This window comes from Dasypus novemcinctus, chromosome 3 (assembly GCF_030445035.2).
Source record: "Dasypus novemcinctus isolate mDasNov1 chromosome 3, mDasNov1.1.hap2, whole genome shotgun sequence".
In the NCBI taxonomy this organism is placed as follows: Eukaryota; Metazoa; Chordata; class Mammalia; order Cingulata; family Dasypodidae; genus Dasypus; species Dasypus novemcinctus.
The window spans coordinates 103,047,716-103,119,804 of record NC_080675.1 but is presented as its reverse complement, the minus strand read 5'-3'; the positions used below and the strand labels follow the sequence as shown (position 1 = coordinate 103,119,804).

Sequence of the window (72,089 nt, the reverse complement as noted above, 5' to 3'; positions counted from 1 at the left end):
CTAAATATTCACATTCATTAAGTCACCTTTGAGAAAAAGTTTGAGGATAGAGAGGGCTTATTAGGTATTAAGAATTCTAAAAATCTTAGTAAGAAAACAGGGTGATATTGTCACAAGAATAGATAAATGGATAAATGGAACAAATAGGGGGCCCATAGTAGATTCATGTATTTAAATAGAATTAATATACTTTAAAGATAACATCACAAATCAGTGAGGAAAGGATGAATCATTAAGTAAATGGTATGAGTGGCTCACTATACAGACACACAAAACTGGATCTCTACCATGTATAGAGGTGAACTATAGAAGAATAAAAGATGCAAAAATGAAAAGAAAACAATAAAGTAAATAGTAGAAAATAGGAGAACGTCTTTGTGACCTAGGGCCTGGAAAGGTCTTTTATGATCAAAAGTTTTCACAACTAAGAAAAAATAGGGGAGCTTGTGTGGCTCAGTGGTTGAGCCCCAGCTTCTCACATATGAGGTCCCGGGTTCAATCCCTAGCCTTGGTACTTCAAAAAAAATAACAGATTTGGTGAAAATATTTGCAATTGGTAAAACTGACAAGGGATGGTAATCCAGAATATGCAAATCAACATGAAAAATGGAAATGAAAAAATGAACAAAGATTATGAACAAGCAATTTATAGAATGGAAAGTTCAAAAGGCTAATGAATATAAGAAGAGATGTTCAATTTTATTAGATATTATAGAAATACAAATTAAAACAACAATGAAATATTACTTCATATCTATGAGAGTGGGAAAGATAAGAAAAAAAGCTGGACAATGCCAGGGAAGAACATGAACCATATAGAAATTGAGTGTTGTGGGAAGGATTGTTGACAACCATTTTGGAGAGGAGAGTGGCAGTATTCAGTCAAATTAAGTATATGCTGACCTACAGGGAGACACATATGAAGGTGTTCATTGCAGTGCTGCTTTTAGTACAGGGAAGGCAAGATACTCAAAATATGAAATAATAGCATGGTATAGGTACCAACTCATCAAAATAGATGCTGGTAACAGAGTTGAAGTGGGGTCCTTAAGACCCCTGTTTTTTTCAGGCATTAACTTTTTATTTTTTTAAATTAATTTAAAAAAATTTTTAAAAGATACATAGATCACAAAAAATGTTACATTAAAAAATATAAGAGGTTCTCACATACCCCACACCCTCCTTCCCAACTCCTCCCACATTGACAACCTCTTTCCTCATTGTGGCGCATTCATTGCATTTGGTGAATATATTTTGGAGCACTACTGCACTGTATGGATTATAGTTTACATTGTAGTTTACACTCTCCCCCAGTACATTCAGTGGGTTATGACAGCATATATAATGTCCAGCATCTGTCCCTGAGGTACATTTAGGACAACTCCAAGTCCTGAAAATGCCCTCACATCACATCTCTTCCCTCTCCCTGCCCTCAGCAACTCCTGTGGCCACTGTCCCCACCCACATCAATGATATAATTCTTCCATTGCTAGAGTCACAATAGTTCTATAAAAGAACACCAGTAAGTCCACTCTAATCCATATTTTATTCCTCCATCCTGTGGATCCTGGGATTATGATGTCCACTCCACCTCTAAATCAAGAGGAGGCTTAGATCCCAAATGACTGATGGATGTGAATGTCCTGCTTGCAGTCGTAGGCAATCTTGGTTCCCTGTTGTGGTGGTTGACCATCCTTACCTCCTTGTTGCTGACCTGGGTAAGTCCAATGAACTGGAGAGTAGGAGTTGCAACTCTGCTGAGGCTCAGGACCCATATGGCACATGGACAGTCCAGAAACTCAAGTTCCCTAAGTATACACCATTCCTAGTGCCAACCACAGGTTCAGTAAAAGTGAAAGAAGAGGCATATGTAGAAAGGTCACATCTGAGTCCAGCTCCATCACTCTCAGGAGCACAAATTTCAAAGTAGCGCCCTCTGACATGGCACAGAACCCCAAATCCATCTGCTGTGACCATATACCCTGTGGGTCTCTGTAGCCTTCAAGAGAACCAGTACCTGGGGTTGTATCTACTTTAGCTGTTTCTGGGATCCCGCTGAGACGTGCATAAATGCTACCCCTCTGATGACCTCCCAACTCTTTTTGAAGACTCTTAGCCATATAAACTCATTTGTCTTTACCATTTCCCCCTTTTATTCAAGGTCTTTTTCTAGTTGCATCACTAGCTGCTGATTGTTAGTAATTTCTTTGCACCAGGGATGCTCATCCTTGGGAGTCTTGTCCCACTCTGGGAGGAAGATAATGCATTTACATGCTGCATTTGGCTCAGAGTGGCCACATTAGAGCAACATGGAGGCTTTCAGGAGGTAACTCTTAGGTACCCTGCAGCTATAGCCCTAGTTGAAATTTCAGGCACACAGCCTCATAAGCATAGTCATCAGTATCAAGGGCTCATCATTGAACCATCCTTCTCCACTGGTCTTTGCCCTTGCACTTAGGGGATTGTTGCTGTTCTATTGGGGAATGTGATGGAGTTCCCCTGTGTAGGAACTCAGCCCTCCCTCAGTTGTCATTTGTAACTCTAACTACTATGAAAATACCCAATAAATATCCGAACATTTTTATATACACTATATACATGCCTTGGAGAACTCCCTCCCACCATGTTTCCCTGATCAATAACACCTCACACCAGTGTTTTTCCCCTGCCATAATTGAATGCCCTGTGGTCCAAAACTTCAAAAATGAAGCCTAATATTTTGCCAAATTCAATTAGGCAAATAAAATAGTAGGAAAATGAAATAGTAATGATAAGTTTAAAGATTAGAAATAGAATAAATAATAACTTAGAAAAATGAAAATAAAGTAAAAAATAAATTGGAGTATTAAAAAATGAAAAATATCATAAAACTTTGTTTTTGATGTTTTGCCTTTCTTCACTGTAATAGGTGTTGCCCTATATGTATAGTGGCAAGGCAATTTCCTTCATTCCTTCCTCAGTGTCTACATCTTTTTTTTTTTTCAAATTCTCAATTTTGTCTTCAAAAAAGTATTAGATCACAGTAAAGTCACATATACAATATAGGGGACTCCTATATATCCAACATCAAACCCTTTTCCCCCTTCCCCAGCAACGATCTTTTTACATGTTCATGTTATATTTGCTACATACAGATTTTGAAACATAGCTACCAAACATGGTTCTGCGACAGCTTGCTCAGTCGGTGGCGGTGGGGTTGCTCTGCCCCACGTTGTGCTGTGGTGGGGTTGCCTTGCCCCACGTTGGGCGCCAACTGCGACGGTTTGCTCGGTCGGTAGAGGTGGGGTCTGGCTGCGGACGAGGGGTCGGTCCAGCTCTGGACGAGGGGTCGGTCCCGCTTGGGACGAGGGGTCGGTCCGGCAGCAGACGAGGGATCGGTCTCACAAGGGGTTGCGCGGTTCGGCTGACGGGGTCGCCCGGCGAAGCCGGCGACGAAGGGGTCGCCCGGAGAAGCCGGCGACGAAGGGGTCGCCTGGAGAAGCAGGCGACGAAGGGGTCGCCCGGAGAAGCAGGCGACGAACTGGGGACAAGGGAGGCCAGGCCCTTGTCGGGGGCTCTCAGGACTGGAGGGCGCACGGCAGAAGAACTACCGCGGAGACAAGGTAAACACGCAAGTCCACTTTACTGAGGGAGAGGCAACAGTTTTATAGGGGCTGGGGAAGGCTGATTGGTCGAAGCCACGCCCTGTTCTGATTGGTTGCCGGCGAAAGGTCAGTGGGCGGTACTGGACGGGGGAGGGGTGGTGGTTAGGGATTGGCTGTCGCTGTTGCTGGGGGAAGGGGCAGGGTTTAGGGATTGGTGGCTGCTGTTGCTGGGGTGGAGGGCAGACTTGAGTTTCCCGCCCACGCCTGGCTGTTGCTGCTGTCGGGGGAGGGGAAAAGGGCGGGCTGGATTTTTCCGCCCACACCTGGCTGTTGCTGCTGTCGGGGGAGGGGAAAAGGGCAGACTGGAATTTTCTGCCCTAGGGAGAACGAAGAAGAAGGGTGCCGCCCCACAAGGCATCGGGTGGCGCCATCTGGGAGGAGGGGCGGCCGCGGAAGCATGGCTGCCGAGAAGGGGAGACCCGAGGGCACTCTGCGCCCATGCCGAGCTTCCTTCAGGGGTGGCGGTGAGTCCGACCAGCCACCCTATTATGGGGGCAGTGGAATTAGGCCTACCGCGGCCGCTCCCCTGCCAGGCCAGCAAACCACACTTCAGCCCGAGGGGTGACCGCATGGTTCCATTTTGGTTTACATTATGGTTTATACTTTACACTGCACACTTTTCTAAATTTTTAGTTACATTATAGTTTACATTATGGTTTACATTTTAGAGTATATACTTTTAAAAATTTTTGGTGAAGTTTAACATGTCCTGTATCCATCATTGCAAGATCTTCTGGAACACTTCCATTGCCCCCCAGTTACCCCTGCTTCCATCTATTTTATTCCTCTCTCCCCCTCCCCTAAGGGCCCACAGTGACAACCAAGCTTCACCGACTGAAGGACTAGATTCACAGATACTTGAAACAATGCTGAGGGCTTGACACACTAGACTGTCCCTGGCATTAGGAGCCTCCAATTCTCTCTTGAGACACCCTTCCTTATGTTTGAGAACATCAGGCCTCCCCAGGATGGGGACATACCTTCCCACTCATTGTATGAGTCTCCACCCAAATATATATCACACTATGACAAGAGGAACACTCACATACTTCCTAGAATCCTGCCTCTGTGCCAGATCCATCCATTAAGCATCTTAAACAAGTAACCCTTCGTTATTATATTTTCTAAAGAGTTTTCTCAACAGTATAGTTTCAACCACATACCTAACAATCTCCCATGTTCATCTGCTCCCGCCAACCCTCCCTCCAATTCTTTGGGTCATCTGACTCATCCTCCCAAGGCATTAACTTTATAGTAGCTGATTCATAAGGAGTTCTGAGGCAAGAGCTTAGGTGGTAGATGGAATCTCAAGGGATTTGTGACTGTGGCTATGTATTAACAAGTGTATAGGTATTTCAGAATTTTTACAACTGGTGTGATCACAGTGATGTGTTCAAACTAAATATTAGCAATATTGGGATGGATTTGGAAGAAGTTGGAGGTAGGTTCATCCAATTTTTGCACAATCATATGATGAAGCCCTGAAAACTTGGAGTAATCTGGGTGTCCTTCATTAGGGGACTGGGCAGACAAAAATTGGTGCATAACCATCATGCTTTCCCGTGCAGTATTTAGAAATAATAGACTAGGTGTACACATAGCAACACGGGCTAAGTAGAAAAAAAAAAGGAATAGAATGAAATGTATAACAATATTTTGCATTTACCTGCATACAAAACAATAATGCATGCTGTATAATAACCCGTTCAACAAGATATACATTAAAATCATTAGAATGGTTGCCTATGGGGTAAAGGAATGGGAGTGGGAAATGAGATAAGAGGAGATAAACAAGGAAAACAGGAGAGAGAACCTTTGTAAACTAATGCTCATAATATTTCATGGACCAAGGAATATGACTACTTCAGTCCTCTGCACCTGAGACTAAAGTGAACAGAAGCAAGCCCCGTAACTTCCTGTTAATATTTTGACTTGTATCTTCTTATTTATATTATCCCTGCCTCCAGTAAAGACAATGGATTTATTCTGATAACTGGAGTCTATGGTTAAATTTCAACAAGTATATGTCAGGCTCACTTGATAGGAAACTGTATAAGCTGCTTTGTAAGAAACAAACATGTTATACAAAGTCTGTATCTTCAAAGTGCTTACAATTTTGTAAGTTGTTTATTTATAATGGCCGCACTATTGTTATTTTTAAATTAGATTTTTTTGGTAGCTTTTTCTTTCATTTGCCTAGTTTATTTTTATATCCATATAATTTGCATGAATTTCTTGGAGAGTGAATATTATCAAATTACCCAGGGACACTCATTCATAATGATAAAATTATAAATTGCAAACAAATGGTAGAGATTGTTTTTCTTAGATTCCAATGTCATTCTCCCCTCCCATAACCCACCACCACAATTTTTCCTTTATTGCTTTGATCACATCAATTATATTTCTAGGAGACATTTCCTTAACTAGTTAAATTTAATTTGGCAGTCCCAGGTCACTATTGCCTTGTTACTCTTCTCCAATGTAGTTAATTAGCTACTTTTTTTTCATTTATGGAAACATTTTATATACCTCTGTGTGACTGAGATAACTGTCTCTGAATAGGACAAGGATGGGGATGAAATTGATATGGGAAGAAGATAATTAACTAAATAAAATTTAATGAAAAGGAAGACATAGGTAACATGGTGGTGTGGAAAATGCTGGGCTCAACAAGAGAAAAAAACATGAATGATTCTGGATATGGAGAATGACAATTAAATTTAATTTTTAGAAAGGACATGGAAATGTCTTGGAAATCTACAGGTAGAACTGAAGACATGTTCCAGATCCTGGAGTCAGCACCACACCTTGGGTTCAGGTCAGGACTAGGATGTGGGTTAAGTTGTTAACTGTATCCATGAATCATTATGGAAATTTATTAACACTGAAAGTAAAGACAAATACGCTTGTCGTCTGCCTCACAAACTTGTTTGTTTTACTTTGCTCTTTAGAAAAGAGCTAAGATAAAAAGGAGAAAATTCATCAGGTACTAGTGAAAAGTGCAGTTTTATAAAACAAAACCCAATTTCATAGAATCAAGATGGAGAAAAAAATGATTGAAAACTTGCTTAGAAGAAAAACACCCAGGAATCTAACTCACCCCAAACTAAAATAATGTATTAGCTGTAAAATTAGATGATGGAGAAATGCAGGAAACTGAAAGTGTAATAGCCTGCAATCAATCCTCCGGTTGTTGTTTCTATTTTTAAAACTGTTACAGAATTTTTTCTATGCCACTGCAGTGAGTTATTTGGTGGTAAGATGGGAGTGGTTAGACAAGAGTGATAAAGATGAAAGGATAGAAGATAAATCCTTTGAGAAATGGCTAAAGAATTAATGTGAATAACCTAGAGGGTAGAAATGAAGGACTTGTATTTGCTTTTACCCAATTCAAAAATTTGAACTTTTATGAGAGAGTTGTTGACAAATTTTTTTATATCCACAGAAGAATAATTAAGTGGGCATGAGCTTATTAGAAAGGATGAGAGATTTTCTCTTCATAAGGAAGAACTTGGACCATTAATAAAAACAGGAAACCAAGGAAGGAAATGAATTTTCAAACCTTATAAATGAGGAAGAATTTATATGCCCTGGATAGAAAAATGAAAGAAAGAAACTGGGTAAAAAATATTTTAGATCCCTTCCAGCTCAATGAATTACTAGCTGGAGACAATGAGCATCTCTCTCTCTTAAAAATTTATAAAAAATAAAATTATCATGAAGCTATTCTAAAAGGTTGCCCACATCCAATTCCAAATAGATCAAGACATTGAAATGATGATTCCATTAAATTGTTGAAGAATCTGAGTTTGTCACGTATCACAATCATTTAAATAATCTAAACAGATATGGCTAGAATTCATGTCATATCACTTTAACATTTGAGAACAATAGCTGAATAGAGCCAGAGAACTCAAAACAGAATATCCCCTAATGGCAATGGTCTTAGGAGAACACACATTCTTTCCATGGATGGTCTGGGATGCCTTAAATTAACCAAGTATCCATCATTACCCAGTGTCTACCCCTAGAAGCCATTTAGGAACTACTGCTCAGAACGATTAGATGGATACTTGAGAAATGTGAAGACTTAAACACAGGAGTTCGGTAAGTTTCCTGACCTGACAATATTTTCTTTGCATTACTTTCTCTTTCTCTGTTTTTTTTAACAATTATAAAGTAGGAGCAGTTTGTCTTTGACCTCATTTTCCCTCTTTTCTCAGTTCCAGCTTTCATTCCTGGGGTCTTCCCCTTCCTGCAGAGCCTACCTGTTCTTAACCTGTCTCCTGCAGTAACTTATCCAAGCTCATCCTCTTTGAGTAATGACAGGTTAAAAATGGATCACTTCTTTCTTCATCATTGAAACTCTCATTTCTTGCATACATAAGATCTGAACTAAGGAAAGCCATCTGATGACTTGTTTGTCCATAATAACTTAATGGAGGCTCTTTCTCTAGCAATATAAGCAAAACTAGGATATGCAGTAAGTTAACCTAAAAGAAAATGACTTGAGTCCTGGATGTTAGTAGGAAATATTTTTGTGCACTGAGGCTTTTTAGACTGTGCATTGTTGCCATCTCTTCTATTTAATCATGATTTTCCTTTTTTCTTTCATACATAACTGACATATTGGTCTCCCACCACATTTGATCCTCCAATTTCCCTTTGTCTTCCTTTTTCTAATCTTTCTATGAATTTCCTTCCTGATTTTAAAACCATATTTAATTTATTTTTCTTTCTATCTACCTTGTGCTCTGCTTAGGCTCTGTCTCCATATCTTTAGTTACACAGACTCTCAAACATCTTTTATCTGGGTGACCTAATAAATTGTCTTCTAATTTTGATAACTTTGTTCCTTAAAAATTTATTAATAGTTGGGTTTACTACCATTTCTTTCATTAATCTAATATGTCATTTTTTTTTTGCTATTTGAATTTTAATTTGGAGGAAGTACCACTATTATTCCCATTTCATAGTATATTCTCACTATTAACCCCACTTCATGGAAGCCTTAAAAATATTTTGGTTATAAACATTTTTCTCTCTTAGTGATCAGAAGAAATTCTTTTTGCCTTATTTTTTCTTCCCATTCCTAGGGAAATTTCGATTATTTACTTCAAGGTTTATGTCATAGAGGTTTGGTTATAAATCGCAAAATGGTTTATACAACTCTCATTTAAATTGTTCTGATAACTTCAGAGTCCCATTTTATATATTCATTCACATGCTTATTTCATTAATTTGTTCCACATATATGTATGGAATTCCTACTAGATTGTGAGCACTTCCAAGATTGATATCTGTTCTGTTTTTGCCTTTATGTTATCTGCAAGGCTTAGCACAGTGCTAGGTATATTGATTCTCCATAAAAATGTTTTAAATGAATGAGTGAATCAACCAAGAAATATTCCTCCCAGCATTGTTTTTGAGTTATTTTTCAATCAGTACAAAGAATTATGATCCTATGAAATATGCTGAGTATTTAATATTATATGTGGGTAGATAAAACCAAGGCATGTTTAATAGAAAGCTACTGAAAAAATTAAATAACATAATAAAATTTGCATTTCTGTCATGAATATGGACTTCACAAAGGCAGGAGTTCTTGTCAATGACATAGCTGCAATCCCAGATGGGTGCTTGACTTTCTGGGAACTCAAAAATATTTAATGAATTAATGAATAAAAACTATTCAGAAAACCACTCAGGATCAATTATATACATGGCATAACAACTTGTCCAAGAACATATAGGTTAGCTGATTAGCGTGGTATCCTTATTATTATTGATAACTTATCAAGGCTTGGTCCTACATGTCATTGGCATCAGAAACCACTTATGTGTAGTGACAGAGAAGAAATTAGGAGGTGCTATCTATCAGTCTACTCATATGAACCAGACATGATTCTTCCTCCCAAGAAACCACATTTTAGTTGGAGAGATGGACATCATGTAATCATGAGAGACAGGATGAAATAAATAGCTTAGTAGGAGTTTAGGGGCTCAGGCAGATTTGGAAGATTTCACAAATGAAAGTTGAATTGGGACTTTGAGAATTGGCTCTTCTGCATTGGAGAATAGAATGAGAGAAATGTTGGGAGTTGGAGAAAAAAGTGAAAACTCTTACAGTGTAATTGAGTAATAAGAATAATGGAATAAAGATGTTGAAATCATAGTAAAACATTGTAATCATAGTAAAAATATTTGAAGATGAACTTCTATGTCCTCCAAGTGTAATACAATGACATTTTGAAATAAGAAATAAGCTCATAACACTGGAAGAAAGCAGAAGAGAAATATAAATATAAATGGAATTAATTTAGGAGTATTAATTTTTGAAAATCAAAATGCCATATGGAAACCAGCAGATTTGTCAGAGTAGAAGTTCAGTGTGCAGGTAGTGAAGGTTATTTGGTTGTATGAGATGTTAATATGGTAACTGTTGTCATGGACTGGAGGCTCTCTTTCTTGAACACTGTTACTTGCCTAGGTAATTCTTTCTCATTTTCTTTCCTCCTTCAGGTTATATGAAAACTGGTTTTGGTGACTGAGGCAAATGGGGCAATGGATGGGATGAATCAGTCTGTAATATCAGAGTTTGTGTTCCTGGGACTTACCAATTCATGGGAGATCCAGCTTCTTCTTTTTGTCTTCTCTTTTTTGTTCTACTTTGCAAGCATGATGGGAAACCTTGTCATTGTTGTCACTGTAACCTTGGATGCTCATCTGCACTCCCCTATGTATTTGCTCCTGGCTAACCTCTCAATCATTGATATGCTATTTTGCTCAATCACAGCCCCTAAGATGATTTGTGATATTTTCAAGAGGCATAAAGCCATATCTTTTTGGGGATGTATTATCCAGATCTTCTTTAGTCATGCTGTTGGGGGCACTGAGATGGTGCTGCTCATAGCCATGGCCTTTGACAGATATGTGGCCATATGTAAGCCTCTCCACTACTTGACCATCATGAGTCCAAGAATGTGTCTGTTCTTTTTAGTCACTTCCTGGATCATTGGCATTACCCACTCAGTGGTCCAATTGGTTTTTGTTGTAGATTTGCCTTTTTGTGGCTCTAATGCATTAGACAGTTTTTACTGTGACCTTCCCCGGCTCCTCAGGCTTGCCTGTATAGACACCCAAGAACTAGAGTTCATGGTCACTGTCAATAGTGGGCTAATTTCAGTGGGCTCCTTTGTCTTATTGGTCATTTCTTACATCTTCATTCTGTTCACTGTTTGGCAACATTCTTTGGGTGGTTCATCCAAGGCCATTTCTACCCTGTCATCTCATGTCACTGTGGTGGTCTTATTCTTTGGGCCATTGATGTTTTTCTACACATGGCCTTCTCCCACATCACACCTGGATAAGTATCTTGCTATTTTTGATGCACTTATCACTCCTTTACTGAATCCAGTCATCTATACACTCAGGAACAAAGAAATGAAATTGGCAATGAAGAGAATGAGCAGTTGCCTGGTGCATTAAAGAATGATTTTGTAAATGGATTCATTGTGAAGTCAGGGAACTATAGATTCTCTCTCATGCTGGTTGGAGAAAATATATTATTGCAGTTTCAGGGAAATATCCAAGACAGGCCATGTTATGTACTTCATTATCTGCTATCTATTGAATTATGATATATATATAAAAGATTTATGTATTTATTTAGTTCCCCCCTTCCCCTCCTCCTGCCCTGCTGTTTTTGCTATCTATGTTGTCTTCTCTTCTTATTTACTCTCCTCTAGGATTCACCAGGATTCTATCCTGGAGACGTCTGATGGGGAGAGAGGTTCCCTGTCAATTGTGCCACCTCAGTTCCTGGTTTCTGCAGTGCTTCACCTTGACTCTCCCCTTGTCTCTCTTTTTGATGCATCATCATCTTGCTGCATGACTCACTTGCGCAGGGTACTGGCTCACCACATGGACACTTGCATGGGCACTGGTTTGCTATGCAGGCATGCTCTCTCTTCTTCTTTTTTACCAGGAGGTCCCAGGGATCGAACCCAGGTCCTCCCATGTGGTAAGCAGAAGCTCTATCACTTGAGCCACATCTGCTTCCCTAAATTATTATGCCATTAAATTAGAAGTGATATTATTTTGGCACTCAGTACTTCAAAGACGTACAAACCAAATCCTAGGTCCTTCATAACCTACCACTTTGAACAGTCCATGTAATTGAGCAAATATTTTATCATTTACCTACATATATTGTTTGAATGGTTGACAAGCTTTGCATTCACATTATCTTTGATTTTAACTTACTACCTTGATTTCAATCCTTTTTGTTCCATATGTGTTTGTGTTCCATTGCCCCAGTATTACTTATTTTGCCTCCTCATCAGATTTCTCCAGCTGGGTTTCTGGAAAACTATGAATCATACGTTAGAATTCTAGATCTCAAATTAGAATGGATTATCAGTACAATTTTTCTAAATTCCCTTAAGTTACACACGTTGAACCCCAGAATTAAGGGATGACTACAATTTGCCCAAGGATACACATTTGGAAAATCACTAGAGAGAGTCAGGTCCCGGAAACCATGTTTCTGGTTGCCAGGTCATTGCTCTGCCACCAGGGAATCAATTTTGCATTCTGAATTTCTGCACATATTCCACCCTTCAGCTTTTTCCTTTAGGACTAATATTGACTCTATTTGAAAAGAGATCTTTATACTCCTCATTTACATTCTGTCCTTTCATTTAAATGGTTATTAGCATTTAGGACTTTATCATTTCTAAATCCTTCCCTAGTTTTGACCTCTACCATTCATTTCCTCGCTCAGGACCTAACAAAGTTGAATTTCCTACTCATTGCTTTAATTATGAAAAATTTTTTTACAGTTCCATTCTTAAACAATATTCTTTTGTCTACAGTTGTGTTCACAAAGATCTTAATTAATTTGTATTGTATAGGCCTCAAGCCCCCAAATACTGACAATTGATGGTTTTCCTTCTTTTATGGGAGAGAAATGCGATTGGCAATTTGTGTTACTTTGCTTGAGTCATACTAAGATCTTTGCACCTATTTCCCAGAATGATAAATTTCAAGTATTTCAGCTAATGGAAAATGAAATATTTCCCAAATATCTGTGAAAATTCACTTTCTCCAGAAATTATACAGCTTGTTTTTAACATTGTTACTAAAGAACAGAAATTAACCTTCATTTTCTCCTGTTGATGATGATTGCCTCTCAATATTTCTGCGCTAGGCAGGTAATAACAGATAGCACTCATGTAGTGCTTCTTACAGCCAGGTGCTCTTTTAAAGTGCATTACCTTGACTCTTATGAAACAGATAATCTTATTATGTTCATCTTACGAAGGAGGAATCTGAGCCACAAAGACATTAAATATACTCGAAGTCTATTAAGAGGTGAGCCTCGACTTAAGGTCTGGCAGTTTGGATCCAGGATTTGTTTTCTTATTTCCTACACTATTCTGTGTCTCTTGTAATAAAGGTATCAGTGTATCTACCTCACTTGATAATAATCCCTACTCATGGGCCACTCCTCTGGGTGACCCCATCACCACCAAAATCCAACACTTATGGGGTCAATCAATTAACAAATATTTATTGTGTATGTAATACAAACAAGGCACTTTGTCCTAGGTACTCCTCTACTATCATGTAAGTTAAAAATGCAAGAATTTCTATAATATACGGTAAAGAATGGAGTCTAAAGGCTCAAGAAGGTGTTTTAAAGGTTCTATTATGTGTAAGCTACTTGCCTAACCCCAAACTGTTCCCTACTGGGAGAGCTTGGGGGACATTCCATTCACAAAGGCTGCTTTAATAAAAATTCCAGGAGGAAGAACTGTGCAACATCTCAGTCATATACATGCAATGACTCTCTCAGCCCTTTTCCAAAGCTACATATGGTCATTTATTTCCATAATCACACCAGAAAAAAAGAAATACTAAAACAGTTTAAGGACTGTTGGACATAGAGTCTGAGCTGCCATTGACATCTACAGTCCTGATGGTCCTTTTGCTTGCATGGGGTCATGTGGGAGTTAGGAAATAAGTGAAGTCCCAGTCCAGATCTGTCTCACTGTGGGTCCACTGAATCCAAGGACTCATTCAGTGGTCATTACACTAGTTCCTGAATGTATAATTGGAATGGACGTACTTGCACCAACCACCATGCTGGTTCCTTGACTTGTAGAGTAAGAGCTGTTGTAGTGGGGAAGGCACTAAATTGCTCAGTACCAGGCCAAAACAGTATATAAAAAATTATATTATGCTTTGGAGGGTTGGTGCTGGCAAAAAGATACCCAAATAGTGGTCCCTACCATACCTCCATTTAATTCACTAGTTGTCCCATAGGAAAGCCAGTCAGATCCTGGAGGATTACAATGGAAATTCAACCAAGCAGTAACTTTAATTGCAACTGTTGAACCAAAAGTGCTATCTTTGCTAGAACAAATTAACACAGCCTCAGGTATATGACATGTGGCCATTTATTTGGTAAATATTTTTTCCTATCTCATTCAGAAAGAATTAGAAACAGCATTCTCTTGGAATAGACAATAGTATACTTTCACAAATTTGCCCTTTGTCATATTGTAGTTTTTTTATTAGCAAAAAGTACTTTTATTCATAATTTTAAAAAATGGTATGGATGTGCATGTATTATTTCAGTTACCTACTTACACATACATCCATGTTAAACATAGCAAGATGATTTTATGGATACAGGATAGTTAATTTTTTTTTTTTAAGATTTTTTAATTTATTTCTCTTCCGCCCCCCCACCCCCCAACCCCCACCCCCCCGTTTGTCTGTTCTCTGTGTCTATTTGCTGCGTCTTTTTTGTCCGCTTCTGTTATTGTCAGCGGCACGGGAATCTGTTTCTTTTTGTTGATTCATCTTGTGTCAGCTCTCCGTGTGTGCAGCACCAATCCTGGGCAGCTCTCCTTAGGGGTGCACTCCTTGCACGTGGGGCTCCCCTACATGGGGGACACCCCTGCATGCATGGCACGGCACCCCTTGTGCTCATCAGCACTGTGCATGGGCCAGCTCCACACGGGCCAACGAGGCCCGGGGTTTGAACCGTGGACCTCCCATGTGGTAGATGGATGCCCTAACCACTGGGCCAAGTCCACCGCCCAGGGTAGGTAATGTTTTAAAATAAAATTCAAAGGTCTAAAATCTAAATACAACTTTATTTTGGCTGTCAAATAAATAGCTTACTTACTAAAGAATCATGGTGACTAGAAAAGACAAAAATGTTTATAGGAGAACTGAATCAAAACAGATTTTATTCAACTTTTTTAGGATGAGGAAAACAAATGGTATAAAATAAGTCAAGAAATATTCTCTTGTACTACTATCTCAAACCATTTTCAAAGTTTTACAAAATGCTCACACAGCAAATATGAAAAGCTTCAATACATTCTTTTTTTTAACCTATGCTGCAATAAATGCAGCACCAACAAATTTCTCTGTACTAATCTTAGAAGTAGAATTTTTTAATTACTAATTTTCATGATGTTATTCATACATATTTTTATTCATACACTTTTAATAAGATCATTGCTGACACATACATTAATTTCCTTAACCTTTATTTTTACATTAAGCCAATGTCTGTCATGCAGCTATCAAAAACCTTACAGTATTCGTAGTTTAGTTTAAACTCTAGCTTGTTGGAATCAGCCACTTTTCTGATTGCTTTCATGAAGTTTTCCTATACTACAAAAATCATGATCAGCATGAATTATAAACACACCTGCTTCTGTGCAAGCATTTCTCAGGTTTGCTTCATTAAAACCACTTGAATGTTTCCCAATTACTTCATAATCTATTTCACCATGTTTTGTAATGGGACATGCATGGATTTTGAATATATATAATCTTGTTTGTTCATTTGGTAAGTCATTATGTATTTTTCTAGCTGATCTTGTTGGATACAGTAAAGCAGGATCCAGAGTATCTGGTCTGTTTGTAGCCATGATCATTTTAATTCTATGCAGAGTATCAAATCCATTTACTTGATTCAGTAATTCCATTAAAGTTCTCTGAATCTCTCTATCAGCTGAAGTACCCTCTGAAAACTGATGACCACCAATAGTATCTATTTCATCAATAAAAATCATGGTCCCTGGCATAATTAAACATTTCTCTGATCAAATGAGCACTTTCACCAATGTGCTTTTCTACAATAGAACTAGATAGAACCTTTAATAAATTGCAGTCCAGCTGGCTAGCAACAGCTTATGCCTAGTGTTTTCCCTGTACCAGGTGGTGCATGTAACACCAGGTGGTACATATAACAAACAGCCTTTTGAAGGTATTAATTCTACATGCTGGAATAATTCTGGGTTTGTAAGAGGTATTTCTATTACCTGTCTTTATTCCCAGATCTGTTCTGTATCAGCCTTTCTCAGTAAATAGCTCATGAGAGTGTAGCCATATGCAAAGCAACTCTTGTTCCTGGTTTCAGCTCACTTTTGCCAAGCCATCAATGACAACTCATTGTAGCTTTAACAATGAATTTTCCTTCATTTAATTGCTTAAGTACTTCACCTGTAATCTGTCCAAAAATTTGAAGGACCTTCAGATCACAATCAGACTGCCTGGCAAGTTCTTTTAATTGTTCTTTTAACTCCTCGAGACAGCCATTGGTCTCCTTTTGTTCCAGCTTCTTCCATAATATAGTTTTAAGAGACCTAGGTATCTTTCTGTTTTGCAGAACATCAAGATGGTCCATTATATTGATGACAACATGCTAATCAAATCAGCTGAGCAAGAAGTGGCAAGTACATTGGAGGCTTTGTTAATTCATGTGTACTTTAGATGGTGGAATCTGTAGGAATCTCCCATACTTTTTTTTTACATGAAATAGACTTTATCTTTTTAAAAAAGATACATAGGTCACACAAAATATTACATTAAAAATATAAGAGGTTTCCATGTAACCTACTCCCCACAGCCCCCAATTCCTCCCACATCAACAATTTCTTTAATTAGTGTGGCACATTCATTGCATTTGATAAATACATTTTGAGCACTGCTACACAGCAGGGATTGTAGTTTATGTTGTAGTTTACACTTTCTCCAGTGCATTCAGTAGTTTATGGCAGGATATATAATGTCCTGCATTGGTCCCTGCAGCTTCACTCAGGACAACTCCAAATCCCCCAAATGCCCCCATATCACACCTCTTTTTCTTCTCCCTTTTCTTGGTTCCCTGGTGTGGTGCTTGACCATCCTTACCTCCTTGTTAGCTGACCTGGGTAAGTCCAATGAACTGGAAAATAGGTGTTATAACTCCACTGAGGCTCAAGGCCCAGTGGGTACATGGACAGTCTAGAGATTCAAGTCCCCTGGGCATACACCAGCCCCAGCACCAACCACAGGTTCAGTAAAAGTGACAGAAGAGTCATGTGTAGAGTAGTCACATCTCAGTCCAACTCCATCACACTTAGGAGCACAAATTCTAAAGTAGGGCCCACTGGCAAAGCACTGAACTCTAGAGCTATCTGCCATGACCATAGGACCTGGGTGTCTCCGTAGCTCTCAGGAACACCACTACCTGGGGTTGTGTCTACTTTGGCTGTCTCTGAGTTTCTGCTGAGATGTGTGTAAGCAAGACCCCTCTGATGCCTTCCTGACTCATTTTGAAGTCTCTTAGCCATAGAGAGTCATTTGTCTTTACCATATCCCCCTTTTATTCAAGATCCTTTTCTATTTGCATCACCAGTCGGCGTTTCCCCAAAGAAGAAATACAAATGGCTAAAAAGCACATGAAAAGATGCTCAACATCACTATTAGGGAAATGCAAATCAAAACTATAATAAGATACCATCTTATACCCATTAGACTGGCAGCTACTTAAAAAAAAACAGAGGATTACAAGTGTTGGAGAGGATGTGGAGGAATGGGAAAGCTTGTCCACTGCTGGTGGGAATGTAGAAGGATCCAGCCATTGTGGAGCAAAGTTTGGTGGCTCCTCAAAAAAATAGTTATAGATTTCTCATATGATTCAGCAATTCCATCTCAAGATATATACCCAGAAGTATTGAAAACAAGGACATGAACTGATATATGCACACCAATTTTCATAGTGGCATTATTCATTATTGCCAAAAGTTGGAATCAACCCAAATTCCCATCAACAGATGAATGGATAAACAAAAGGTGGTATATAAATACAATGGAATACTACTCAGCTGTAAAAAGGAATGCAGTACTAATACACGGGATAACATGGATGAATCTTGAGGACCTTATGTTGACTGAAGCAAACAGGCACTGAAGGACAAATACTGCATAACCTCTCTGATATGAATTAAGGAAGTTAAGTTGTCTCAGAGAGTTAGAGACTGGAAGATAGGCTTACAGGAAATGGAGGGGAGGAGGAAGGTTTTGATCCAAAGACCACATGGGTGAAATCTATGATAAAGTGGAGGTAAGTAGTTGTACATTGAATGGATAAGACAGGTATATAGGGATACTATTGGGTTGGGCTTTGCAGGCTTGAGGGGGGCTAAGATTGGGAGTATGGGTCAGATGGTCCATGGGATTGGGGGGAGGTTTGTGGGGGGAGCAGGTGAACATGGGAGATTGTCAGGTATGTGGTTGAAACAATAATTTTGAGAACTCTTTACAAAATACAATAAGGAAGGGTTACTTGTTTAAGGTGTTATGGGGGCCATCTGGTACAGGGTTAACCTGGGGCAGGCTTCTAGGGAGTGTGTGAGTGCTCATCTTTTCATAATGTGCTATATCAAAGGGTGGAGACCCATACAATTAGCAGGAAGTTGTTGTTCCAGTATCCATGGAGGACTGATGTTCTCAAACAGAGAGGAGGTTATCTCTTGGGAGCATGGGTGGCTCCCAATGGGGGAGGACAGGCTAGTGTGTCAAGCCCTCAACATTGCTTCATTTATCTATGGATTTTGTCTTTCAGGCAGTGAAGCTTGGTTGTCACTTGGGCTCTGGGTGGGGAGGGGAGAGGAATAGAGTAGGTGGAAGAGGGGGTAACTGGTGGGCAATAGAGGTGTTTTACATGATCATGTGGTGATGGATGTAGGCCATATTAAATTTTACCAAAAATTTGTAGAGGTGTATGGTCTAAAATGTATATCATAATGTAAAACATAATGTAAACCAAAATTTATGAGTATACAGTCTAAAATGTAAAACATAATGTAACCATGGTTGGTAGCTATGTTTCAATATTTGTACATTAGTTGTAGCAAATGTTACATCCACATGTAAAAAGATAATTTCTGGGGAGGAGATATGAGAGGGAAGATGTTGTTTATGTGGGAGCCCCCTGTATTCTATATGTTACTTTACTGTGACCCAAAAATTTTTTTAGGACATAATAAAAAAAAGATTTAAGACACTGATAAAAAAATGGACGAGATTGCCTTGCCACTGTACATACAGGGACATGCCTATTACAGTGATGAAAGGCAAAATGTGAAAAAAATTTTAATATATTTTTCATTTTTATTTCCCCAATTTTGTTTTTACTTTTAGTTTTTCTAAATTATTATGTATTTTATTTCTAATCTTTAAACCTAACATTACTATTTCATTTTCCTTTTAATTGAATTTGTCAATATATTAGGCTTCATTTTTGAAGAAGTTTTAGATCATAGAGCAGTTCAACTATGGCAGGGGAGGAGCTTTGGTATGGGGTGTCAGTAATAGGGGATGCATTGGTGGGAAGAAGTTTTCCAGGGTATGCATATAGGGGTATATAGATATGTTAGGATGTATATCGGGTATTGACATAGTGGGTGGAGTTTCACACTACTACTGAGAGTGTCCTGAGTTCCCATCCTGGGGAGCTCTGTTGCATTCCCCAAAGGAACAGCAACAATCCTCCAAGTACAAGGGCAAAGACCAGTGTAGAAGGATGGTCCAATGATGGGCCCTTGTTACTGATGACTGTGCTTATGAGGCTTGTGCTTGAAATTTCAACTAGACCTAGAGCTTCAGGGTCCTAAGGGTTACCTCCTGAAAGCTTCCATGCTGCTCAAATGTGGTCAATTTCTAAGCCAAAATAAGCATATAAATTCATTACCTCCCCCGCCAGCATGGGACTTGACTACTGGGGATGAACCTCCCTGGTGCTGAAGGATTACAATCAAGCATGGGCTGGTGATGCAACTATATTTTTTAATGTTACATTTTGTGTGATCTATGTATCTTTTAAAAATAAAGAAAAAATATATTTAAAAAATTTAAGTTTTGGTCATCCCAACAAGTAGAGTACTTGATCCAACCTAAGTACTTATGGAAGATAAGGTGAAATGAGGGAAATTATGTTATCAACATAAACCTCATGACTACTTTAGAAATGGAGATCATGGTAGCCATGTTTTATACTAATTATTTTATTCCTTTTTTCCTCCCAGCTAATTCATATGAAGAAAACTGGTGCCGGCTAATATTTTGGCTTTAGATCACTCAAAATGATAAAAAAAACTAATTAATCTTCTATGATGTTCAATTTCTTTCACCCTGAATAGCGTCTTCCCCTCTTCACCCCAGAGTAAAAGAGAAGAGTGGGTGAAAAGAGTAGAAGGATAGTTTCCATTTGTCCTTCCAGTTCTACTTTCAACCCTTTTGCATGCTACTTCCGTGCCTTGGGAATCTGATCTGAATGAGCTAACAGGCTCCTTGTCCTGGGTTTTCTGATTGGTTTAGCCAATGTGGAACTCTAGCAAGAGATACATATGAGGGAGGATAGTGCCAAAGATTGTGCATTTATTCCCTCTCTGCAGATTCACAGTGGGCTGGATATGATTTTCCACAGTGGACCTGTCTATATAGTTCTTTTTTTTTTCATTTTTAATCTACTTTCTGTCTTGTCCCTTTAGGCCTAATAATGGTAATGTCTGCTCCTGTTGTTACTAGTCTAGTGTATTGTACCCTCCTTGTTATCCCTCACACTGCTCATGGCTTAGTGAATATTCCCAGGTTACTTAATATGAACGTGTCATCTCTTGCCCCGGCAGTATCCTGACTCACAGAAATGTACAAAGATTAAAGACAAAAACTTTCGTTTTCTTACCTGGTAATCCCACTGCCCTGAAGAATTTATTGAAAAAGGTTTATTATCTATTTGTCCATATGTACATATATATGTATATGTATGAATATGTATATATTTATAAGCACAGCAACATAATACCCATGTTTTTAGCTATTCAGTGTATCACTCAACAATATGTTATTGTTTTAACTGCTTAGAGTCTGAAAATGCTTTTTTGTGGCTGCAGGGAATTTCAGCATATGGGTGTATCATCATTTAATTTGTCATCAATTGATAGATGTTTCAGTTGTTTTAGTTTTAAGTTCTAGTCACTGGAATGAATTTCTTCACTGTTAAATCTTTGTGCACATCCATAATTGCTCAATATATGATTGTTTAAAAATGAAACCTTTGTGTATATTCTTTCACCATTTTAACTATATAAAAATTAAGCACATTGGCTTTTCTAGAGATGATCAAGATGGTTATAGTGAATTTATTTGAGTTAAAATTTATTTTCAGACATTACTGCTAGTGGGTAATAACCAATATTTGTAAAATCACCAACAAAATGGCCTAAAGATATTAAGCAGAAAATATTCCCCTCTCATTTCCCTTTTCCTCTCTAGTGCACTATTATAAGTTTGTGGAAACTTTTGGTTGCTCAAATCAAATAGATCTCTAAGGGCAAAGTCCCTTGACCCATGAGCTCCTTCTAAACTCATGTCTTTGCAGTTATCGTTTGGTCACTTTCCTGTAGAGCTGTTAATTAGTTTCACTTCCTCCAATGGCAATATTTTATTTGACATTTTGTTTTAGAGAACACAGGCAAATCCTGAACTCCATGAATGTGCTCTTCTCTTCATGCAGGTAAAATGGAAGTATGGAAATAAATTTAACAGTAAGAAGAGTAGCTTTCGTGTCAGATAAGATTCTGTTGTTGAAATTGCTGCGGACATAAATCATATCCTAAAGAGATGAGTGTTATCCTGATGCAGGGTAGATAAGATATAGAATAAGGAATTGGATAGTACAGGAGAATAATAATGAAAGTATTGACATTTGGAAAAGGTTAATTGACTTTGATTTTACACTAGAGCTACACTGTGTCTAGGGTAATGTTAAAGATATTAGAAAAGGTAAATGGCTTTGTACTGTTTGGATTCAGCACAGGCTGTGATTAAATCACTCTGTTACCAGTGGCAGGGAATGAGAATCATCATATAATCCTTACTGGTAACAATTAAGTGTTGCTGTATCATAAGATGCAAGAAAGGGAGGAGGAGAAATGAGATTGGAAATGAGATAGGAAAGAACCAGACACGAAAAGCCTTTGATTGCTTTCTGTTCATAGGGAGGTGAAAAGAACCCATGAAACCGTTAACACTATGATCAAGTCTGTTCTAAATGCTGATGAATAATTGTTAAAAAGAAAAAATATTGGAAGGAGAGAATCTTGATGAGGGTTTGCTTGTCAGAATTGATGAATACAGTGGCAGTGAAAAAAGAGAGGAGCAGATATGTGGCAGATGCATTAAATTTAAAAAAGGAATTGTGGCATATTTCCACGATTTAAAAAGCACAAAAAGAATACGATTGGCACCATTTATTAACTTCTAGATTTAAAATATGATCAATTGTCATTTTTAAAGTCAGATCTTATAAAGTTTTTGGTGGTAAATTGTTACAAATACAATTGAAATCACTTATCCTAAGAGATTTTTCTCTCTCCTTCCCCAGAGAAAATCACTATTCTGAAGTTGTGTATCCTTTGTGTTCAACTTCTTAAATTTTCACTGTATATGTATATTTTTCATAAATAAAATGAATTAGTGTTTTAAAAATATACCAAATCATTTATTATTTGTGTCACTTTGTTATTTGATGTTTTCCATTCAAGAGTATGTTTTTAAGATTTATCCATGGTAAGAAATGTAAATATGGTTCATTCAGATTACTTCCATATAATCATTCCATTCCATTATATACAATAATTTATCTATTCCTTTATTATGGACAGATAGTGTATTTCATTATTAGATGCATTTCAGGGGAAGAATGAACTGGATTTGATGACATACATTATCTCACATTGTCATAATATTTCTGTATGACATGAACTATCTCCATTCTACACGTGGAATAAAAGACTCAGAAATGAAATATCTGATACCCAGCGTCACTGAGTTATTAGGTGGCAGGATGTGAATGTGGTGTTTTAGATACTGAAGCCTTTATTTATTTCATTATATCATGCAGCCTCTTTTACAATAATAGTGATAGTTGCTATTAAGATATTGTTTGCTCTTTGCAAACTTCGTGAGAGATGAGACCAAAGAATGATATCACCACATGAGAGTCTATCATTTGTGTGAAACCCTAGATTAAGTCTAGAATTCCTGCATCCACATTGAAATTGATGATCCAATATCAATATATTGTGGCTCAGCTGAGTACTCAAGCTGTTTACTGAAGACTTTTTATGAACTAGCACTCTTCTAGCACTGTGAAGTTTATAACAAAATATCGTAGATAGAATAGCCCCATGATCCATTTGGGAGGTTGAAATGAAACATTAGAAACAGCAAACTACTTGATTTGGAATAGTTAAGAATGATTTCATGAAGGTGTAGAACTTGAATACAGTAAAGATCGTGGAGGCTTCCATGTGGTTAGCTGTGCTGAATCTTCTTCAGGGATCTCAGTTCCTTCTGGGGAAAGAAGGGTTGAATGGAACAGATCAAACTGGCTTATTGTTTGTTATGAGTCCATTCAGGAAACCCCCTGTTCAAGTTGGAGGATTTTCCTGTACAATTAGTATAAGAAGAAGTGTTTTAGCATTCTGCCAAGTTTCCCAAGACACTGGGTTACATTAATTTGTTGATAGACATTTGTTTGAGATGGTTAATTGTCATGAGGCACTAGTCACTGGTATGTCAATATGTGGTAGCCATCAACTATTAGAGGGGCTCATATTTTACAATTTGTTATCACTCTGCTATATGTTTTTATTCAGGCTGAATTTTCAGGAAGTTATAGAGAGAGAGCAGGGAATTGGAAAGGGTATTGACTTGAAGTCAGTGAACCTGGGTTCTAGTCTAAACTCTAACATGAAGTAAATTTATTATTTTGATCAAGTACCTAATACTTAATGTATCTGGTTATTTATTTCCTGATGTATAATAACTAGAGATTTTCCTAAATTAAGGGTCTTAAATTTATCAGTTGGTCCCACAGTTGATCTCATTGATTTCAGTTTTCTTGAATATGTTCAGGATATTCCTTTTAGTCCTATTCCTACTTCTGGTCTTCCTTTCAGACAGATCTTTCACCTTTCCTGAATTCTGTTGACTTGACCTTTCCTCACCTGGTCAGTCTCTAACCCAAAACAAATGAAAAAAAATTTTCAGGAAATATTTATTTGTCCCTATTACATACCTGGAGTAATTCAAATTTTCTGGATTCATTAGTGCACAAGACAGATGTGGTCACAAACTTTATGGGGCTTGCAGTCTAATTGGGGGTAGAACTCAAAAAACCAATAATCAATGAATTAAATTTGTGGTAGATACTACTAAGAAATACAGTGTTCCAGAAGAGAAAAGTAATTAATTTGCACAAGATAGTTTTTATTTCTATCACTAAAAGAGTATGAATTTTATAGGAGGAGATAATCATAATTCATTACGAAATATCTTCTTTGTTATGGAATTTTGATGCTGTCTGTTGGCCAGTACCACCTAATTTTCTTATTCATTCATTAACTTAATCATATGTGTTGAGTGCTATTTTGAGCAACTAAAAGAAAGGGAAGTAAAATTAACATTTAATGAATATCTAATATAGCCTTATAATTAAAATGCATTAATTATTTTACTAATTGCAATTTCATGGATAAGTAAACTGAGGCTCAAAGAATTTAGGTAACATACCCAAGATCAATCTGTCAGTGGTTAAGCTAGACTAGGGTTCTTCTCTAAATAAAAGCAAATATTTACAAGAAAATGTGACAAGTTCTTACTACATAGAGGTTTGTACAGCATGTCTTTCAATACATCATGCTGCTTTTCATAGTTTTACATTTTTCCAATTATATGCAAATTACTGTAGGCAGTGCTTCTCAAATTATCTGTAGTGAAGGGCCAGGTGAATGTTTTTTTAAATTTCTAGCTCTTCCTGTACAGATATTTTTGTAAAATAAAAAATTTAGACATATGGGTGTTGCCATAATATCAAATAGCTAACACTCTCAATTTCTATCGCTAATGCGATATGTACTGGTAACAGACGGTTCATGGACCTGAACTTGTCTATGGACCATTTTCAGTAGCAATGCTTCAGGGAATCCAGATATGAATAATTCATAATTCCTGCCTTTAAGAAGCTTACAGTTTACTTGTGAGTTCAACCTGTAGCCAGTTCATTACAACATAAAAGATAAGAAAATAAACAATAGACTTTTAGGCTTGGAAGGGAATGCAATTAGTTTTATCTGATGGGCCCAGTCCATATTAGTTTTGTACCAAAAATCAAAAGGATTTGTGCTTGAATTGCTGTTATCCACGTTGACTATATTTTTTCTCATGAGAAACATTCCAGCATCTACCCTTGAAGGAAGAAGAGAAATATTACATGCAGAGACAACTTGGGGATTGAGAGCAGCTGCATGTGACAGCCACCAGCTACTCGTGCAATCACTATTTCAGAGGCTCTGCATGCATTAGGTCAGATGTAATGCTAAAATGGAAATAGGCTATCATAATTTTGACTTCTCCATCCTAGTTTAGAAATATAATGGTCATAATTTATTATCACGTATTTTTTATTTTTCACTTCCTTCAGGTAACCCTCATAACAAAGCCAATGGACAGAATGAATCACTCTGTGGTGTCAGAGTTTGTGCTCCTGGGACTCACCAATTCATGGGAAATCCAGCTTCTCCTCTTTGTGTTATCTTCCATGTTTTATGTGGCAAGCATGATGGGAAACTCCCTCATTATGCTCACTGTGACTTATGACCCTCACTTACACTCCCCTATGTACTTTCTGTTGGCCAACCTCTCTTTAATTGACCTAGGTGTTTCCTCTGTCACTTCTCCCAAGATGATTTATGACCTTTTCAGAAAGCATAAAGTCATTTCCTTTGGAGGTTGCATCACTCAAATCTTCTTCATTCACATCATTGGTGGTGTGGAGATGGTGCTGCTTATAGCCATGGCCTTTGACAGGTATGTGGCCATTTGTAAGCCTCTGCGCTACCTGACCATCATGAACCCACGGATGTGCATTTTCTTTTTAGGGGCTGCCTGGATGATTGGCCTTATTCATTCTGTGGTTCAATTGGCTTTTGTAGTAAATTTACCCTTCTGTGGTCCTAATGTGTTGGACAGCTTTTACTGTGACCTTCCTCGTTTCATCAAACTTTCCTGTACAGACACCTATCAACTGAAGTTTATGGTCACAGTTAACAGTGGATTCATCTCTGTGGGTTCCTTCTTCATATTGATCATTTCCTATATTGTCATCATTGTCACTGTTCAGAAACACTCCTCACCTGGGTCATCCAAGGCTCTGTCCACACTTTCAGCTCATATCACTGTGGTAGTTTTGTTTTTTGGTCCTTTGATATTCTTCTATACATGGCCATCTCCCTCCACACACCTGGATAAGTTTCTGGGCTTTTTTGATGCAGTTCTCACTCCTTTCCTGAATCCTATCATTTACACGTTCAGGAATCAAGAAATGAAGATAGCAATGAGGAGAATATGCAGACAACTAGTAACTAATAAGAAGATTTCTTAAGCGCCTGAATGCCTTTTGAAGTCTTCTCATTGACTACTGGAGTTTCCATTGCTGATGGTCAAAATCAGAGAGAGGCTTCTCTTTACGCAATCTTGATTTGATTATTCACACTGATAAAAGTCTGTTTTGCCATTCACTTAGGAGTGAGTGACATTCACTTCTGAGAACAGAGGAGTTTTCTATAAAGTATTCATAATCCAAAGATTATAATAAATCTGTGCATTAATTCCTAGGGAATAACACTTATATTTATATGAAGTAATTTTTATAAGAAATGCAAAAGATGGCATATTTCTTAAGGTTTTCATACAGGGAGAAGTCCCTCTCTTTCTTATTCTCTTTTTTATTAGGAGACTGTCTCACAGATAGGAATTCTTAGCAGTAATCAATGGAGCATTTGCTAAGGGAGATTTGAACTGAGTCCCCTCACTGCACCCCACTGCTTGTTCCCATCGCACCTCTGAGCTGGCCACAAGGAGGGAAGAATCTTTGAGAGCATACACCTGGGAGTTAATGGGCACATTCTCTGAATAAAAGCTGCACGAGCTGTTCTTGGAATACAAAGAAAGAACTGAGAAAACTTGGCATTTTTCCCTGATCAGCATCATACTACTCAAACGTATTTCTATTTCCTGTCTTCCTTCAATAGATCAATAGTCTTTAGATTGGGAGAGTTTTCTTTTTCTTTTCCTCTCCTCTTTCAGCTTTCTTCTATCTCCTTGCTCTGCCTCATTCCCTTCTTCTCTCCTCCTTCCCTTCGCTCCCTGCTTTACCTCCTAACCATCTTTTATCGCTGTCCCTTTTAAATTGCTCTATTATAATTTGCTTATTCTGTAGGCTTTGTGTTCTGATGAACTTTTGTGTATAGATCCCAAGGACTCAGGTATGGAGTGTGAGGGGAGAGTGGCTAAATGGCAAAAGTGGAGTCACTAAGAGCAATGGCTTTCTTACTTTTGATATCAGAGTATATATTCCCTACCCCCAAACATATGCAACTGAAATAAAGTTTCACATAACAATACTTACCTTTATGAAATTTTATTTTTTCCCATTCCTTTTCTCTTCTGTTAAAAACTTCTAGTCACAATCCACTAAACTGATTTTATAATCCATGAATAAAATGTGACTCCTTAAAGGACTTGGTTGTAAGCACTGTTGTGCATGTGTGTAGTCAGTGTCTTGTTTTTCTTTGCTTTACTGAGGGTAAATAGGTAACCAGGTTAAAAGGCAGTCAGTGGCTAATTTAGAGAAAATATATTGATTGTAATAAGGGATTGAGAGACTTGGTAAGAGCAAGTGTTGAACTCCCTGATAAATTCCTGATAAACTCCCTGACAAATTCCATTCCATATTTATGATGGAATGTACTGGTTAGCTCCTCTAAACTGCCCTTCTGCATTCATTATGGTCTAGTAAATCTCCTAAATCTCTCTGGTCTTCTTATCTCTTTTATCTTTTTTTTTTTCCTGAATTTAGGGTCTTATCTTAGGAAGGCAAAATCAAAAGTGTTATCAGAAATTACTTATCAGAAGAGAATGGTCAGCTGGTTGAGGTAGCAGTATAGTAGTATTGATAGCTGAAAACAAGATTGGTTATAGCACTCTATTTTTAAATATTATATTGTCACTCTGGTTAATAAATAGTATTGGGAACTTAGCTCTTTCATAGGCAATTAACTTTAAAAACTAATGAAGCACATAAAATCAGCTTATAGCACAAAATATTATTCTTGCAAGCTATAGAATCTCTGCTAACTAGGAAGATTATACAGAAGGTAAAGAATAATATTTACTGCCTCTAATTAAGAACAGAACGATTACACCAAGATAAATTTGTCATGTTATTGTAACAGAGAGAAAACCTATTTTCTAGTCTTGCTTTAATATATTTGACTGTAAAGCACTTCTAAACTTTTCTAAGCACAGCTGTGAGATCTTTGCCAAAATTTTAACATATATCTCATTGCTTCTTTAGCCTCATTATTTGATGTTATTATTAACCCAGAAAAATAGAATTTACTTCCTGGAAACTCATTATAGAATGAGTGTTTTCTATAGCCACTCATTTTTGTCTTTTAGTATCCTCTTTCATACTCTGGAATAAACTGATTATTTTAGGATAAATCAACACTTCTTTTTTTTCCCAAATTCTACTCAATTTATTGATTTTTTAAAAAATATTACATTAAAAAAATATGAGGTCCCCATTCACCCCCACTGCCCCCACCCCACCACTCCCCCCACAGTAACACTCTCCCCCATCATCATGACACAAATATTGCATCTGGTGACTACATCTCTGGGCATCGCTGCACCCCATGGCCTGTGGTCCACACCATAGCCCACACTCTCCCACGTTCCATCCAGTGGGCCATGGGAGGACATACAATGTCTGGCAATTGTTCCTGCAGCACCACTCAGGACAACTCCAAGGCCCGAAAATGCCTCCACATCTCATCTCTTCCTCCCATTCCCCGCACCCAGCAGCCACTATGGCCACTTTTTCCACACCAATGCCACATTTTCTCGATTATTAACCACAATAGTTCATGAATAGAATATCATTAAGTCCACTCTAATCCTTACTGTATTCCTCCTTCCTGTGGACCTTGGCTTGGTTGTGTCCATTCCACATCTATGTCAAGAGGGGGCTTAGAGTCCACATGGATACTGGATGTAATCCTCCTGCTTTCAGTTGTAGGCACTCTAGGCTCCATGGTGTGGTGGTTGACATTCTTCAACTCCATGTTAGCTGAGTGGGGTAAGTCCAATAAATCAGAATGTAGGAGCTGAAGTCTGTTGAGGCTCAGGGCCTGGTTATCATATTGTCAGTCCAGAGATTCAAATCCCCTAGATATATCTTAAACCCCAGCACCAACTACAATTCCAGTAAAGTAGCATGAAAGGCTTGTGAAAAGAGATCACATCTGAGTCCAGCTCCAAAGAATGGCCAACTGACATGGCAGTGAATTCCATCTGCCATGACCATAGAACCTGTGGGTCTCTTTAGCCCTCAAAAGAACCAATACCTTGGGTTGTATCTACTTATCTGTCTCTGAGACTCTGCTCAGGTGTGCATAAGGGCAATCCTTCTGACAACCTCCAGACTCTTTTTTAGAGACTCATAGTCATATAAACTCATTTGTCCTTTCCATTTCCCCCTTACTTTAGGTCAAACAGCATTTTTAACTCCTGTTATTATATGTAGACAGGGATATTCTGCTGGTTCACATTGAACCTTTAATTCAAGGTCATTTCCTAGTTACGTCATCAGCTGGTACTTGGTAGTGATCCCTTGGTGCCAGGGAGGCTCATTCCTGGGTGTCATGTCCCACGCTGGGGGAAGGCATTGCATTTACGTGCTGAGTTTAGCTTTGAGACTGGCCACATTTCAGTAACACGGAGGCTATCAGGAGGGAACTCTTAGGCACAGTGTTGCTCTAGACCTTGTTCTTATTTCAGGTGTATAGGCTCAGAAGCATAGTCATTAGTATCAGGGGGTCACTGTTGGACACTCATTCCTTCCTGGTCCTTACCGTTGCACCTGGGGGACTTCCGCTGGTCCCCTAGAGACCACGACAGAGCCGACCCCCAGGCCAGGAACCCAGTACCCCCCCCCCCAGCTGTTGTTTTTAATTGTTTCTACTATGAGTATATCCAAACATTTCCATGCAGCCTGGACACATGCCCTGTATAACTCCCTGTCAACCATATGTCCCCTGTCAATAACATCCCATACCAGTATTCCTCCGCTGCCATTGTTGAACCACTTTGTGATCCAAAACTTCCTGAAAAGTGAAGCACAATATAATGTCAGGTTCCCTTTATAGTAAAATGGAATATAGCGATGAGTTTAAAGGTTAGATATAGAATACATACTGATTTGGAAAAATTCTACATCCTATCTTTTTATTTTCTTTTTCCCCTAATTATTGAGCTTCTCTTCACAAGAGCCCTAGATCACAGTAATTCATATATACAATATACAGTACTCCCACATATCCATTATAAAACCTTTTCCCTTCCACAGCGATAATCTTTTCACTTATTCATATCATATTTACTGAAACTGATGTACAAATATTGAGACAATAGCTTTCAAACAAGGTAACATTTGTGTCTACATTGTGGTTTATACTTTAGGCTATACAATTTTCTAAATTTTTTAGGTATCCTATGTTTTACATTATGGTTCACATTATTAGTCTGTCGTTCCCTATATGTTTTTGGTGTAATATTACATGTTTTATATCCATCCTTGTGTACTCTTGTGAAACACTTCTTTTGCCCTCACATTTACTTTGGTTCCATCTATTCATATCTATTTCCCCCTCCCCTTGGGACCCACAGTGACAGTCAATCTTCATTTCTTGAGGAGCCATGTTCAGAGATACTTGCAACAGTGTTGAGGGCTTGACATGCTCAACTGCCCTAATGCCCTGGGAGCCACCCTTTCTCTTGAGAGATACAGTTCCCTCTATTTGATGGCATTAGTCCTCCCCAGGTTGTGGGTCTACCTTCACTCTCATTATATGGGTCTCTACCCAATGGTATAACCCACTCTGGCAAAATGAGCATTCAGATATTCCCTAGGAGTCTGTCCTGCATCAGATTATCCCCTTTGAGTATCTTAAACAGGTAACTTTCCTAATTCTATTTTGAAAAGGTTTTCTCAGTATTATACTCTCAACCAACACCTAACAATCTCCTATGTTCATATGTTGCCCCACCCTCCCCCCAATTTCTTGGGCAATATTACCCATCCGCCCATCCCTAGCCCCCCTCAAACCTCCAAAGCCCCACCCAAAGGTAACCCTATGCCCCCATTTTATCACTTCCTTGTACACATACTTACCTCCAGCTTATCATAGATTTCACCCATGTAGATGTCAGCTTACATCCTTCCTCTACCCCCTGATTTCCTGTAAGCCTATCTTCCAGTCTCTAGCTCTCTGAGGCAGCTTGCTTATTTCATATCATTTAGGTCATGTAGTATTTGTCCTTCAATGCCTGGGTTGCTTCACTCAACATAAGGTTCTCAAGATTCATCCATGTTATCACATGTGTTTGTAGTGTATTTGTTCTTAAAGCCGAGTAGTATTCCACTGTATGTATATACCACATTTTATTGATCCACTCATCTGTTGATGGGCATTTGGGTGGATTCCAACTTTTGGCGATAGTGAACAATGCTGCTATGAACATTGGTGTGCATATATCCGTTTGTGTCCTTGTTTTCAGTTCTGCTGGGTATATACCCAGCAGTGGTGTTGCTGGGTCATATGGCAAATCTATGGTTAGTTTTCTGAGAAACCACCAAACTCTCCTCCAGAATGGTTGGATCCTTCTGCATTCCCACCAGCAGTGGATGAGTGTTCCCATTTCTTCACATCCTCTCCAGCATTTGTATTCTTCTGTTTTTTTCATAACTGCCAATCTTATGGGAGTAAGATGGTATCTCATTGTAGTTTTGATTTGCATTTCCCTGATAGCTAAAGATTTGGAGCATTTTTTCATGTGCTTTTTAGCCATTTGTATTTCTTCTTTGGAGAAGTGTCTGTTTAAATCTTTTTCCCATTTTTAAAATGGGTTGTTTATCTTTTTATTTTCAAGATATAGGGAGAGATTCCTTTTAATAGCTGTAATTTTACTTTCACAGAACAATAGACAAGACAAAATAGGCTTAGCATAAAGAACCAGAAAGTTTAGTTGGAAGCAGGGAAGATTTGTCTGTCTGAATGATAAAGCATTGGAATAGCCAAGCAAGAGAGACATTGAATTAAGTAGTGTATATTCTATATGATTTAGATATGCCAGTGATGAATTTCATAGACTAGATCAGAAATTCTATTTGTTTACTTACTGGTTTATTTCTATGACTTCACTAGTGGGACATATTCTCTCCATTTTCTTTTAACAGTAAACTTCAAAATAGATAAGAATATCTTCTGGGAGAATAACCAAATCCATGTAAATCCACAAGCAAATGATGGCATTTAGAAAGCAAATGTTGAAGAGTCACATTTTGTAATTTTAATGTCCTTGAATTAAGAAAAACAAAGTTTGGTGGTAGATAAAATTTCTGGAGAACAAAAGGTTCCAGCTAGTCTATTAAAGCAAGCTCAGTTTACCCAGAGCAAAAAATGGCTCAGAAGCCACTGTTTCAGCATCCTTCAGGGATGCTCCTATCCTTCCTCTAGCCTTCAGTATTCAATCAGAGCAACTCTTGTCTCCAAAACTCTGAAACTTAAGCCATGTACATTTCAGCATCTTCTTGTCTTCAATTCTTTGCTTTGCTTCATTGCCTTTTTTAGTTATCTTTTTCTAAACTTCTGTTTTTGTCTTGCTTCCTGGTCCAATTCCTCCCTCTTTAGAAAATTCACCATTATAATGTTATCATTTCGTGTATACCACTCAGGCTCATTATATTTGGAAAGTACCAAATGCTTCAAATTTATCTGTTTTTTTCTGCTAACAGAACTCCCGTTTGCTTAAATACCCACAATTTGATTTAGCCATGTTCTCTAGAAAGTGATAAAAAACTAATTTATGCAAGAGTGTGAATGACTTGTCATTTCTTATTATATGAACCCTTGGGAATATTAGTATATTAATATATTAGTGCCTTATGGTATCAGTGCCTAGGAAAATTCTGATGCTATCTACAAAAATTAAGGAGTAATTATATATTTTACCATTTATTCTTTAGTAAATATGGTGAATTCTTCATGAAGTTTACGTATTTATGGAATGTGGTCATTATAGAGTCCTAGTGCTTCTAACGAGGACTAGGTAGCAATTGTTTAGAAATCTTTCTTCTTTTGCATTGCATTTGTCTCCTCTTTCATTCATCAACTCATTTGTCCATTTGTTATCTTTCTCTCCCTCCATCTATTCATCCACCCATCTCCTCATCCACTCACTTATTCATTCCCCCAATGAACACTAATTACATGCACACCATGTGATGGCAATGGTGCTGAGCAATCTGGGGATTAAGTGATACAGAAGACTTTGCCCTAGAGTTACTCACAACTTAATGTAAGGCTTCTCATCTTTGGTATTATTGATATTTGAGGCCAGACAATTCTTTGTTGTGGGGTGCTGTCAGTACATTTTAGGATGTTTAACCCCATCCTGGTCTTACCCACTAGAAGCCAGTAGCCATATGCTCCTCGCAGTTGTGACAAGCTAAAATGTCTCCAGTCATTGCCAAATGTCCCCTAGAGTTGTAAAACACCCTCAGTTGAAAACCACTAGTTTAATTGGAGAGATTTAAAATCACATAATTTCCCAGCATTGTGGTAAGTGCTACAGTAATGATGTGCACAAAACAAAGAAAAAAAAATAAAAAAGAAAAAACCAATAAAAAACAAAACAAAACAAAACAAAACAAAAAAAACAAAAGAAAAGAAAAGAAAAGAAAAGAAAAAAAACTAGGGATTCATGGAGGTTGAAAGTGAATGCTTGGAAAACAATCTTACAAGCAAACAATAACCAAAAAAAGGCAGGAGAAGCTATATTAATATCAGACAAAATAGACTTTAAATGAGAAACAATTGTGAGAGACAAAGAAAGATATGACATATTAGTGAAAGGGACAATCTCTCAAGAAGAATGAACAATCATAACTCTTTATGCTCCTAACAAGGGTGCCTCCAAATACATGAGGAAAAACTAAGTGAAAGAATAGATGCCTCTACAATTATAGTAGGAGATTTTAATACACCACTATCAACTTTGGACAGAACATCTCAAAAGAGAATCAACAAAGAAACAAAACTTTGAACAGTATATTGGAGGAGCTGGAGCTAATAGACATATACAGATCATTACACCCAAATACAGCAGGATATACTTTTTCTCAAGTGCACATGGATCATTCTCCAAGACAGACCAAATGCTAGGCCACAAAGAGAGGCTCAATGAATTCAGGAAGATTGAAATCATACAAAATAATATCTCTGACCATAGTGGTGTGAAGCTGGAAATCTGCAAGGGCCAGAGAGCCAGATTTCACACCAAGATATGGAAATTAAACAGCACACTCTTAGAAAAACAATGGGTCAAAGAGGAAATCTCAAAAGAAATTAATAACTACCTTGAAACTAATGAAAATGATAACACAACATACCAAAACTTATGGGATGCAGCAAAAGCAGTACTGAGAGGGAAATTTATAGACATAAATTCATATATCAAAAAAGAAGAAAGAGCCAAAATTGAAGAACTAACTGAACATTTGGAGGAATTAGTAAAAAAACAACAACAACAAAGTAACCCCACAGGAAGAAGGAAGAAAGAAATAACAACAATAAGAGCAGAACTAAAGGAAATAGAAAGTAAGAAAACACTTGAAAAGATAAACAAAACCAAGAGCTGCTTCTTAGACAGGATCAATAAAATTGACAAACCCTTTGTGAGACTAACAAAGAAAAAAAGAGAGAAGATGCAAATACACAAAATAAGAAATGAGAAAGGAGATATCACCACTGACCCCACAGAAATAAAGACTATCATAAGAGGATACTTTGAAAAACTATATTCCAACAAAAATGACAATTCAGAGGAAATGGACAAATTCCTAGAAACACATAAGCAGCCTATATTGATGAAAGAAGAAACCAATCACAAGTAAAGAGATAGAATTGGTCATTAAAAACCTCCCAACTAAGAAGAGCCCCGGGCCAGATGGCTTCACAGGTGATTTCCACAAAACATTCCAGAAAGAACTAACGCCAATCCTGCTGAAACTCTTCCAAAAAATCAAGACAGAAGGAACATTACCTAACTCCTTCTATGATGCCAACATTACCCTAGTACCAAAGCCAAACAAAGACACCACAAGAAAGGAAAATTACAGACCAATTTCTCTAATGAACCTAGATGCAAAAATCCTCAACAAAATACTTGCTAACCGTATTCAACAACACTTTAAATGAATTATCTACCAAGACCAAGTGGGATTCATTCCGGGTATGCAAGGATGGTTCAACATAAGAAAATCAATCAATGTAATACACCATATAAACAGATTGAAGGAAAAATATCACATGATTATATCTATAGATGCAGAAAAAGCATTTGACAAAATACAGCACCCTTTCTTGATAAAAACACTGCAAAAGATTGGAATACAAGGAAATTTTTTGAACATGATAAAGAGTATATATGAAAAACCCACAGTCAACATCATTTACAATGGTGAAATCCTAAAATCCTTCCCTCTAAGATCAGAAACAAGACAAGGATGCCCACTCTCACCTCTTCTATTTAACATTGTCTTAGGAGTACTTTGCTCGAGCGCTGAGGCAAGAACCAGATATAAAAGGCATTAAAATTGGAAAGGAAGAGGTCAAAATTTCATTATTTGCAGATGACATGATCCTATACATGGAAAACCCTGACAAGTCTACAACAAAGATTCTAGAACTCATAAATGAGTTTAGTAAAGTCACAGGTTATAAGATCAATGCGCAAAAATCAGTAGCATTTCTGTACACCAATAATGAGCAAGCTCAGGAGGAAATCAAGAAACAAATACCATTTACAATAGTAAATTAAAAAATCAAATACTAGGAATAAATTTAACTAAAGATGTAAAAAACTTATACACAGACACTACACAAGACTGTTCAAGGAAATCAAAGAAGACCTAAATAAATGGAAGAATATTCCCTGTTAATGGATAGGAAGACTAAATATTATTAAGATGTCTATCCTACCAAAACTGATCTACACATTCAATACAATCCCAATAAAAATCAACACAGCATTCTTTAAGGAACTAGAAAAACTAACTATGAAATTTATTTGGAAAGAAAAAGGCCCCAAATAGCCAAAGACATATTGAAAAAGAAAAACAAAATTGGAGGAATCACATTACCTGACTTCAAAACATTCTACAAATCTACAATAGTGAAAACAGCATGGTATTGGCACAGGGAGAAACACACAGACCAATGGAACCGAATTGAGAGTTCTGATATAGATCCTCATATATATAGTCATATAATATTCAATAAAACCACCAAACCCTCTCAACTGGGAGAGAATGACCTATTCAACTAATGGTGTCTGGAGAACTAATATCCATATGTTAAAGAATGAAAGAGGATTACCAATTCATACCTTATTCAAAAATCAACTCAAGATGGATCAAAGACCTAAATATAAGAGCCAAGACCATAAAGACTTTGGAAAGCAGTGTAGGGAAGCACCTACAAGACCTTGTAATAGGAAATGGCTTCATGAACTTCACACCAAAAGCACGAGCAGCAAAAGAACAAATAGATAAAAAAGGGACTTCTTCAAAGTTAGTGGCTTCTATACCTCAAAGGAGTTTGTAAAAAGTGAAAAGAGAGCCTACACAATGGGAGAAAATATTTGGTAACCATATATCTGATAGGAGACTTATAACCTGCGTATATAAGGAACTCCTATATCTTGAAAATAAAAAGACAAAGAACCCATTTAAAAATGGGAAAAAGATTTAAACAGACACTTCTCCAAAGAAGAAATACAAATGGCTGAAAAGCACATGAAAAAATGCTCCAAATCTCTAGCTATCAGGGAAATGCAAATCAAAACTACAATGAGATACCACCTTACTACCATAAGATTGGCAGCTATGAAAAAAACAGAAGACTACAAATGCTGGAGAGGATGTGGAGGAATGGGAACACTCATCCACTGCTGGTGGGAATGCAGAAGGATCCAACCATTCTGGAGGAGAGTTTGGTGGTTTCTCAAAAAACTAACCATAGATTTGCCATATGACCCAGCAATTCCACTGCTGGGTATATACCCAGCAGAACTGAAAACAAGGACACAAACCGATATATGCACACCAATGTTCATAGCAGCACTGTCCACTGTTGCCAAAAGTTGGAATCCACCCAAATGCCCATCAACAGATGAGTGGATCAATAAAATGTGGTATATACATACAATGGAATACTACCCAGCTTTAAGAACAAATACACTACAAACACACATGATAACATGGATGAATCTTGGAACCTTATGTTGAGTGAAGCAACCCAGTCATTGAAGGACAAATACTACATGGCCTCAATGATATGAAATAAGTAAACCAAACTGCCTCAGAGAGCTAGAGACTGTATAGGCTTACAGAAATTGGGGGGTAGAGGAAGGATGTAAGATGACACCTACATGGGTGAAATCTATGATAAGCTGGAGGTAAGTATTTGTATAAGGAAGGGATAAAATGGGGCATAGGGTTACCTTTGGGTGGGGCTTTGTGGGCTTGAGGGGGTCTAGGGATGGGAGAATGGGTAATATTGCCCAAGAAATTGGGGGGAGGGTGGGGCAACATATGAACATAGGAGATTGTCAGGTATTTGGTTGAGAGTATAATGCTGAGAAAACCTTTTCAAAAATATAATAGGGAAAGTTACCTGTTTAAGATGCTTAAAAGGGATAATCTCATGCAGGACAGGCTCCTAGGGAATATGTGAATGCTCATTTTGCCAGAGTGGGTTATATCATTGGATAGAGACCCATATAATGAGAGTGAAGGTATACCCACCTCCTGGGGAGGGCTGATGCCCTCAAATAGAGGGAATTGTATCTCTCAAGAGAAATGGTGGCTCCCAGTGCATTAGGGCAGTTGAGCATGTCAAGCCCTCAACACTGTTGCAAGTAACTCTGAACATGGCCCTTCAAGCAATGAAGATTGACTGTCACTGTGGGCCCTAAGGGGAGGGGGAAAGAGGGATTGAATAGATGGAACCAGTGTAACTGTGTGGGCAATAGAAGTGTTCCACAAGAGTACACAAGGATAGATATAAGACATGTAAAATTACACCAAAAATATATAGCAGCTGATAGGCTAAAATGTAAAGCATAATGTAAAACACAAGATAACTAAAAATTTAGAAAATTGTATAGTCTAAAATATAAACCACAATGTAAACCCAAATGTTACCTTGTTTGAAAGCTATTGTTTCAATATCTGTACATCAGTTTCAGTAAATATAGTATGAATATGTAAAAAGATTATTGCTGTGGAAGGGAAAAGGTTTTATGCTGGATATGTGGAAGTACTGTATATTGTATATATTAATTACTGTGATCCAAAAATCTTGTGAAGATAAGCTTAATAATTAGAAAAAAGAAAAGAAAAAGATAGGATGTAGACACTGAAGAAAAGACAGAAGTAGTTGCCTTGCCAATTTGCATACAGGGCAACACTTATTGCAGTGATGGAAGGCAAAACATCAAAAACAAAGCTTTTGCATTTTTAAATTTCTTGATACCCCAATTTATTTTTACTGTATATTTTACAAATTAATATGTATTCTATATCTAACCTTTAAACACATCACTATATTCCATTTTACTATTAATGAAACCTGGCAATATACTGAGCTTCACTTTTCAGGAAGTTTTGGATCACAGAGAGGTTCAACAATGGCAGTGGAGGAATACTGGTGTGGGATGGTATTGTCAGGGGACACATGGTTGGCAGGGAGTTCTCCAGGGCATATATCCAGGGTACATAAAAATATTTGGATAGTTTCATAGTGGATACAATTAAAAACAAGTGAGGGAGTGCTGAGTTCCTAGCCAAGGCAGCTCTATCACAGTCCCTAAAGGAACAGCAACAATTCCCCAAGTGCAATGGCAAAGACCAAAAAAGAATGAAGGTCCAACAATGAGCACTTAATACTAATGACTATGCTTGTGAGCCTGTGCACCTGTAATAAGAACAAGGCCTAGAGCTGCAGGGTGCCTAAGAGTTACTTCCTGAGAGCCTCCGTGTTGCTCAAATGTGGCCAGTCTCGAAGCCAAACTCAGCATGTAAATGCGTTGCCTTCCCCCCAGCGTGGGACATGACTCCTGGGGATGAGCCTCTCTGGTGCTGAGGGATTACTACCAAGTACCAGCTGATGATGTAACTAGAAAATCACCTTGAATAAAAGGGTCAACTCAGACCAGCAGAATATCTCAGTCTACATATAATACCAGGAGTTAAAAATGCTTTTTGACCTGAACCAAGGGGGAAATCAAAAGGACAAATGAGTTTATATGGCTATGAGTCTCCAAAAAGAGCTGGGAGGTTACCAGAGGAGTTGCCCTTATGCACACCTCAGCAGAGTCCCAAAGACAGATAAAGTAGATATAACCCTGGGTATTGGTTTTTCTGAGGGCTATAGAGACCCACAGGTTCTATGGGCATGGCAGATGGAGTTTACTGCCACGTCAGTTGGCCCTTCTTTGGAGTTTGTGTTTCTGTGTGATGGAGCTGGACTCAAATGTGATCTTTGTTCACAAGCCTCTCCTGTTACTTTTACCAGAACTGTAGTTGTTGCTGGGGCTTAATATATAGCCAGGTAACCTGAATCTCTGGACTGACCATATGATAGCCAGGCCCTGAGCCCCAACAGACTTCAGGTTCTACACTCTGGTTTATTGGACTTACCCCACTCAGCTAACATGGATTTGAAGAAGGTCAACCACCACACCATGGAGCCTACAACTGAAAGCAGGAGGATTGCACCCAGCATCCATGTGGAATCTAAGCCCCCTCTTGATATAGATGTGGAGTGGACACAACCATTCCAAGGTCCACAGGATGGAGGGATAGAATATGGAATAGAGTTTACTTACTGATATTCTATTCGTGAACTATTGTGATTAGTAATCGAAGAAAATGTGGCTTTGGTGTGAAGAAAGTGGCCATGGTGGTTGCTAGGGGTGGGGAATGGGAGGAAAAGAAGAGATGTGGAGGCATTTTTGGGACTCGGATTTGTCCTGGGTGATGCTGCAGGGACAGTTACCAGACATTGTATGTCCTCTCATGGCCCACTGGGTGGAACGTTGGAGAGTGTGGGCTATGGTGTGGACCATTGACCATGATGTGCAGCGGTGCTCAGAGATGTATTTACCAAATGCAGTGATTGTTGCTATGGGGGGAGGAGTGGTATGAGGGAGGTGGGGGGTATATGGGGACCTCATATTTTTTGAATATAATATTATAATATTATAAAAAAAAGAAAAAAATTTTCAAATCAAGCAAAAAAAAAAAAAAAAAAAAAAAGAAAGAAAAAAGAAGTGCCCGTGGATACTTGGTCTTACCCTTAAGGATGTATTCTGTCACTTCTCCCCACCTCTGATAATTACAATATACTTTCACAAAATAGTTCTTAGTTCAATCTTACATGCTGAACTTGAGGAATTTGTTCATCATAACTCATGATTGACTTATTTTACAATACAATGACTTTTATTTCATGTGATTTATCTCCATCCAGCTAAATTATTTAACCAAATAAGTAAGATGATTTCATTACTGCCTTTTTTCAATTATGCTTTTTCTTTTAAAATAACTTTATGAAGAGACCCACGGGTTCTATGGTCATGGCAGATGGGGTTCATGTCAGTTGGCCCTTCTTTGGAGCTGGTGTTTCTGCATGATGGAACTGAACTCAGATGGGATCCCTTTTCACAAGACTTTCATGCTACTTTACTGGAATCGTAGTTGGTGCTGGGTTTTAAGATATATCTAGGGGATTTGAATCTCTGGACTGACAATATGATAGCCATGCCCTGAACCTCAACAGACTTCAATTCCTACACTCTGATTTATTGGACTTACCCCACTCAGCTAACATGGAGTTGAAGAATGTCAACCACCACACCATGGAGCCTAGAGTGCCTACAACTGAAAGCAGGAGGATTGCATCCAGTATCCATGTGGAGTCTAAGCCTCCTCTTGACATAGATGTGCAATGGACACAACCAATCCAAGGTCCACAGAGAAAATGTGGCATTGGTGTGGGAAAAGTGGCCATGGTGGCTGCTGGGTGCGGGGAACGGGAGGAAGAGATGAGATGTGGAGGCATTTTTGGGACTTGGAGTTGTCCTGGGTGGTGCTTCACAGACAATTACGGGACATTGTAGATCCCCTTAGGGCCCACTCGATGGAACGTGGGAGAGTATGGGCTATGATGTGGACCACTGACCATGAGGTGCAGTGATGCCCAGAGATGTACTTACCAAATGCAATGGATGTGTCATGATGATGGGAGAGAGTGTTGCTGTGTGGGGAGTGGGGGATAGGGGCAGTGGGGTTGAATGGGACTTCATATTTTTTGAATGTAATATTTTTAAAAAATGAATAAAAAAATAAAAAAAAAGAAATAACTTTATGAGGATATTTAATGGAAATTTTCTTTTCTCAGGAGTCATTAAATGTTAAACCATTGAAAATAAGCCAGCATATAGAACAGGATGGGAGGAACTGGAATTTGTAATAAAAAATGGATTTCTCATCTCTGTTTGCTTGTTTCTGTTTTTTAATAAGATAAATTTTTAATGATATTTAAGTGAAATTGGTTATGATTTATGAATTGGTTATGATGACTTCCATATTAGTAGTTTTTAAAGTGCGGACCTTTAATGATTTTGATCATATTTAAGTGAAGTTGGTTATGATTTATGAATTGGTCATGATTACTTTCATATTTGTATTTTTTTAAGTGCAGACCTTTAATGGTTTATGTCACAAACAAGGATAAGCAATAGTTAAAAGAAAGGATATTCCTTTAAATCTAGCTGGGAATGAAATGTTCCTGTCCATTTGTTCATTCAGCAGGTAAAATAGGTCCTTTATAATTACTTTTCCTTTGCTTTCATCATTTCATTTATTGGTCCTAAAGTGCTGTTTTCTCTCCAATTTTAGAGTGAAGCATATCTTCCTTCAGGTTTTGGAGAGTGCTCATGAAGTGCCATGGCTCTTTATGTATTTTTTTTAAACAAATTATTTTTTTGAATACATATTAATAAAGCATAAATCCTTCTAAAGTGTACAATCAGTGGTACCTGGTATAATCACATAGTTGTGCATTTATCACTTCAATCATTATTAGAGCATTTTCACTATTCTGAAAATAATAATAAAACAAAAAACAAACAAAAGACCTCAACACCTCTCAATCTCTCTATGCTTTCCCTGCCACACATAACTGCTATTCTGTTTCCATCCTTCTAGTTTATTTCTGTTTATAATTGTAAAAACAGTGTTATGTATGCAATTTTACCCATCTTTATGTATTTTTAAATTCTGTCATTTAGAACTCATCCGGATATTGCTTCAAATACTCCCCCAACCACCACTCTGACCACAAACCTTTATTTGTAGGAACACTTTATCTATCTGCCATGAGTGGAAGTGGTTAGCATGTAATTTCCTTTTTGATTTCTGATCATTAGTAGGTTTTAATAATCTACAGAGCTGTTCTATTACAGTATTGACAATTTTTAGATCCTTATTTCCAGGTAGATAAATATTTCTCACTGTTTAATTCACCTTGACTCTTTACCTTTTAAAGAAACAGTAGGGAGGATTAGCTTCTCCGCCTTTATTTTCAGAGAGGCAGAGTAAATTTTTAAAATACAGGCACAACTGACTCTTGGATGTAAATATTCCAGTGTTCTTCTTTGGACTCTTCTGTTGAACACCCACAGAATCATGTCACAGTTCTAGATGTCTTGACTGATCAGGATAAATGCTTGTAACACAGTAAGAGCACGGTTTCCCTGTACCATTTAACATTTGTTGTCATCTAAATGGCTAATGTATTCTTTATGAACTATATCTGAATCTTTACAAACTGGTCTGCCCTTGGTAAAGTGACCAATGCAATTTTGTATTCTGGATTCAGCCCTAATTATAAGTAATTTGAGACTTTTCTGGATAGAGGGAGAAACTAGTCTTTCTGTTTTTAAAATATATTTTAAAATTATTTTTAAAAGATACTTAGATTACATAAAATGTTACATAAAAAAATTTAAGGGATTCCCATATGTCTCACTCCCAACACCTCCCACTTTCCCCCACATTAAAATTTCTTTCATTTGTGTGGTACATTCATTGCAATCGATGAACACATTTTGGATCACTGCCACACAGTATGGATTATAGTTTGCATTGTAGTTTACATTCCCTCCCACTCCATTTTGTAGGTTATGGCATGATATATAATGTCCTGTATCTGACTTTGCAGTGTCATTCAGGACAATTCCAAGTCCCAAAAATATCCCCATATTACACATCTTTTCCCCTCTTCCTGCATTCAGCAATTCCAGTTGCCACTGTCTCCACATAAATGATATAATTTCTTCTGTCTAGTATAAGTGATTGGTAGTTACTCCTCTAGGAGAATGATAGCTAACACGGATCATACTGGGTACATCAATTTAACATCAAGTGTAATTTATGTGTGTGTTCTAGTCCTTTAGACTATTCAACATTCCTCATGTTAGCAAAACCACAACACAACTCACTTATGTCTTACATAACTAAAGCATTAGCGGCAAAAGGTAATTTGATTTTTTTCATGAAATGATCAGGTGGTATCTGATTACCATACTTTAGAAACTCCATAGAAGATATTAATATAGTACTACTAATTTAAATTTTCTCATTTTTTTCCTATAGGTAACATGAGAATGAACCTGCCAAAGAGCAATGAATGGAGCCAACCATTCTGTGGTGTCTGAGTTTGTGTTCCTGGGCGTTTCCAATTCCTGGGAGATCCAACTTCTTCTCTTTTGCTTTTCCTGTCTTTTCTATGTATCCAGTATGATGGAAAACCTCCTCATAGTGGTCACTGTGGCCTCTGACCCTTGTTTACATTCCCCCATGTACTTTCTGCTTGCCAACCTCGCCATCATTGACCTGCTATTTTGTTCCATTGCAGCACCTAAGATGATTTGTGATCTTTTCAAGAAGAGGAAAGTCATCTCCTTTGGAGGCTATTTAGCTCAGATCTTCTTTAGCCATGTGGTTGGAGGCACTCAAATGGTGCTGCTCATTAACATGGCCTTTGACAGATATGTGGCCGTATGTAAGCCTCTCTACTACCTGACCATCATGAGCCTATGAAGGTGCATTTTCATTTTAGTGGTTGCCTGGACCACTGGTTTTATGCAGTCTTTGGCCCAGTTGGCTTTTTCTGTAAACTTGCCCTTCTGTAGTCCCAATGTATTAGACAGCTTTTATTGTGACATATCTTTGCTCATCAAACTTGCTTGCACAGAAACTTATAGACTGAAATTCATGGTCACTGTTAATAGTGGGTTCATTTCCTTGGGCACTTTCATTTTGCTCATCCTCTCTTACATCGTCACCTTGGCCAGTCTTCAAAAACACTCCTCCAGTGTTTTATTCAAAGCCCTTTCCACTCTGTCAGCTCATACTTCTGTGCTGGTTTTATTCTTTGGTCCACTGATTTTTTTCTTTATCTGGCCATCTCCTTCAATACATTTGGGTAAATTTCTATCCCTATTTGATGCAGTTTTAACTCCCTTTCTAAATCCAGTCATCTTACACATTCAGAAGCAGAGAAATGAAGATGGTAATGAGGAGAATATTTGGTCAGGTGAAGGACTTTAGAAAAATCATTTAAATGGCTTGATTGCATTGATTTCTAAGTGACTATTAAATGTCCATAGAAGTAATCATGAAGAACTGCCTATCTTTTTATCATACACCATTTTAGTATTCACTGACTTCATCATCCATGTGGTGTGCCTATTTTATTCCCACTGAAGAATTGGTAAAATTCTTCCCTGAAAAACAAAAGGGTACTGTATTAGTCAGCCAAAGGGGTGCTGATGCAAAATACTAGAAATTAGCTGGTTTTTTTTGTAAAGGATATTTATTTGGGGTAGGAGCTTACAGATACCAGGCTATAAAGCATTAATTACTTCCCTCACTAAAGTCTATTTTCACATGTTGGAGAAAGATGGCTGCCAATGTCTGTGAGGGTTCAGTTTTCCTGGGTTCCTCTGGGCTCAGTTCCTGTTTTTTCCACAAGGTCAGCTGTAGATTATCAGGCAAATGGCTGTCTCTCTCCCTGAGGCTCCAGCTTCAGCATGAAACCCCAACATCAAAACTCCAACGTTAAAAGTCCTCAACTCTGTCTTTGCCATGCCTTTTATCTGAGAGTCCCCACCCACCAAGGGGCCCTACTGACACAAGAAGTTTACTTAATTACTTAATCAAGTAAACCTATGAATCCAATATAATCTATATGCCCAGAGGAGAAGATCAGTTTGCAAACATAATCCAATATTTCTTTTTGGAATTAATCAATAATATCAAATAGCTACAGGTACTATTATATAAAAGATTATAGATATCCAAGATCATATTAATCCTTACTTGACAGTTCCTGAAGAACAGTGCCAAAAATAGCTTTCACACATTTTATTTATTTTAAAGATGCATTTTATTTATTGCTCCCTTTCCCCCCGTTGTCTGCTCTCTGTGTCCCTTCACTATGTGTTCTTCTGTGTCTGCTTATATTTTCATTAGGCAACTCCAGGAACCAATCCTGGCAACTTCTGGAGTGGGAGAGAGGTGATTACTCTCTTGTAGCACCTCAACTCCCTATTCTGCTATATCTTCTTATTTTCTCTCCTCTGTGTCTCTTGTTGCATCATCTTGCTGCACCAGCTCTCTGCATTGGCCATCACTCCTGCATGGGGTGACTTTTCCCATGCTGGGCAGCATTCCTACACAGGGCAGCATTCCTGTGCAGGGTGATATTCCCATGTGGGTTGGCACTCCACATGGGCTATCTTGTCCTCACCAGGAGGCCCTGAGCATATACAGGAGCCCAATTGGTTGAGCCACATCCATTCCCCCTTGGGGCCCACAGTGACACCCAAGCTTCACTGCTTGAAGGACAAGATTCATAGATACTTGCAAAAATGCTGAGGGTTTTGACATACTAGTCTGTCCTCCCTCATTGGGAGCCACCCATGCTCTCGAGAGACACTCTCCTCTCTGAACATCAGACCTCCACAGGATGGGGGTACAACAGCTTCCTCCAACACTTACAACCCTCATTGTGTGGGTGTCCACCCACTGATATAACACTATGACAAGATGAGCACTCACACATTTCATAGAAGCCTGCCCCAGGTGCACCCTGTGCCAGATGCTCCCCATCAAACATCTTAAACCTGTAACCCTTCCATATTATATTTTCTGAAGAGTTTTCTTAACATTATAGTTTCAACCACATACCTGACAATCTCCCATGGTCACCTGCTCGCCCCACAAACTTTCTCCCAATTCCATGGACCATCTGACCCATACTCCCAATCTTAGCCCCCCTCAAGCCTGCAAAGCCCAACCCAATAGTATCCCTATATACCTGTCTTATCCATTCAATGCACAACTACTTCCTCCACTTTGTTATAGATTTCACCCATGTGGTCATTGGTTCAAAACCTTCCTCCTCCCCTCCATTTCCTGTAAGCCTATCTTCCAGTCTCTAACTCTCTGAGACAGCTTGGTTTTCTTAATTCATATCACAAAGGTTATATAGTATTTGTCCTTCAGTGCCTGTTTGCTTCAGTCAACATAAGGTCCTCAAGATTCATCCATGTTATCCCGTGTATTAGTACTACATTCCTTCTTATAGCTGAGTAGTATTCCATTGTATGTATACACCACCTTTTGTTTATCCATTCATCTGTTGATGGGAATTTGGGTTGATTCCAACTTTTGGCAATAATGAATAATGCCACTATGAAAATTGGTGTGCATATATCGGTTCACGTCCTTGTTTTCAATACTTCTTGAGATGGAATTGCTGTGTCATATGTGAAATCTATAACTAGTTTTTTGAGGAACCACCAAACTTTCCTCCACAATGGCTGGATCCTTCTACATTCCCACCAGCAGTGGACGAGCGTTCCCATTCCTCCACATCCTCTCCAACACTTGTAATCCTCTGTTTTTTTAAGTAGCTGCCAGTCCAATGGGTATAAGATGATATCTCATTATAGTTCTGATTTGCATTTCCCTAATATCTAGCGATGTTGAGCATCTTTTCATGTGCTTTTTAGCCATTTGTATTTCTTCTTTAGAGAAGCACAGATTGGTGGTGCAAATAGAAAAGGATCTTGAATAAAAGGGGGATATGGTAAAGACAAATGACTCTCTATGGCTAAGAGACTTCAAAATGAGTCAGGAAGGCATCAGAGGGGTCTTGCTTACACACATCTCAGCAGAAACTCAGAGACAGCCAAAGTAGACACAACCCCAGGTAGTGGTGTTCCTGAGAGCTACGGAGACACCCAGGTCCTATGGTCATGGCAGATAGCTCTAGAGTTCAGTGCTTTGCCAGTGGGCCCTACTTTAGAATTTGTGCTCCTAAGTGTGATGGAGTTGGACTGAGATGTGACTACTCTACACATGACTCTTCTGTCACTTTTACTGAACCTGTGGTTGGTGCTGGGGCTGGTGTATGCCCAGGGGACTTGAATCTCTAGACTGTCCATGTACCCACTGGGCCTTGAGCCTCAGTGGAGTTATAACACCTACTTTCCAGTTCATTGGACTTACCCAGGTCAGCTAACAAGGAGGTGAGGATGGTCAAGCACCACATCAGGGAACCAAGAGTCTACAACTGAAAGCAGGAGAATCCCATCCATCAGCCATGTGGGATCTAAGCCCCCTCTCAATTTAGAGGTGGAGCAGGCATTGCCATCCCAGGATCCTCAGGATGGAGGGATAAATATATATTAGAGCGAGCTTATTGGTTATTCTACTACAGAATTATTGTGACTCTAGCAATGGAAGAAATCATATCCTTGATGTGGAGACTGTGGCCACACGAGTTCATGAAGGCAGGGAGAAGAAAAAGAGGTGTGATATGGGGGCATTTTGGGGATTTGGAATTGTCCTTAATGATACTGCAGGGACCAATGCAGGTCACATTGAGGGCTTGACATACTTGACTGCCTTAACCCATTGGGAGCCACCAATTCTCTTGAGAGACACAATTCCCTCTGTTTGAGAACATCAGTCCTCTCCAGGATGAGAGTACAACACCTTCCCACTCATTGTATGGCTCTACACCCAATGGCATAACACACTATGACAAGAGCACTCACATATTCTGTAGAAGCCTGCCCCAGGTGCACCCTGTGTCTGATGCTCCCCATCAAACACCTTAAACCTGTAACCCTTCCATATTACATTTTCTAAAGAGTTTTCTTAACATTATAGTTTCAACCATGTACTTGACAGTCTCCCATGTTCACCTGCTCCCCCCCCAACCCTCCTCCCAATTTCTTGGGCCATTTGACCCATCCTCCCAACTCTAGCCCCCCTCAAGCCTGCAGAGCCCAACACAATAGTATCCCTTCCCCCCCCATCTCTTCACTGCACAACTACTTGCCTCCACTATAACATAGATTTCACCCATGTGGGCATTGGCTCACAGTCTTCCTCCCCCCCATTTCGTATAAGCCTATCTTCCAGTCTCTAGCTCTCTGAGACAGCTTGATTTACTTAATTTATATCAGAGATATCATGTAGTATTTGTCCTTCAGTTCCTGGCTTGCCTCCCTCAACATAAGGTCCTAAGATTCATCCATTTTATCCCATGTGTTAGTACTGTATTCCTTTTTACAGCTGAGTAGTATTCCATTGTATGTATATACTACAATTTATTTATCCATTCCATCTGTTGATGGGCATTTGGGTTGATTCCAACTTTTGGCAATAGGGAACAATGCAGCTATGAACACTGGTGTACATTCATCATTTCATGTCCTTGTTTTCAGTTCTTCTGGGTATATACCCAGCAGTGAAATTGCTGGGTCATATGGGAAATCTACAGTTAGTTTTTTGAGGAACTACCAAACTGTCCTCCACAATGGCTGTATCCATCTACATTCTCACCAGCAGTGTTTGAGGGTTCCCATTCCTTCACATCCTCTCCAACATTCATAGTTCTCTGTTTTTTTAATAGTCACCAGTCTAATGGATGTAAGATGGTGTCTCATTATAGTTTTGATTTTCATTTCTCTAATAGGTAGTGATGTTGAGAATCTTTTCATGTACTTTTTAGTTATTTGTATTTTTTCTTTGGAGAAGCATCTGTTCAAATCTCTTACCCATTTTTTAAATGGGTTGTTTGTCTTTTTATTTTTGAGATATAGGATTTCTTTATATATGCTGATATTAGGCTCCTATCAGATATATGGTTACCAAATATTTTCTGCCATTGGGTAGGCTGTCTTTTCACTTTCTTGATAAACTCCTTTGAGGTGCAAAAGATTTTAATTTTGAGGAGGTCCCAATTATCTGTTTTTTTCTTTTACTGTTTGTGCTTTGGGTGTGAAGTTTATCAAACTGTTTCCTATTACAGGGTCCTGTAGATGCTTCCCTACATTGTCTTCCAAGATCTTTATGGTCTTGGCTCTTATATTTAGATCTTTGATCCATCTTGAGTTGATTTTTGTATAAGGTGTGAGATGGTATTCCTTTCTCATTCTTTTGCATATGGATACACAGTTCTTCTAGCACCATTTTTTGAAGAGGCCATTCTCTCCCATTTGCATGGGCTTTCTGGCCTTATTGAATATCAGATGACAGTATATGTGATGATCTATATTAGAAATTTTTATTTGGTTCATTGGTCAGTATTTCTATCCTTGTGCCAGTACCATGCTGTATTGGCCACTACAGCTTTGTAATATGTTTTAAAGTCAGGTAGTGTGATTCCTGAAGTTTCATTTTTATTTTTCAACATCTATTTGGCTATTCAGGGCCTCTCTCTTGTCCAAATAAATTTCATAGTTAATTTTTCCAGTTTATTAAAAAATGCTGTGTTGATTTTTATTGAGATTGCATTAAATCTGTAGATCAGTTTGAGTAGGATAGACATCTTAAATGATATTTAGTCTTCCTATCCATGAACAGGGATATTCTTCCATTTATTTAAGTCTTCTTTGATTTCCTCGAAAAATTTTGTGTAGTTTTCTGTGTATAAGTCTTTAATGTCTTTAGTTAGATTTATTACTATGTATTTGATTTTTAAATTTACTATTGTAAATGGTATTTTTCTGATTTCCTACTCAGTTTGCTCATTATTGGTATACAGGAATGTTACTGATTTTTGCACATTGATCTTATAACCTGCAACTTTATTGAACTCATTTATAAGTTCTAGAAACTTTGTTGTAGATTTCTCAGGGCTTTCTATGTATAGGTTCATGTCATCTGTAAATAGTGAAGTTTCTACTTCCTTTTTTTCCAATTTGTATGCCTTTTATATTTGTTTTTCACCTCAGTGCTTGAGCAAGTACTTCTAACACAATGTTAAATAGGAGGAGTGATAGTGAGCATCCTTATCTTGTTCCTGATCTTAAATTTTAGGATTAAACCATTGCATATGATGTTAACTCTATCTCTTTTATATATACCCTTTATCCTGTTCAGAAGAGTTCCTTAAATTCCTATCTTTTGCAGTGTTTTTATCAGGAAAGGGTACTGTTTTTTGTCAAATGCTTTTTCTGCATCTATAGATATGATCATGTGATTTTTTCCTTTTGATCTGTTTATGTGGGGTATTACATTGATTGATTTTCTTATGTTGAACCATCCTTGCATACCAGGGATTAAACCCACTCGGTCATGGTGTATACTTCATTTGATGTGTTGTTGAATATGATTAGCAAGTGTTTTGTTGACTGTTTTAGCATCAAGTTTCATTAGAGATTTGGTCTTTACTTTTTGTGGTGTCTTTGTTTGGCTTTGGTATTAGGGTAATGTTGGCATCATAGAATGAGTTAGATAATGTTCCTTCTACTTCAATATTTTGGAAAAATTTAAACAAGATCAGTGTTAGTTCTTTCTCAAATGTTTGGTAGAATTCACCTGTGAAGCTGACTGGCCCTGAGCTCTTCTTAGTTGGGAGGATTTTAATGACTGATTCTATCCCTTTTCTTGGAATTGGTTTGTTGAGATCATCAATTTTTTCTTTTGTCAATGTGGGCTGCTTGTGTGTTTTTAGGATTTTTCCATTTGCTCTAAATTATCCATCTTGTTTGCATATAATTTTTCAAAGTATCCTCTTATATAATATTTATTTCTGGGGGTTAGTGGTGATATCCCTTTCTTCATTTCTTATTTTATGTGCATCTTTTCCCTTTTTATCTTTTTTTAGTCTAGCCAAGGGTTTGTCAATTTTATCAATCTTCTCAAAGAGCTAGCTTTTGGTTTTGTTTATTTTTTTCTAGTGCTTTCTTGTTTTCAATTTCATTTAGTTCTGCTCTAATCTTTGTTATTTCCTTCTTTCTATTTCTTTTGGGTTAGTTTGTTGTTCTTTTTCTGGTTCCTCCAGTTGTGCAGTTTGGCCTTAGATTTTAGCTCTTTCTTCTTTTTTAATGTAGGCATTTATGGATATGAATTTCCCTCTCAGTACTGCTTTAGCTGCATCCCCTATGTTTTGATATGTTATGTTTCATTTTCATTGATTTCAAGGTAGTTACTGATTTCTCTTGAGAGCTCCTCCTTGACCTACTGTTTGTCAAATGTGTTTTTTAACTTCCATATCTTTGAGCCTAATCTGATTCTCTGTCCCTTACTTATTTCCAGCTTCATTTCATTGTGGTTAGTGAAATTTATTTGTATAAAATTTTGATCTTTCTGAATTCATTGAGAATTGTTCTGTGGCACAGCAAGTGGTCTATCTTGGAAAATGATCCATGTGCACTCGAGAAGAATGCATATCCCATTGTATTTGTGTGTAATGTTCTGTATATGTATTAGGTCCAGGTCCTCTAATGTATAAGTCTTTGTTTCTTTATGGATTTTCTGTCAAGATGTTTGTCTAATGATTATAATGGTGTATTAAAGTCCCCTAGTATATTCATAGAGGCATCTATGTCTCCATTTAGTTTTTCCAGTGTTTTCCTTGTGTATTTTGAGATGCCCTGGTTAGATGCATAAATGTTTATGATTATTCCTTTTTCTTGATAGATTACTCCTTTTATTAATACATAGTGTCCTTATTTGTCTCTTAAAATAGTTTTTCACTTATAGTCTATTTTGTCTGATATTAATATAGCTACTCTTGCCCTTTATAGGTTATTGTTTGTTTGTAAAATTGTTTTCCAAGCATTCACTTCCAGCCTCCTTGCATCCCTAGGTTTAAGGTGGGTTTGTTGTAGACAGCATATAGAAGGCTCACATTTCCTTATCCATTCTTCCAATCTTGTCTCTTCACACCTGTGTTTAATCCATTATCATTCAATGTTATTACTGCCAAGGGATTACTTACATTAGCCATATTTTCTTTTGTTTATGTATGCTATATGTTGTTTTTATTTCTCTTTTTAGTTTGTTCTTACCCTCTCCTCCAACTCTCATTCTTCTGTTTTTTCCATTTGTCTGGTAGAACCCCCTTTAGTATTTCTTGATGTGTAGGTTCCTTATTGACATATTCTCTTTATTTCTGATTATCTGTGAATATTTTGAGCTCTCCCTCAGTTTTGAATGCCAGCTTTGCTGTATAGAGAATTCCTGGCTGGAAGTTTTTCTTTTAGTACCTTAACTATAGCATACCATTGTCTTCTTGCATCCATTGTTTCAGATGAGAAATCATACTAATCTTATCAAACATCCTTTGTTTATCATGGTTCTCTTTTCTCTTGCTGCTTTCAGTAGTCTCTCTTTGTCTTGAGCATTGAGCAATTTAACAAGTATATGTCTTTGAGTAGGCCTGTTAGGATTTGTACTCTTTTGGGTGTGCTGCACATCCTGGACATGTACGTCCATCTTCCTCAATAGTGCGGGGAAGTTTTCAGCCATTATTTCCTCCAACACTCCTTCTGTCCCCTTTACCTACTTTTCTCCCTCGGGGGTGCCTATAATGTATATATTTGTGTCTTTTGTGTTGTCATTCAAATCCATAAGTCCCTGTTGACTTTTTTCCATCCTTTTATCTATCTGTTTGTTTTCAGGTGTACTGTCTTCCAAATTGCTGATTCTTTCCTCTGCCTGTTCAAATTTGCTGTTATGTGTTTCCAGTGTATTTTTGATTTCTTGTATTGTGTCATTCATCACCTTACTATCCATTATCTTTTTATGTATGTTTACAGTTTCTTTAGCATATTCTCTCAGCATCTTCTTAATATCTTTACTCTCTTCCTTCACTGCATTAATTTGTTTCATGATATTTGTTTGGACATCTCTTATTACTTGTTCCATATTCTACATCTCCTTCTGGTTTTTAGTTTTTTCATTGGACTGGACCATAGTTCCTATTTCTTAGTATGACTTGTAATTTTTTGTTGGTGTCTATGCATCTGTTTATTTTGATGGGTTTATTCTGTTGATTAGCTTCTTTCTCTAGTCTATGGTTTTATTTTGTTGTTGTTTTTGTGTGTATGGTAAGGCTTCACTTTGACACTTCATTCCACTTATTCTATTTCCTTGTTGTTGTCTATATTCCTTTGAAAGAAAAAAACTAGGATGAAAGAAAAAGAAAGAGATAGGAAGAGAAAAAGAATAATAGTAACAGTAATAGTGAAAGTTAGGAGAGGAGCCATACAATTCCTAGGAAATGAAAAATTAACATGAGTAAGAAGCACAGAGGAATAAGATTAGAAAAGTGAAATAGAAACAATGAAACAGGAAACAGAATAGAGAAAAATATATAGACTGAATTAAAAGGCTAGAAAACTGAGAGTGGAAAAGAAAAGAGAAAGATGAGAAAGATAAAAGTAAAGAAAAGAAGGTAAACAGAGAAAAAGGAGAGAGAGAGATAAAAAACAAGAAAAACTGGAGACCAAATAAAAGACATGGAATAAAAGAACAATAGATATAAAAAGATATAAAGATGAAGGAGAGAAAAGAAATAGGGTAGGTAGAGTAAATTAGTAAACAAAAGACAAAAAGAAAAAAGAAAGTAAATGAGCAGGGAAACAAAGAAAGTGGATACACAACAAACAAGAAACAAGACAGCAGCAACTCATTTTAAAAAAGGAGACAGAAGAAACAAAAACAAAAAACAAAAATAAACATGGATAAACAGCATTCTCTCTTATATCCCTACGGATCTTCTCAGGCTGCTTGTGTTCATCAATCACTCATCCTGTAGCCTGTCCTCTGCAGGTTTTGAACCAGGTGGTAGTGAGTAAAATGATGGAAATTAAAAAAAGAGAAAAGCTAATACAAAGAGAATACATGTTCCTTGTCATTAAGTTTCAGCTGGATGTCTGATAACCTGATGTATCATTTCTCAAAGAGTCAAGAATTGAGCTAGGGATCTTGTGTGTGCTAGGCAGCAATTCTTCCACTAAGCTGTCCTACCTTCTTAGGATAATTAGCCTTTCAAAAGGCTATCTGCCCTTTTTTCCTTGGGCAGGAGAGATTCCTTGCAGTCCTCTGGAGTTGTGCTGATCAGCCTCCTGTCTCTGCCTCCTTTCTGATGAAATTCATCTCTTTACCCAGGTGTCTGAGCATGACAGCCTTCCTGAGGAGATGCCCCTCCCTTCTCCAGGTCGAGTTGGGGTCCCTTCTGATATTCAAGGGGGGCCCAGCTGGCTAAACCCACCACAAAGAAATCATTCTCCACCCTCCCAGGCCCCACTTCCCCACAGGGAATGTGCCCTCACACTCCTGTTTGGAGGCGCGGGCCAGGGACTCCAGGTAGTCTATCTGCCCTAAGGACTGGGTTTGTGTGCTGCTTTTGGCCACCAAGGCAAGCAACCCACGATTTTCCCCTGGTTTCCCTATCTGTACAGTACCTTCTTAGATGACTCAGAGTACTTCCTACTTCCCCATTCTATTTATATCCAAAGGAGGAAGACATTTGCTCTCCTCTCAGATACAATTCCCCAGGAGTTTGGCCCTCACTTAAAATCTCGGGGGTGAGAGAGGGGAGCCCTTCCTGGCAGCTGGGAAGTTTAATAACTCACAATTACTTGTTTTGGTTTCTTCATCTCTCTTACCCTCACTCTTCTGAGAGTTGTGTAGCAGTGTCCTGGTTTGCTGTACTCCAAAGCTGGTCCTCAAGGCAGCCCCTGGCTCTTTTTCTGTTGTTTTAGTGAGAGCTGAGACTTATATGACTAACCCATTGACCATGTTCCCACAATTCTTCCAGTGAGTTGTTTTTAATCTCTGGATTCAACATTTTCTCTTTGTCTTTCACTTACCCCAGTTAAATATGATATGCTTATATGCAGATTTTTTTGGTATATACTCTGCTTGTATATTCTCTGGGATTCCAAATCTGTAGATTGATATTGAGCATTAATTTTGGAAATCTTTTGTGATTTTTTTTGTCTTTCTTCTGTTCTGTTCTCTCTCTCTCTCTCTTTTTTTTTTTCACTTTCTGGTATTCCAATTACACATATGTTGCATGTTATGAAATTGTCCCACAGATTTAGGCTATCTTGCTCTTTTTCCCCATCTATCTCTGCTTTTTATTTATTTATTTATTACTCTCCCCTTCCCCTGCCCCACCCCAGTTGTCTGTTCTCTGTGTCCATTTTGCTGCGTGTTCTTCTTTTTGTCTGCTTCTGTTGTCAGCGGCACGGGAATCTGTGTCTCTTTGTTGGGTCATCTTGCTGCGTCAGTTCTCCGTGTGTGCAGCGCCATTCCTGGGCAGGCTGCACTTTCTTTTGCACTGGGTGGCTCTCCTTACGGGGCGCACTCCTTGCGCGTGGGGCTCCCCCACGCCGGGGACACCACTGCGTGGCAGGGCACTCCTTGAGCATTATCAGCACTGTGCATGGGCCAGCTCCACACGGGTCAAAGAGGTCTGGGGTTTGAACCGCGAACCTCCCATGTGGTAGACAGACACCCTATCCACTGGACCAAGTCCGCTTCCCTATCTCTGCTTATTTTTCAGTTTTGGTAGTTTTTATTGGCTGGTCTGCATATATATTTCCTTCATATAGGTGAGAATATGACAAAGTAAATACATATGTATGTGATTTTTACCTTTTTTACTTGAAATGGAGAATATGAATCTATAATTTATGTATATATTTGAAAAAATGAGTATTAAAAGGCATTTTTCTGTTTTTGATTCCTAGTATATCCTTTTGATTATATAATAGAATTTCCATTTCTCTGCTTACCATACTCTTCTTTTCTTGCATGCTGTCTACTTTTTTCTTGAAAATAATTAACACCATATTGTTATTTAAAATTCTGTGTCTGAATAATTTGAAAATGTGTGTCATATATGAGTCTTCAGATGCTTATTTTGTTTATTTAGACAGTAACTTCTCTTTTTCTTTTAGTATGCCTTATAGCATTTTTTTCTGAAAGTTACATATGATCTATTGTGTAAGGGAAATGGAATCCTTGAATTTCAATTTGTTCAACATTTTTCTTGTTTTAAAGTTGAGAGTGAAAGCTTGCAAGAGCTTTAAATTGTTGGAGCTGAAACAAAAAGTTCAGAAGTTATATTATAATTAGTAATTCATTCATTATGTCTGTTACTATTTGTCTCAATGAGTTATATTTATCTCTGATGTACTTAGTAAAGCCAACCCAAAATTCTGTGTGCCCATTATAAAAGCACATGTCAGCACAGTTGAAAGTCTCAAAAAATATTTTAGAGTGGGTTCCCAACTTCTCCAATATGACTTTTTCTCTTGGCTATATATTCTTTGTCTTGGGATCCTAAAAATTTAACTGCTGTGTAAGAAATAACATATACGAAACCTAACAGGTCAAAACAGCAAACATTTGTTATCTCATGTAGTTTCTGAGAGTCAAGAAACTGAGAGCTGTTTATTGAATGGTTTAAGTGCAGGGTCTCTCAGGAGATTGTTCTTAAACTATTGGCAGAGACTGCAGTCATGTCAAAGTTCAATTAATGCTGGAAACTCCACTGCCACATTGACTCACGATGTTATTAGAGGGTTTCTATTCCTCACTGACTGCTGGTTGGAGGCCTTAGTTCCTTACTGCATTGGGCTCTTCATAGGGTACTCACAACATGATAGATTCCTTTCCCCAGGGTGGATTGCTAGATTTAGCAAATTGAAATATTTATTTGGCAACTCTACCCTGGAGTAACAGAGAGGTAGCGATCCCAAGATGGAAGTCATATTGTTTTATTTTTTTAATTTTATTTTTTTAAGATTTATTTTTATTTATTTCTTCCCTCTTTCCCCCTTCCCCATTTCCCCCTGTTGTCTGTTCTCTGTGTTCATTCGCTGTATGTTCTTCTGTTTCTGCTTGTATTCTCATTAGGCTGCTCTGGGAACTGATCCTGGGACCTTCTGGAGTGGCAGAGAGACAACTACTCTCTTATGCCACCTCTACCCTCTGTTCTGCTACTCTTCTTATTTTCTCTCCTCTGTGTCTCTTGCTGCATCATCTTGCTGCACCGCTCTCAGCATTGGCTGTCACTCCTGCCCGGGGTGGCTTTCCCCATGCTGGGTGACATACCCATGCAGGAGGGCACTCCTGTGCAGGGCAGCATTCCAGTGTGGACTGGCACTCTGCATGGGCCAGTTCGCCATGTGGGCCAGTTTACCCTCACCAAGAGGCCCTGGGCATCAAACCCTGGACATTCTATATGGTAGACAGGAGCCCAATTGGTTGAGCCTCATCCATTTTCCTCGTTTTATAAATTAATCTAGGAAGTGATATATCATCACTTCTGTTGTATGCTATTTGTCACACAGTACAGAAGAGGAATCACACAGTGTTATGAATACCAGTAGGAGGTGATCATATTTTATTAGTTTCTCTCTCTTAACCCAGTACCAAGTCTTTTCACAACTTAACCTTGAGGTAACAACAGCTACAGCCATTCTAATGGGGGCTTCTGATAACTCATATTCCCCAAACCTACTGATCCATTAATCTGTAATTTTAACTACATTCAGAGAAGTTCCTGCAATATTTCTCTGAAGGCCAATTCATTTGAGAAGATATTGTTGCTGTCACCTCTGCATGTTTTTAGCCATCAATGAAACACTTTGAAGCCTGCCTTTCTTTCTGTTTTGTGAAGAAGGATAAATGCAAGAGTTTTAACCTTTTCTGAGAATTGTCAATGTCCACATGCAGAAAATACTATGTAATGTAATTTTTTATATTTTAAAAGATAAATAGAATGTTGAAGCATTCATTAATAAATTTAAGGATACCTGATGTCTTGGCTCCTTTTGTCAAATAATGAGTTGTAGGATTATTTGATATTACAGTTGATGTGCAGCTGCATTTAAGGTTTGGAAAGTACTTGCAGCTCTAAGCACAGAAATTTAAGATCAGAATAATGATTAATCACAGAAAACTTCAGAAACATAATTTCTAATTATCATGCTCTGGCTAAGAATTTGTGTCTTTGAGTGTATTTGCCCACCTCTTCAATGTGCAAGTACGTCACACCCTGATTAGATTCCAAACTGTTATTTCAGTGAAACAACTATATCATCTAGAGATCCTGACACAGTTGTCAATTTGAATTGAGACCAATTTTTTAATCATCATTATATTTAAAATATAAGAAAATTGTATTTTGTACTTTATTCTGAATTAAATACTCCCTTTGAACTTAATTTTGTGTCCTATAATTATTAGTTTATTGGTGATTTTTAAAAATCTCTTTTTCTGCTGTACTCTATCAACTCTTTTGGTTGATATCCTGGGGATTTTTACACATCATTTATTTAATAAAATTTTTCCTTTTACCAATTCTCCTTTCCCTGTAATGGAATGAATACTAGCTAGTATGTGAGGTATGGTATCATAGAGGTTGAGGGCTGAATTAGATTTTCTTGTCTGTTAAGACTAATTGCTGCATTGTTTCTCCAAGAAGTAAAGGGTATATGCACATATTCTACATCTCCATCCCTGTTTCTGTCTCTATTCCTGTCTTTCTATTTCCAATCTGTTTCTACTCTGGATATTCTCATTTTCTACATTATCCTATGTATTTTATGGTTACTCATGGTTGATGCTCTAAGCTATTGTTTGGACCTTTGAACACACAAATGGACTTAGTTAACAAAGTGTGTCAATATTTTTAAGATCTACAACTATTTTTTGGAATGTTCCCAAATTCTTTCATAGAAAAAGTAGAAATTACGTTTTCCTTTATATTAGATATTCCCCTGGGTCTCTTATCATAAAATAAAGATACAATGCATGTGAACAAAGAAAATGGCAACTCTTGATAAGAAAATTCTACACCTCTTTTCTCCCTCCTGACATTCCGATGAGATAATTCCCTTGGTCTGATGATCTCAGTCTAAGAATCCCAGAACTCTAAAGCTTTGCACAGTCATCACCTTCTGCAGTAGCTAATTAGTCACCTCTCTCAAAATAGCAGTGTTTTATATAGCTTCTTGTTCTAGGGAGGGTGGGTGGTGTGAGGTGGTTAATCCTCATGCACAAGAGGAAATCTGCTTTGGGTAATTTTCCTGACTCCTTCGCCATGCTTTCCTCTGTGAATTTTTGATAGCTTAGATGGGTCATGGTGGTGGTGGAGAGGGGTTGTAAGAGGTGGTGGGCTCCTCTGTATGATAAGAATAACTCCAGCCTCAGGTTTCTATGCCTCCAGAGAGGTAGGATGAAACAGCAAGAGCAGAAGGAGAAGAAATTTCATAAGAAGGGAGAGTTGGGGACATTTTCTGGAGAAAGGCATATGAAAGAAAGTGTGGCTAATCTTAATGGGGATCCAGATTTGAGAATCAAGGTATGAGAGAAAGAATTATCACCTTAACCTTACAATTACTGTCTCTGGTTTTACGTTCTTTGATTCTTCTTCTTCCTATTTTCTCCATTTAAAGGCTTCACTTATTTTATAAAATTTTCACTTATTTTATTTTAGGCTTCACATGCTGTATCTTCTAGCATGTAATTTGGTGAAACAATTTCAGTGGACCTCTAGTCATTAAGGATCTCTGTCTCTTTTGTGATATCTCATTCTGCTCATATGGCAAAACCAACCAACAAAGCAACAAACAAAAAAATACATACATTAAAATTCTAATGTAGCAGTTTTGAATGGTTTCACAGAAATACTCCTTGCACCTTTTCTCCAAGTTCATCACATCCATTTTCAACAAAATAATCATTATTGCTTGGAAACCTTTCTATTTATTGCTGCTATTAATGAACAGTTTTCCGTTTTTTTTTTTTTTGCAAAAAAACCTTTCTACCTACATTACTGAATATATCATTTATAGTCTTTCTGTTTATACCTTGTCACCATTCATTACCTATATATTTTTGTTTCTCTTTTTACAGTTTGATAGTTTCTCTCTTTTTAATGTTAGAGGACTGAACCCATGAATTTTTCTTAATCTTTTCCTTTTGTATCACTGTAGCATAAGAAAGTTACCACCACTTTTTTTCATTCCTTTCTACCTTGTCTCCTGTTGCAGTGCATGGAAGCTGAACTTTTTAAAAAGCAGGTAATAAATAAAAATAGTAAGAGTAGTGATATAATAATGGTGGTGGTAAGGACATGTTATTCTTTAACAAGTATTTCTTTCTCATGACTTCAAATTTTAAATGATTCCTAATTTTTTATGACTTTTCATGCTTATCATTTGTTATGGCTTCTTAATGAATAAATGAGCCCTTCATTTTGCTAAATTTTTTCTGACAATGAACCTTGATGTATTTGGTTCCTTCCCATTCTCATCAATGCTACGCCTTCCAAATTGTAGTAATAAAATGTGGGTTTAAATTTTGACTTTTCTACTAGTAGATGTGATAACATGGGTAAGTCAAGTTATACATGGGTTAAAAGTTTGTGTGTGCATAATGGAGTATGCTTCTGAGAGAAATAATATGAGTTCTTGTTTTAGATCATGAAAAAATAACCACAGATGCATGATGTCATGAAAACTTCACTGAACTTGTATCGGAAGACCTGATTTTTGCTTCCCAACAAGCTAGCTCTGTGATTTGGGATAAGTTGCCAATTTCTTTGAGCTTCAGATCCTCATTTATAAATGAAAATAATTCTACCATCTGATATATTCTTGCCCTTCCACCCCGAACAGGTGGTTATGATCAAATATGTAGGCATTTGGTATATATTGTGCCTGCTCTAAAATTCCATTATTACCTATTTTAGAAATCTTTAAAATCTGGTGAAAGCAAATCCATGTTTTCTTCTTTGCCTTTAAGGTGGATATGGGAGATCACTATTAATCTTTTCATGGAGGCTGGAAAACAGAAGCTGTTTCTCTGTCTCTTTTTTCCTTTGAAGCCTTTTTACTGTTTTCTAAGACTTCATCAATTTTAAACCAAGGCCTATATAAAATTTGCGAAAAGGTGCCTGTATTCTTCAGATGGGCATTTTTGGCAGGAATATTAGGTACTCTCTTGTTGGAAGAAGTTGGAAAATCTCTTAACAGTTTGGATTAGAAAATATCCTTAATGTATGCTGGACTTAATTGAAAAATAGTTTACAAAATTAAAAACTGTGGCATATTACAGCCATAAAGAAATGACTTTGCATCAGGGAAGAGTTATTAATGCAATAATCAAGAAATCTTTACTATTCGTTTCCCTCTATGTGGCAGTTTGAAATTATTTATGAATTCTGAAAGAAGATATTGATTATGTTTGTAAACTGGTCTGTTTCTCTGGGTGTGGTATCCTTTGATTATATTAGATTCAGTTGAGACATCTGATTAAATTATGTTAAGATTAGGCCTTCGATTCAACCATATCACTAAAGTGGGACTCAATGTTGAGTCCCAGCCCCTTGGGTTGATAAAATAGACTCTCACATGGAAGTAAACACACAGAAAAGTAGATAAGCAGGGAAAGAGAGGGCTCCACAGACATGCCCTGGGAAGAGAGATGAACCTGAGAGTCTACAGCTGACCTTGTGGAGAGAACAGAACAGCTGAATCTGGAAAGAAACCAGTGCTAGGGAGTGTGATGAGCCTTAAACCAGCCTACAGCTGAGATTGGAAGAAGCTGGGGCCACGGAGCCTTAAGAGAAAGAACGAAAGCTGAACCCTGGCAGATATTGCCTGCCATCTTACATTACATGTGGCAACAGAGTTTGGTGAGAAAGTACCCCTTATGGTACTTTGAGATGGACTCTTTAGGGCCTTGTGACTGTAAGCTTCTATCTGAAATAAATACTCTTATAAAAGTCAAAAGAGTTCTGTTGCATCAGCACCCTTTTGGCTGACTAATACACTGTGTATTGTAGGAAACAAAGAAGACAGAAGAAATTGCCCTTGTCCTCCTCAAACTTACAATGTATTTGTGGAGAGAGAATCTATAAAAATGAAACATTGAAGGAAGATGATTAGTAGCAAAGAATTTTCTCTAATGAAGGAAGTACACTGTTCTATCTTCTCAGAATACCTTCTACTTTCCCCTCAGCTTATCAAATTCTTACTAATTTTCAAACCTCACACCAAACTCTTGAGCCTTTTTAAAGTTTTCTCTGAATTTCCCAGCAGAAACTTCTATATCCTTACTTGCCAACAACAAACACCTGGGACGTATTCTATGTTGTGAAATATTGAGGTTTATTTATTATGTGGGAATTTATTAGTTTTCCAAATAAATTTTAAGTTTACTGACTTTAGGAGAAAAGGAAAAGATTATTATGACCTAGAACACCATGGAAAATGTCAAGGAGAAAACAGGACTTTTGTTAACATTTAAAGATTCCCAATGACTAGAAATGTTCAATGTTGCACTCTTTAATAAATATCTACTAGTTATGTACTAGTGCAACTGGGGAAGTACATTTAAAAAAATTCATCTAATAACATATGTGACTAGAGGTTACTGTATTGAACTGAAAGTGTTAGAGTTTGGATTATCTCTTCTCCCTTTATTATTTATCTATTATGTAGAATCCAAAGCCATATCTAGATTAAAAAAACAAAACTAATTTCTCTGTTTATAAGTACTTATGTGTCTCTCACTGGATTGTTACCTTCTCATTTGAGTAAATGAGAAACTTGGACTAGATAATTTCTGGGGCATTTGTATGGTAGTAGTTCTATGAGAAATTTTAATATTCATGTGAAACTGATTTTGTGTGTGCATGTAAATACAAACTAAATATTAAAGGCAAAATGTTAGGATTGAACTTTTTCATAATGTTGTGTTTCTTATGCCCTCTCCTTTCAGAACCAAATCTCAAGTTTCTTATGCATTCATATACTTTTATTTTATTAGCATTTTATTGTTTCCACTCCAAACTCCTCTGTTCTCTGTTCTCAACACACTTTACCTTTAGCAGCATGCTTAAATGTTACATATTGGGATTGAGGCACAGATGTGCTTGACTCACAGGTAGAAGATTACATCTTCCATGTGCTAACAAGTATTCCTACAAGAATAGGAGTGAGTCAGGGAGACCTGTGTAGTAACCAAGGATTTTGTCAGGGAGCTGTGAACATTGCCATTGCATGGTTTGAAGCAGAGAGATGACATGAAAGAGGCTAAAACCAATGGATGTAGGACAGAAGAAGGTTTTATGCCAAAGGTAGGGTTAGTGTGCATTTCTTCATCTTATGCAATCTCTAGTTGCTTAGGGTACTAATAGCTTTAGCCAAGTTTCACAGTCTTACAGACCATGAAGAATCTGAACAGATAAATCAAACTGACTTTTTTAACTTCCTTGATTTCCCAGATACCCCTTCCCACCTTGTATATCTTGGCCATGATCTGATTGTCAACCATCTTACTAGTAACTCCTACTTATACTTTAATGCCCACTCATCAATCCTTATTTTACTCTTGTCTTGTCCTATCACACTGCTGAGTCACCTATGTACCTTATACTATGTTCTGTTATACTCATCTTTCTCTGTGGGCTTTGGGTGCATTATAAATGTAATTGTTAGAAGTGATTTTAGAATTACTATAAGAGTCCTATTATGTACATGAGATGATGTGAGGTTAGGAGGAGAGACAACCTGAATGTGTGAAGAATATTCTATGGGCAATTCAAGAATAGAACTTGTGAGTTCTGGGAAATGGTTCATCTCCACATGTTTCTTTTCTGTTTTATGATGTACCACCTTTCCTGAACTTATCAATTTGTGTCATCCACTTCTACTATGTTTTCACATTTATTATCTTCTCTTTATAGGTTGAAAATAATTCTGAGAGGCCATGGTGATAAGAATATTACAAGTGGAAGTGACACAATTGATTCAGGTGACCATGGGGGAAATTCACTGTTTAGTTAAGGGACATAAAATTTTGCAGTGTGAATATCCTTGAACAATTAATCATTATAATTCTAGGACATTATTTCCATTCTTATTTTAGTTTCCTTTTTATTTTCTTTTATGTGTTAACACTGGAGGTGCTCAGCTGATAAATCAATGGATGGAGTGAATCACTCTGTGGTGTCAGAGTTTGAGTTCCTGGGAATATCTAATTCCTGGGATATCCAACTTCTTCTCTTTCTGTTCTCCTTCATGTTTTATGTGGCATGCATCATTGCAAACACCCTCATTGTTCTCACTGTGGCCTCTGATCCTCACTTACACTCCCCAATGTACTTTCTGTTGGCCAATCTTTCATTCACTGACTTGAGTGTTTCCTCGGTCATTTCTCCAAAGATGATTTATGACATTTTCAGAAAGCACAAAGTCATCTCCTTTGGAGGCTGTGTCAGTCAGATGTTCTTCCTCCACATCATTGGTGGTACAGAGATGGTGCTCCTCATAACCATGGCTTTTGACAGATATGTTGCCATATGTAAGCCCCTCCAGTACTTGACTATTATGAGCCGGAAAATGTGTATTTTGCTTCTGGTTGCTTCATGGATAATTGGCTTCATCCATTCTGTGACTCAACTGGTTTTTATTATAAAATTGCCGTTCTGTGGCCCTAATGTGTTGGATAGTTTTTACTGTGACCTTCCTCGGTTCATCAAACTTGCCTGCATAGACACCTACAGACTAGAGTTCATGGTCACAGTCAACAGTGGATTCATATCTCTGGGATCATTTGTCATTTTGATTATCTCCTACATTTTTATCCTGGTCACAGTTTGGAAACACTCTTCAGCGGGCTTATCCAAGGCTCTCTCCACTTTGTCATCTCATATCATGGTGGTAACTTTGTTCTTTGGCCCTTGCATCTTCGTTTATACTTGGCCTTACTCCACATCACATGTAGACAAATTACTAGCTGTTTTTGATGCAGTTCTCACTCCTTTTCTGAATCCAGTCATCTATACATTCAGGAACAAAGACATGAAGATGGCAATGAGGAGATTATGCAGCCAACTTATTATTTATCGAAAGATTTCTTAAATGAGAAAAGTTTTATGAGTTTTCTTACTTGACATATAAGCATATTAAGTTTATATTGTTTCAATGTCTTGAGTTTCCAAGTTCTTTCCTGATATTTACTTGACCTTAGATTAAAATAGTATTGTTCTTTTCAAATATTAATTGATATATTGTTTTGCTGCCTATGATTGAAGGAAGCAAGTGTTTCAATGAAATGTACCTCTGGGAGAAGGCCAATTGTTTTTCTCTCAGGTGACATCACTTTGGTGAATTTACTATGTTCTAGGGTTTAAAACTGAGTCACTTCATTGTCACAGAATGGGCTATATAAGGAAATTTTGTTTGACTTAGTAAATGGGCATCAGAAGGGAATAAATATATCTATCTGTTGTCACTTTTAATTTGTTCCCTCTCCTGCCCCCACCAAATCTGTCAAACAGTCTGGACTTCAACATAGGCATGACTCATTCTTTTATTACATGGAAGTCTCTAGGGGTCAAGGGATGATGTGAACATTAATAAGCAGGGAATCAAAGCAAGAAGAATTAGCTGGGTTTTTTGAATATTTTATGATATCATGTTTTAATAGGAGATTAATGCCTATGTGGTCACACTAGGATAAATAAGCCATCACAATAGAGAAAATAGAATCCTGTGGTCAGGGCACCTTTTTGTCTGCAGGGTGCTGTTTGTGTTTGCACTGTTTTCCAGCTTCTCCAACCTCTACATTCTTCAGGGAACATTCTTAATTTACATATTTAACTAGCCAGATTCTTCCCCTTCCTTCTTTTCATGTAAGACAATTTCTGTTGCACTTGTATGATTTCAGCCATTGCAAGCTAAGTTTAGTAGGGAGATGTTTTATATATGAATATATCCCATCTATAAGAATGAGAGATTTGCATAAACACATTTAGAAATTACAATTCATATCCATTTCAAGGAAGAAAACCAAAGGTCATTATCAGGTAGAGATGTATTGCAAAAGACTCTGTCCTTTATACATTCTCAATATATTTTAACCAGTTTATCAGCATTTCTATTGTCTTATAAGCAATCCTTATTTGGAATGAATAAACCTCATAATTTATTCCATATGTTAACTTACTAGCTTTTTTTTTTTGAGATACTGCTGTGGATTGAACCTGGGACCTTGTATGTGGGAAGTTGGCACTCAACCACTGAGCCACATTGGCTTCCCCAAGTTGGCTTTATCATCTGTTTTGCTTGTTGTTTGTTTTTGTTTTTTCAGGAGGCACTGGATTGGAACCCAGGACCTCCCATGTGGGAGGCAGGCACTCAACTGCTGGAGCCACATCCACTCCCTAGTGTTCTTTTTCTTTCCAATGTTAATTTATTATTTATTCTTTCAGAAACCTTTGTTGGATACTTGGAAAGTATATCTACAGTTTACTAGCCAGAACTTGTACTAATCATCCCTTCAGTTTGTTTTGAAGAAGTTGTGTTTGCTAATTAGAAATTTCACTGGCTATTCTCTTCCATGATTAAACAATATTCTGTAGTTCGTAGCAGTGATTCCTAAACTTCTCATTGTGTGTGTTGACATAGAGAAAGCTTTCTCCTCACAGTGCATTTCTATCCTACCTTCCTCTCAGTCTACATCTATGACAAGAAATTTTTTTTTTTGGCACCAGAGTTTAGGACTTTTAATTTGTTCCAAAGTCACTGAAGCAAAAATCATGATAAAACATTATGCTTTCCTTTATACTCCCCAATGCAAAAAACTACTCATTGGAAAAATTGTTTTGTACATGGCATGAAACTTCATATAAATTCAAAACTTACAGATAAGGGTTAGTTCTATCACTCATCTCTTTAAAAAGTTTATGACTATCCACTATGAAAAGATATTTTAACCAACAGCATAGTGATTGTGTATTTCTGGGTATTAATGTAAAACTTTGTCAAAGACCATTCCTTTTAGTCTAAAGAAATATCCACTTTTTGGTGACATCTACTGTTGTCTGCCCAGATCAGCATCCTGTTTCTTCTTGTAAATGTACCTCTATCTTGAAATAACCATATAATATCATTCAAAGATGACATCTTATAGATTCTATGTCTTTGGCAAAACTGATTGGTCTAAGGTTTGGCTGCTGCACCAAGTGATAATGACATACCTTCTAATATAGGTGAATGTGGCAGGTAGAGTCTCTGACCAGGATGTACCAATCTGATCTTTTCTCCAGAATGTTTAAACCTGAGAACAGAGAGAAAGCAAATCACAGTCCCTTTGGAATTGTCAGGTGTGGAAACTGCTGCAATCATATTTCCAGCTGTCAAAAATTTAATTTGGAATAAGGAGAAAATATATGAGAGAGAAAAAGATATAGAATTATAGAGAAGCTTGGCTGTATTCAAATGCTTGTTTTCAGCTTTCTTGAACATTTAACTTCATTCCTGCCTTCCACCCAATTTGGTGACTTACTGAGTTAAAAATTTCACCTTACATAAGTTTATTTAAATCATTCTATTACTTAAAACCGAAAGTTCAAATTATTGTTTGATCCCTCTCAGCAAGAGCCCATTGGTAAGGATACTTGAATAACAACTATACAGCTTTGGTAAAAAACCAAAAAGCAAAGATATGTCTCTTGCACAGCACATTAGAAGGGATCTGAGGGACAATGTAGCAGCCAACTTCAAATTCTTTTCAACCTATAGTTTTTATACACATAATTGTGTTATAAATTCTACAAGAAACCCTATTTCTAAGTCAATCTTACTACTTCAGAATGAAAGAATGGCTAAAGGAATAGACTTCTTCTTCAATCTTTAGACACTTCTGCCCATAACTCTTACCATTGGGCTTATAACTGAGAATCATGCTATTCTACTCTTTTCTCAACAGCAGCCAATTTAATCGGAAAGATTTATAAGTTAAATGGAATTGCCCCATTAAGTGCTCTTTGGAAGGTGTCTGTTTGGGATTAAATTATGTATCTGAGAAAAACAAGTTATTGGTCTTGATCCACAGTCTGATAGGTGTGATCCATTGTATATAGGAACTCTTGAAGATGCTACTTCAGTTAAGGTGAAAATTCGGGCATACAAAAAGTTATGGGAAGAAGCCAGATGTCAACACAACCCAGAAGAGAAAGGAGAAGACATCACCATGTGACAGAAAAGCCAAAGAACCCCCAAATTGTCAGCCAGCCAGAAGTTACAGTCCCAGGAGGAAGAAAGCCTTCTAGTCTCTGAAACCATAAGTCAATATATTCCTACTGTTAGGTCAACTCATTGCATGGTATTTTGTTTTTAGTTAGAAAATTAATACCATGTCTTCCTTAAATTCCTGAAGACATCCCTACTAAAAGTCTGATCACGGTTAATTTTAGCATAGACTTACTGGTAACCTTGTGGTAATAACAACTAGAAGACCTCATGAAATAACTTCATCTGAAACCCATCCAAGTTTCAAATCGACTTATCTTTACCTTTGCCTAAGGTTGTTCAATACCCTTTGCAAAAGGAAGTAAAGAAAGGACTAATTTTCGTAATAGGAAAATTACATTTATATTATTGATATTCTGCCTGGTAAGATACCTAAGGATGGGGATCGAGATTTGTTCAAGATTTTAGTGCTATTAAGAGGATTGTTATGTCACTTTTTGGTGGTATCAAAACCTAATGTTATTTTTCTCTTTGGTCTTATGTAGGGTCCTTTATATTAGATTTGGATCTATGTTCTATATTCTTTAATATTCCCTTGGATTTGGGGAAAGTCAATACTTTCTCACTTTTATTTGTAAGAAAGATTAATATACATGCTATTCTTCAGGGATTCATGGAAGTTGAACAAATATTGATACAGTATAATCAACTTAAGTTCATACTTTATTTAAATTTCCTTAGGTTTTTAAAACAATAAGACCTTCTTCCAGGATCCAATCCAGGTTATCAAATTCCACCTAGTAGTTATATCCTATAGGCTCCTCCTTGCTGTCACACTTTCTCAGGCTTTACTTGTTTTTCATGACCTTAACTGTTTTGAGGAGCTGTGGTCAGATACTTTACAGAATATACCTCAACTGGGATTTATCTGTTTTATCCTTATTGGATTGGGATTGTGGGTTTTTGAGAGGAAAATCATAGATGTAAAATACCTGTTTTGTTACTTCTTATCAAGAATATGTATATCAGCATGACTTGCCACTGAGCAATATTTAAATTGGGTTTTTGTACTCAATATATAGTTGGGTGTTTTATTATTTTGTCTACTCTGATGGTGCCTGTATTAATTCACACATTTATACCATTCACATTTATTTATTCCCCCCCCATTCACATTTAAAATGATTATTCATATAATTGGATTAATATGTATTATGTTTGTAACTTTTCTATCCCCTGCATTTATTCTTTTTTCTCTTCCTCTCATCTTTTTGCCTTCTCATGATTTAATTGAGCATTTTACATGACTTTATTTTCTCTCCTTTCATAGCATATCAATTACACTTCTTTTAAAAATTCTTTTAGTGATTGCCCCTAGAATTTGAAATATACATTTAAATCTAATCTAAGTATACTTTCAAATAATACTCTACTGCTGCACATGTAGAAGAGATCTTAGAGCATTCCAATTTCTCCTTCCCATTCCTTAAAACATTGCTGTCATTCATTTCACTTACCCATATGCTATACACATGAAATACATTTTTACTATATTACCTGAGCTATTTTTTAAAGATCAATTAAGAGTAAGAAAATAAAATATTTTGTTTTACCTTCATTCATTCCTTCTCTGAGGCTCATTCTTCCTTTCCATAATTCTGAGGTTAAAACTTATATGGTTAGGAGTTTCTTATCTCTGGAGAGCTTCTTTTATCATTTCTTACTGGGCTGATCAGCTAGTAATTACTTTCCTCAGTTTTTTATTTATCAGCAGAAATCACATATCTCCTTCACTTTTTAAGTTAATTTTGCTGGATATAGAATTCCAGGATTCTTTATCTTTCAACAATTTAGATATCCATTTCATTCTTCTCTTGCTTCTACAATTTCACATGAGATGTCTGCTGTAAATCTTAACCCACTTCCTCTATTTTTCTTTATTAGAGAAGTTTTGGGTTTATAGGACAACTGTGCATAAAATACAAGATTCACATTTACCACCTTACTATCAACACTGCATTGGTGTGGAATATTTGTTACAATTGATAGCCCATTATTATAGTTGTACTATTAATTAAAGTTCATGAGTTCACTGTGTAGTGTAGTTCATGGTTTTAAAAAAAAATTATTCTATTACCATATATACAATTTAACATCCCCTCCTTTTTTAACAGCTCTATTGAGATAAAATTTACATACTGTAAAGTCACTAATTTTCATTGTACAACTCAAGACTTTTAGACATTTACAGAGTTGTGCAACCACCACAATGATCCAAATATAGAAGATTTCTATCACCCCAGTAAAATTTCTTGTGTTCTTTTGATATCACTTCCCATCATACACCCAGCCCTTGGCAACCAATAAGCTGCCTTCTGTCTTTATTGATTTGCCTTTTCTGTACATTTCATATAAAGAGGATGAGAAAATGTTTGGTCTTTTGCATCTAGCTTCTTTCACTTATCATAATGTTTTTGAGATTCATCCATGTTGTAGCACAGCATTTTGTTCCTTATTACTGAATAGTATTCCATCATGTGGATGAATATACTACATTTTGTTTATCCATTCACCAGTTGATGGAAATTAGGGTTGTTTCTACTTTTTGGCTATTGTGAATAATACTGCTTTAAGCATTTGTGTAGAAGGGTGTGTGGACATGTGTTTTCATATTTCTTGGGTAGATACATAAGAGGGAATTGTATGTTCATGTTTAACATTTTAAAAATATTGCCAAACTTTTCCAAAGCAGCTGTACTATTTTACATTCCCACCAGCATTTTATGAGGTTTCCAATTTCTTTACATCCTTGTCAACACCTGTGACTGTTTATCTTTTTTATTCCAACCATCCTAGTTTGTGTAAAGTGATATCTCATTATGGCTTTGATTTGCATTTCCCTAAAGACTAATGATGAGCATTTTTCATGTGCTTGTTGGCTATTTGTATATATTCTTGGAAGGAAACATTTTTTAATGGGTGATTTTTGCATGGCTGGTAGACTATTGTGATTAATTCTAATGTTAAAATATTTCATCTGCTGTTCCATGAAGATTTTCCTGATGGCTCCTGTCTACACTGGTCTTTCCTTTCTCTTATATTTTAACGCATAATTGAGATTATGTTACAACCTAACATCCTGCAAATCTTCTCATGGAACTCAAAATGACCTCAAACTTCTTGTGATCCAGCCTTGTCTTCTACCACACTCTTTTTTACACTCTTGCTCCTTTGCTGGAGCCATAGAAGCCCTGGAAAGTGCCACACTCATCCCTTTTTCAGGGTATTTCACCTGTTGTTCCCTCTACCCAGAATTCTCTTCACCTGGTCTTTACTGGACAAGATCCTTTCTATTGTTTGGGGCAGTCTGACATGTCTTCTGGATTGTTCTCCCAGCTGCTAGGAACTTATGACCCTCTTAATTTTTTCCAAAGCATTGATCACTACTGACAT

At 37.4% G+C, this 72,089-nt stretch overlaps 3 protein-coding genes and 3 pseudogenes across 3 annotated transcripts; 4 read left to right on the top strand and 2 right to left on the bottom strand.

Annotated features, from left to right (window-relative positions):
• LOC101420065 (zinc transporter ZIP1-like) overlaps nt 1-4,636 on the bottom strand; it is a 6,257-nt pseudogene extending 1,621 nt beyond the window's left edge.
• A 5,575-nt stretch (nt 4,637-10,211) lies between these two features.
• On the top strand, nt 10,212-11,135 carry LOC101420496 (olfactory receptor 4F15). The gene has a single exon (XM_004475490.3). The coding sequence runs from the start codon at nt 10,212-10,214 to the stop codon at nt 11,133-11,135; it is 924 nt and encodes a 307-aa protein (XP_004475547.3).
• A 4,087-nt stretch (nt 11,136-15,222) lies between these two features.
• On the bottom strand, nt 15,223-18,362 carry LOC101420932 (26S proteasome regulatory subunit 10B-like; annotated as a pseudogene).
• A 7,147-nt stretch (nt 18,363-25,509) lies between these two features.
• Nucleotides 25,510-26,448, top strand: LOC101421374 (olfactory receptor 4F3/4F16/4F29-like). The gene has a single exon (XM_058288165.1). It carries the CDS (start codon nt 25,510-25,512, stop codon nt 26,446-26,448), a length of 939 nt encoding a protein of 312 aa, XP_058144148.1.
• Nucleotides 26,449-43,944: 17,496 nt separating this feature from the next.
• On the top strand, nt 43,945-44,884 carry LOC101421811 (olfactory receptor 4F15-like; annotated as a pseudogene).
• Nucleotides 44,885-64,583: 19,699 nt separating this feature from the next.
• LOC101422263 (olfactory receptor 4F3/4F16/4F29-like) lies at nt 64,584-65,522 on the top strand. Its single transcript, XM_058288148.1, has one exon. The coding sequence runs from the start codon at nt 64,584-64,586 to the stop codon at nt 65,520-65,522; it is 939 nt and encodes a 312-aa protein (XP_058144131.1).
• Nucleotides 65,523-72,089: the final 6,567 nt, after the last annotated feature.

What these genes read in the sequence shown, in the direction of transcription:
- LOC101422263 (XM_058288148.1), top strand. Translation starts at nt 64,584, where the DNA reads ATGGATGGAGTGAATCACTCTGTGGTGTCAGAGTTTGAGTTCCTGGGA.
- LOC101420496 (XM_004475490.3), top strand. Translation starts at nt 10,212, where the DNA reads ATGGATGGGATGAATCAGTCTGTAATATCAGAGTTTGTGTTCCTGGGA.
- LOC101421374 (XM_058288165.1), top strand. Translation starts at nt 25,510, where the DNA reads ATGGACAGAATGAATCACTCTGTGGTGTCAGAGTTTGTGCTCCTGGGA.